This window comes from Aquarana catesbeiana, linkage group LG01 (genome assembly GCF_042186555.1).
Source record: "Aquarana catesbeiana isolate 2022-GZ linkage group LG01, ASM4218655v1, whole genome shotgun sequence".
Classification (NCBI taxonomy): domain Eukaryota; kingdom Metazoa; phylum Chordata; class Amphibia; order Anura; family Ranidae; genus Aquarana; species Aquarana catesbeiana.
Window position 1 is genome coordinate 857226763 of NC_133324.1, and position 56979 is coordinate 857283741.

At 42.5% G+C, this 56979-nt stretch overlaps 1 protein-coding gene across 1 annotated transcript; it reads left to right on the forward strand.

Annotated features, from left to right (window-relative positions):
- Positions 1-20741: 20741 nt before the first annotated feature.
- Positions 20742-56686, forward strand: SMIM24 (small integral membrane protein 24). The gene is made up of 4 exons (XM_073612291.1): positions 20742-20938; positions 41654-41783; positions 47923-47952; positions 56255-56686. The coding sequence occupies exons 1-4, from the start codon at positions 20875-20877 to the stop codon at positions 56388-56390; spliced, it is 360 nt and encodes a 119-aa protein (XP_073468392.1). The 5' UTR covers positions 20742-20874; the 3' UTR covers positions 56391-56686.
- Positions 56687-56979: the final 293 nt, after the last annotated feature.

Sequence of the window (56979 nt, forward strand, 5' to 3'; positions counted from 1 at the left end):
CCCAGTGAGGTGGCTGCTCCCAGTGAGGTGGCTGGGCCAAGTGAGGTGGCTGGGCCAAGTGAGGTGGCTGGGCCCAGTAGGAGCCTGACCGAATCCCAAGTGCCTCCCCTCCACCTTCCCAAAAAAAGGGCCAGGAAGGGGATGGTCACACAGGACGCATCCCTGCGCCTCATGCAAGAGGCCACCCGTTTTTTAAGGAGCCCCCCCGAAGCGGAAGAATCCTATGGCTGCTACTTAGCCAGCAGGCTTCTTCAGATGAATAGGGAGCAGCGCCTCATTTGTGAGCGCCTATTTGGGGAAACAATCCATAAGGGGCTGCAGGGCACGCTAACACAAAACACCCAACTACATGAGGCAGCCCCCCCTCCTCCTCCTCCTCCTCCTCCTCCTGCCACAACTGAAACACCAGAGCCACAGCCTCAAAAGAAGGCTACAGGGAAGGCTGCAGGGCAGCGTGGAGGAAAGGCTGCAGGGAAGAGAAGAAAATGATGACCTGGGTTCAGTCTGGTCTGACAGAAGACGCAGGCTGTTGTAGGACCACAGTCTGGGGACATCTAGATCATCTGCTGGTGCTGTTGATCTCTGGGATTCTTGGACCAGATTGTGCTCCCTCTTATATGGACTCCGCAAGATCCCAATTTTCTGGTACACCGACTTTTTCCAGCGTTGACTTCCTCTTTATTTTATTTTGACCATGAATAAATGGATCATTTTTTGAGTTTAGCAAAAGACTTTTTATGTTTTTTCTTTGAAATCATTGATTTTACACACAATGTTAAATTAACAAGGGACAACAATCTCATTGAGTTAGAAAAAAAACACACCAAAAATACATTACTAATGTTAATAATGTTCAAGTGGTAAGTCTTGAAAATCCAAAAATTTACGTAACCAAAAACGGTGCTTTGGGTTAACTTTATCTAAAAACTAAAAAATAATCACTATAAAAAAAAAAACACAGAATAATGGGTTCTTTGTGGTAACTTTACAAACCTAAAAAAAAAAAAGGGGAAAAAGTATTATTAGTATGGAAACATTGTTTTTAAAATGCATACTATATCATTCATGAGATCAAAGAGAAAAAGAATCCAGAAATCAGTTTGGGAGAACTCTGATTATGAACAGCAAAACACCTTCGTTCTTTATAGAGCCTTCGTAAAGAAGAAATAAAATGCGCTGCATTCAACGATCACAGATTTTGCAGCGTGATGAATGTGCTACCTACAATACGAACACTAGTTTTACTAGACCGAGTGCTTCCGTTTAGTTTTTGCTTATGAGCATGCGTCGTTTTTTTGTCCGTCGGACTAGCATACAGACGAGCGGACTTCGGGGTCCGTCGTACTTACGACGTAAAGATTTGAAGCATGCTTCAAATCTAAAGTCCGTCGGATTTGAGGCTAAAAAAGTCCGTTGAAAGTCCGGAGAAGCCCACACACGATCGGATTACCAGCCAGCTTTAGTCCGTCAGCGTCCGTTGGACTTTTGTAGACGAAAAGTCCGACCGTGTGTACGCGGCATTAGAAATCCTGAAGGCGGTGATTGGTTTTCGGGGCCCCGTACGCAGCTAGGCTCCCAAAAAGTCCCACACATGTGGTATCCCCATACTCAGGAGAAGCAGCTGAATGTATTTTGGGGTGCAATTCCACATAGGCCCATGGCCTGTGTGAGCAATATATCATTTAGTGACAACTTTTTGTAAATATTTTTTTTTTTTTTGTCATTATTCAATCACTTGGGACAAAAAAAATAAATATTCAATGGGTTCAACATGCCTCTCAGCAATTTCCTTGGGGTGTCTACTTTCCAAAATGGGGTCATTTGGGGGGGGGTTGTACTGCCCTGCCATTTTAGCACCTCAAGAAATGACATAGGCAGTCATAAACTAAAAGCTGTGTAAATTACAGAAAATGTACCCTAGTTTGTAGACGCTATAACTTTTGCGCAAACCAATAAATATACGCTTATTGACATATTTTATTTACCAAAGACATGTGGCCGAATACATTTTGGCCTAAATGTATGACTAAAATTTAGTTTATTGGATTTTTTTATAACAAAAAGTAGAAAATATCATTTTTTTTCAAAATTTTCGGTCTTTTTCCATTTATAGCGCAAAAAATAAAAACCGCAGAGGTGATCAAATACCATCAAAAGAAAGCTCTATTTGTGGGAAGAAAAGGACGCAAATTTCGTTTGGGTACAGCATTGCATGACCGCGCAATTAGCAGTTAAAGCGACGCAGTGCCAAATTGGAAAAAGACCTCTGGTCCTTAGGCAGCATAATGGTCCGGGGCTCAAGTGGTTAACTGACAATTGCGCGGTCGTGCGACATTGTACACAAACAAAATGTATGTCCTTTTTTTCCCTACAAAGAGAGCTTTCTTTTGGTGGTATTTCATCACCTCTGTGTTTTTTTTTTTTTTTTGTTTTTGTTTTTTTGCGCTATAAACAAAAAAAGAGCGACGATTTGGGAAAAAACAACAATATTTTTTTACTTTTTTGCTTTTTCGATGCATTTTCTGAGTGTCTGACTCCCAGCATACACCTGTGAAACATGTATATGTGACTCAAAAACACAAACAAATATGCAGCTGCCATGTTTTTTCATGTATTTGTGACGTGTTTTCCATTAATTTCTATGAGCAGCTGTGTTTTTGGTGCGGTTTTGAATAGTGCACCAAAGATGCAGATTGCAGGACTTTTTAAAACGCACCGCACCTGCACCAGTGGTGTGAAGAGTCCCATAAGATTTAAAGGGATTGTTGCAATTTTAGCAGCCTAAAGATGCCAATGCCTCCATCTTTATTAGGTTAGACTTATACTTGGCACACACTATAAGAAAATTGGGTGACCGATCGTTCCGTTTTCCTTATCGTTTCACAGCAAGTCGAAACCAAGAATGGAACTAATGTATGAAAATTCTCATACAACAAAGGGTATTTTTTGGTTCATTGTTTCTGATCATGCGCAGTCTTTCGTATCTGATTTTTCTCATCTGAAAAGAATAAGAAAACAGTACACGATAAATGAAAATTGTTCGTTCTGTTCAAGTATGAGAAAAATTTTGGAGTTTGTCCCTTCGGAAATTTTCCTTTGAAAAGTTTGAATCAGATGTCGAAACGTGTACACACTATGAAAATCCGATTGTAGTGAGCAGCATGATTTATGTTGTCTGCGATCCTTATTGGCTCAGTTTATACTTCATGGGTAGCAGACAGGGCATTGCAGCGTGGCCATGTAAGTGCTACCTACAGTGTTTAGACCAAAAGCTTCGGCAAGCAGAACGCTTTCTGGAAATCAGTGTTGAATGCTCTTCTGCATCCAAGACAGCATGATCACAATCTAAAGGGGGACAGCAGACATAGGGAGAATGACCAGAAAGATGCAGCGAATACTGACCAACAGCCAATTGTTCCATGCATGAATGGGTCTCCTATGGCTTCCTATGACATGGAGGACTGCCAAACGGCTGAAATAAATAAATGCACTGCTGAAAAGCCCTTGGCATTCCATTGCTGTGCACCTTCTGGAATAGAGGGCAGTATAGCACTGCCAAGTATCTTTATGCTGACGACAACATGCTAGCTAGGGGTGGCTATTTGTAAGTGTCAAGATAAAATATAAACTTTAACGTTATATTCAGTGATGCATACAGAACATAATGTCTGTGAAGGTTCTCATTTATCCATGGTATTTCTGGTAGTAGTTGGTCACATTCTACTGGATTTGTTCTGTAATGTTGAAGACATCTCATAGTTTATCCAATGCACTTGAGTTCTAATGAATGTCAGGAAAATATCCCAGTATTTATGCAGCGCAGACCCTTAACGGGCCTCACTGATTTTTTCCGAGGTTCTCAACCCACCTGGGTTCCCAGGCAGCCAGGCACACAAAACTTGAACAGACTCTCTCGAAATAACCAGGCAGTGGATGTCTTTTTAGGCTTTATAGCTGGTTAAACTTAGATAGGGAACGGGGAAGCTTTGGGAAAGTCCAGAATTGAATGCACAAAATATTTGGAGGGCTCTCTCTCTATTCTGTCTACTCTTTTCAGGGGCACCCCCCTCTTGGCAGAGACTAGAGATAGCCCTTCTGGGACACCTAGCAGGGCAAATCCCACTTTAGCAGCACTAACACAATCACACAAGGAGTTAAACAGCAGACAAATTACTAGGATCTGATTTCCAGGCCTCTACTCACTGTGTCTCCAGATACTTGGACACCTCCTGTAACAGGAGGGCACAATTATTGGAGCCCACCTGCATGGGATTTCCTCTGCTCCCCCCGGGTGTTAGCTGATTAGAATAGGTAGATTTCATATTAATCAAGGGAGGTTTGGCCCTTCCTGCTCACCTGGGGGAAGGTGGGAAGGGGCCAATGAAAATGGAAGGAACTCTCTGGAAGCAGTGGGGCTCATTATATAAAGAGCCCACCGGCAAAGGAGGAAAGGAGCAAATAGGCCCCCCCCCAGCTACTCCTGAGCTGGGACCTTCACGAGCTCTCTGCAGGCTTCAGCTAACCTGCCTGGAAGGGCAGCAGTCCTTTAGTCTGGGATCTTCTCCTTCAGGACAAGAACTCTACTGCTTCAGGCCTAAGACTATTTATCTCCTTCTCAGCCACTACTGGGCACTCTCTCCCCCCCCCAGGGATTGGCTGAGACTGCATAAATATTCAGGCCCAGGGTTTGCTTCTTCCAACCCACTACATTCTACTAGAAGGCAGGGAGAAGTAGTTGAGCCTGCAACCTGTGAAATCGAGAACCGCCAATAATAATCACACACTACTCCAAAGTAGAGCCAAATAAGAGTAAATGCCTGAAACTTTTACTATTTTAGGGGGGGTGTTACATTTAGGCCTGGTTTGCACTTGTGCAGATGGTAAACACTGTGGGTCTGCACCTGTTCCGCAGCTGCCATCACCTGCACAGAAAACACGGGAGGTGCATGCGGGTACCATTAACCCTAAGGGCACCCGCATGCACTGGAAATCGCAGCAGCAGCTTTCTGCACTTTAAGGGTTAAAGTAGAACTAAAGGCAAAACATTTTCTTTTTTCATTTTGAATAGAGCAAGTGATTTTTTGCCATCTGTGTCCCATTGGAAAGATTTCACTTCCTGTCCCATAGCCAAAACAGGAAGTGAAAGGAAATCCCTCCAAAGTGAACAAAAGGTAAGGTATCAATAGGGGCCTCAGAATTAGAGTCCCCGTTGAAAAATGGCCCCTTTATTCCTGTTCTGATGACATCTCAAGCTTTGGGATTTTCTTTCACTTTGACTTTTGGTCATAATTGTAAACAGGACAAAAAGACAAGGTGGATCTCCCTAATGCAGACACAGACAGCAAAAAAAAAAATCTGACAGGTCCCTCTCCACTCTAGTTTATACTAGAGAAACGTTTTGTCTATAGTTATACTTTAATTGCTCGTTTCTGTCTATGGGATGGTAAAAGCACTTTTATTTATCTGATTCTCCACTCCCCTGAAAGACTGCACTCCAGCGGCGGCCGGTCCATAAGGGGCGCAGAGGCGCCGCCCCCCTAATCTTCATGCACCGCCCCCTAATCTCCATGCGGGGTGCCAGGACTCAAAGGTTTCTATTAGTTTTTGGGGTTTTTTTTGAAGCACATGATTAGAGCCCAAGGCTCTAATTGGCTTCAAAAAGGTTGTCACCCACTTGTGACATTAGCTAATTAATATTTGCTATTGTCTTCTGGCTTCTCTTCCCAGGCCAATTAGGACAGGAGGCAGATCTTAAAACCGGAGTAGCTGGGAGGAGAGCCCGAACCTGGTGGGGGTCCCCCCCCCCGGAAAAAAAATGGAGCACCTGCCGACACTGCTGCACTCCCCTGTGCCCTGTCAGTGGACTGTCCATCTGCATCCCCATGTCCGAAGCAGGGCTATGGTCCTTGCATCAGTCTTGTTGATGTCAGAGCACTTAAGACCTGGAGCACATGGCAGAAGTGGCTGCAAGGACCAGTCTAGCAGCAGGACAGATTGTGCAGGGAGTGGAAGATTGGGTAAGTAAAAGTACATTATCAGACCCCCTAGACAAACTACGAGTTAACCCCTGAAGTATGGACTTAACCCCTCTCCAGAGAAGTCTTTTAGTTTTCCTGGAGTTCAGCTTTAAACACCTCAAATGAGTTAAAGCAACCTGCCAGCTACAATTCAGTTTGTGTCATGGTTTCAGTGTTGTTGGTTGTAGGTTGCCTTGGCCCACTCCATTATTTTGCAACAGAAAGCTAGCTGATTAAGGTTGAAAAATTGTGAAAAAAAAAATTCTTGAATTTATGGCTACCACAGTCTATAGAGCAGGGATGGGAGAAAGCCTGTATCAGGTTTTTACTGCCATCTGTCCTACAGGAAGTGATGGAAAATTTCTCCAATGGGTACACAGATTAAACATCTTTTTAATAGAGTGGGCAAGGGTTGGAACAATGTATTTATTACTGTCTGTGCCTTCCTGTCCCAGTGACAACCACTTCCTCTGTATCTTCTCCTGGTGCCCTTATCGTAATCGTAACTCTTCCACACTCTATTTAATGCACATGGTCATACAGCTTAAATTTTAGCATAATTCCCTGCCAAGTAGCCCACAGGTACTGCGTCCAGCTGCCTATAGTAGTCGAAAGTTGGATGCCTGTACATATGCATGTTTATGCATTTTACGGATAAAAAATATCTAGCTGCATGCAGCCATTGACTTGTATAGGCGGCTATAAGCACCACCTGCGGGCTCCCTGCCGGCAGGGAAATATACAGGAATTTACATTATACTGCCAGATACAGCAATGTACATGAGCCCTAATAAAGCTGAAAGGTTGCTTGTTGTCACCCAGAAGATCAGAAGTGTTCTCTCATTGCCACTTGGAATCTGATTAATATAGCAAGTTAGCAATTTTTTTTTTACAATTATTTTTCAGGCAATGGCGGATCCCCCCTGCCCCCAGGCTGTTGAATGAGGCTCCTAAGGCTGTAGTTACACCCTTGTTTATGAGAGCAGAAATTGTCGCTTGCCCAGATAATCATAGGATGGGATCTACAAAAGTACAAAGTTTAGCAAAAATTAAGGCCATATAGACTTTAAAAATGGAGAATTACATCACTGAACCCAATGGTAAATACAACCTGAACCCAATGGTAAATACATCCATATATGTAACACAAATCATGTAGTATATTTTCTTACGTAAGGCTAATTTCTTACTTCCGTAAGAAAAATGAGCACTTCAGTGGTCAGAATCACTCTTATTGTCGTCTCTTCAATCCAGAACCCCTCCACAATTGTTTAATCAAATACTGCATTAGGTAAGCAATTAAGGGTTGTGTATGACCAGAATAAGGCCCTATGAAGATATTTACATGCTCTTGAATGTTGTAACTGGCTGTATGCTTGTAAACGTTGATGGCTTCTGCATCGTCATTTACCTGCTTACTTCCCAAGATATGTCACTTTTGCATTCAGGAAAATACGCTTTACATGCATTCAGAAGCCTTCGGCATTCGCATAGAGCCATCCACGTATGGGCTTCCCCTGCATGATAAAGCACTGTACACTTTATACTACAAGGCACAAGAGCATGTAAACCTCCAGGAGCAGGAGGCCTAATGCCCTGTACACACGATAGGATTTTCCGACAACAAAATCCTGGATTTATTTCCAACGGATGTTGGGTCAAACTGGTCTTGCATACACACGGTCACATAAATGTTGAAGGAAATTCCGAACGTCAAGAACGCAGTGACGTACAACACGCCGAGAAAAATGAAGTTCAATAGCCAGTGCAGCTGTTCTGCTTGATTCCAAGCATGCGTGGAACTTTGTGTGTCGGAATTGTGTATACATGATCGGAATTTCCGACAACGGATTTTGTTGACGGAAAATTTGAGATCCAGATCTCAAATTTTGTTTGTGGGAAATTCTGACGGAAAATGTCCAATGGAGCCTACACGCGGTCGGAATTTCCAACAACAAGCTCCCATCGAACATTTGTTGTCGGAAAATTCTATCGTGTGTACAGGGCAGAACACTGTACAGCTCCTTGATTTGTTTTCTGTGGAAATCACACCTTTAGCAGCCAAAGTCCAGCAAATAGCTGTTAATTCATTTACATCCACAATAAAAGCTGGGTTGTTGTGTAATGAGCTCAGCAATGCACGCTGCAGTTTCAGTGTTCCATAAAGAACACGTTTCAGAAAAATCAATCTTAAAGCTAATATGATTGAATGCAGCTTATCTTCAGAAACACTGGCTCCCTTCTTCAAACATTGTCTGCCCAAGTTAGAGGATTAGCATTCCACTGTCATACCAACCCGGCCTTTTAAGATGTTTTATATATATATATATAAATATATATATATATATATATATATATATACACACACACACACACACATCGGCCACTTAGGTACACCTGTTCAATCGCTTGGTAAAACATATCGTTAAATCAGCCAATCACATGGCAGCAACTCAATGCATTTAGGCATCTAGATGTCTAGATGTGGTGAACACGACTTGCTGAAGTTAAAACCAAGCATCAGAATGGGGAACAAAGTGGATTTAAGTGACTTTGAATGTGGCATGGTTGTTGGTGCCAGACGGGCTGGTCTGAGTATTTCAAAAACTGCTGATCTACTGGGATTTTCATACACAACCATCTCTAGGGTTTACAGAGAATGGTCCAAAAAAGAGAAAACATCCAGTGAGCGACAGTTGTGTGGACGAAAATGCCTTGTTGATGTCAGAGGAGAATGGGCAGACTGGTTGGAGATGATAGAAAGGCAACCGTAACTCAAATAATGCACAACACATCAAACCTTAAAGCAGACCACACCAAAGTGCCACTCCTGTCAGCTAAGAACAGGAAACTGAGGCTACAATCCACACAGGCTCACCAAAATTGGACAATAATTAGCAAAATTGGGAGCCTGATCCCCATTCAGGCGACCAAAGGGAATGGGGGCATGTTGGACTATTACGGTACAGTAAACATTGGTAATAATATAGAGAATATACCAGTGATATAAAAATCTATAGTAGATTTTATTGATGCAAAAAACAAATCATTGGTAATACAATACAGCATGATAGAATTAAGAATATAGCACCAATAGGGTCATTATTATACAATAAGACAATTAATCTCAGAAATCATATTCCTCAACTAGTTTCGCGGACATAACCGCTTCATCAGGAGGGAGCCTGAGGATGGTTTATTCTGACTAAACAGTCTGAACCTAACAAAATAGGAAAAGGTACAATGAAGTTTGCCAAAAAGACATAAACAATAACACTAGTATTGCAGCATCATAATTAAAAAAATGTAATGGAGATTACATTTGTTAGGTTCAGACTGTTTAGTCAGAATAAACCATCCTCAGACTCCCTCCTGATGAAGCGGTTATGTCTGCGAAACTAGTTGAGGAATATGATTTCTGAGATTAATTGTCTTATTGTATAATAATTACCCTATTGGTGCTATATTCTTAATTCTATCATGCTGTATTGTATTACCAATGATTTGTTTTTTGCATCAATAAAATCTACTATACATTTTTATATCACTGGTATATTCTCTATATTATTACCAATGTTTACTGTACCGCAATAGTCCAACATGCCCCCATTCCCTTTGGTGGCCTGATTGGGGATCAGGCTCCCAATTTTGCTAATTACTGATTTCTGGATGATGGTGCATGTTCTTAGTTTTATTTATCTCAGTATTTTACCATAGAGGCCACTCGTCTACTTAAAATTGGACAATAGAAGATTGGAAAAATGTTGTCTGGTCTGATGAGTCCCAATTTCAGCTGCGACATTCAGATGGTAGGGTCAGAATTTGGTGTAAACAACATAAAAGCATGGATCCATCCTGTCTTGTATCAACGGTTCAATCTGGTGGTGGTGTAATGGTGTGGGGGATATTTTCTTGGCACACCTTGGGCTCCTTAGTACCAATTGAGCATCGTTTAAATGCCACGGCCTACCTGAGTATAGTTGCTGACCATGCCCATCCCTTTATGACTACAGTGTATCCATCTTCTGATGGCTACTTCTAGCAGGATAATGCACCATGTCACAAAGCATGTCAAACTGGTTTCCTGAACATGACAATGAGTTCACTGTTCTCTAATGGCCTCCGAGGTCACCAGATCTCAATCCAATAGAGCACCTTTGGGATGTGGTGGAACAGAGATTCACATCATGGATGTGCAGCCAACAAATCTGCAGCAACTGTGTGATGCTATCATGTCATCATGTCAATATGGACAAAAATCTCTGAGGAATGTTTCCAACACCTTGTTGAATCTATGCCACAGGGAATTAAGGCAGTTCTGAAGGCAAAAGGGAGTCCAACCCGGTATTAGTATATATTATATATATATATATATATATATATATATATATATATATATATATATATATATATATATATATATATATATATATATGTATATATATATATTTTTTTTTTTTTTTAATCTCACATTTTTGTAAATACTTTGTTATATCTTTTCATGTATCAACACTGAAGAAATGACACTTTGCTACAATGTAAAGTAGTGAGTGTACAGCTTGTATAACAGTGTAAATTTGCTGTCCCCTCAAAATAACTCAACACACAGCCATTAATGTCTAAATCGCTGGCTACAAAAGTGAGTACACCCCTAAGTGAAAATATCCAAATTGGGCCCAAAGTGTCAATATTTTGCATGGCCATCATTATTTTCCAGCACTGCCTTAACCCTCTTGGGAATGGAGTTCACCAGAGCTTCACAGGTTGCCACTGAAGTCCTCTTCCACTCCTCCATGACGACATCACGGAGCTGGTGGATGTTAGAGACCTTCCGCTCCTCCTTCTTCCGTTTGAGGATGCCCCACAGATGCTCAATGGTGTTTAGGTCTGGAGACATGCTTGGCCAGTCCATGACCTTTACCCTCAACTTCTTTAGCAAGGCAGTCGTCGTCTTGGAGGTGTGTTTGGTGTCGTTATCATGTTGGAATACTGCCCTGCGGCCCAGTCTCTGAAGGGAGGGGATCATGCTCTGCTTCAGTATGTCACAGTACATGTTGGCATTCATGGTTCCCTCAATGAACTGTAGCTCCCCAGTGCCGGCAGCACTCATGCAGCCCTAGACAATGACACTCCCACCACCATGCTTGACTGTAGGCAAGACACACTTGTCTTTGTACTCCTCATCTGGTTGCCACCACACACGCTTGACACGATCTGAACCAAATAAGTTTATCTTGGTCTCATCAGACCACAGGACATGGTTGCAGTAATCTATGTCCTTAGTCTGCTTGTCTTCAGCAAACTGTTTGCGGGCTTTCTTGTGCATCATCTTTAGAAGAGGCTTCCTTCTGGGACGACAGCCATGCAGACCAATTTGATGCAGTATGCGGCATATTGTCTGAGCACTGACAGGCTGACCCCCCACCCCTTCAACCTCTGCAGCAATGCTGTCAGCACTCATACGTCTATTTCCCAAAGACAACCTCTGGATATGACGCTGAGCACGTGAACTCAACTTCTTTGGTCGACCCTGGCGAGGCCTGTTCTGAGTGAAATCTGTCATGTTAAACCGCTGTATGGTCTTGGCCACCGTGCTGAAGCTCAGTTTCAGGGTCTTGGCAATCTTCTTATAGCCTAGGCCACCTTTATGTAGAGCAACAATTCTTTTTTTCTGATCCTCAGAGAGTTCTTTGCCATGAGGTGCCATGTTGAACTTTCACAGTATGAGAGAGTGAGAACACCAAATTTAACACACCTGCTCCCCAATCACACCTGAGACCTTGTAACACTAAAGAGTCACATGACACCGGGGAGGGAAAATGGCTAACTGGGCCCAATTTGGACATTTTCACTTAGGGGTGTACTCACTTTTGTTGCCAGCGGTTTAGACATTAATGGCTGTGTGTTGAGTTATTTTGAGGGGACAGCAAATGTACACTGTTATACAAGCTGTACTCTCACTACTTTACATTGTAGCAAAGTGTTGTCACATGAAAAGCTATAATAAAATATTTACAAAAATCTAAGGGGTGTACTCACTTTTGTGAGATACTGTATATATACACACCAGTGTTTCTCAACCTTTTTGTCAAGTTACCTTTTAAAATTCTGAACTCAAGGCACCCCATTCTAAAATGTAAAAAAATGAAATTAATAGTTTTACATAAAGCAGTGTGTGGCAACATCTACACAAGTAGGTCATCCAACTTTAGAGGTGATTTATTTCTAAAAAACAATGTATCTGCACACTAGTACTGACCAGTATTCCAGCTTTTCGCTTCTGCCCCAGTTTTTCTCCCTCATTTAGTCAACGTGACCCCAGTGCTGATGGAGAGGGGCAGGTGGGGGGAAAAACAAGGACAGACTGAGGTGCCCAAATCCTTCTTACCAACCTATGACATCATCGGTTGTTGGGACACCAGCAGCTGGCCAACACGATGCCCAAGCTTGTAATGCTGCACATTAAAACCCTGTGGCTTTGTGTAACAAAAAAAGGCAGGCTTGATCCACCTGCTGGCTTGTTGACAATTTTTGGGCAATTTTTGGGCTTTTTGCCAAGGCACACCTGAAGAACCCAGAAGGCACCCCAGGGTCCTGGTTGAAAAAGGCTGATATAAACAATACAAAAGAGTAACAGTAAATAGATCATCTGAGCTACTGTACATTTAGCTCATTGCAGTCCCCCATCCTCCATGGTAGCTGACCCATCTGTAGGCAAAAACATTTTTTTCTATAACCTGCTCCCCATCTCTCTTTTATTGCCTTAATATGCTTAACATTGCCCTAAAATATTTAATAATTTTAACAGCAATCTTGGGTCTATTCCAGTAATAACAGCCTCTCACCTCCTAATGAGACCAGATTGGTGTAAATACACTTTCCCACTCTGTGTAATGTGCACGGAATGAAGCTACATATAGCGTCACCAGCGGCCATCTTTTGGGTTGACGGTTTGTAACCTAAGTGCTCGATACATGCACTTGGTACAAGTGCTTTACTTGTAAGTTCTTTTAACCATTTTAAATAAAATTGTTTTCAAACAGAGAGCACTAGATTGTTTTGTTCTTATGCATATATGTATGCCCTATGGATTAATCTACATCTCTGCCATTGACTGAACATCAGAGGACTTATATCCCCACCGAGTGGGAAAGTGTATTTAGACCAATCTGGTCTCATTAAGGAGGTGAAAGGCTGCTGATCACTTTGGTGGATGGGTTGGACTTGCTCTAAAGCCTCGTACACACTGTACGATTGTTGGCAGAGGATGGTCTGTTGACGGACTGTTGTCCTAAAATCTTACTGTTAGTACGCTCCTTTTGACAATTGTTGCTCAGCTTTCTGCCAACAAATGTTGGATGATAGGCTAGTAAATTTTCGGCGGACAACGGTTTGACATCAGGTTTTCGTATGGTCAGTACACAAATTTGTCACACAAAAGTCAAAAGTACAAACACGCATGCTCGGGATCAATGCTCACCAAACACGAAATTAGCAGAAGGGACCCAGAGGGCGGCGCTCAAGAGCTGAAATTCTTCGTAGCACGTCACTACGTTTGTGTTTGTGGCACGACAATTGTGTACCGTTAGTATGCAAGACAAGATCCTGGCACACGCTCTTTTGACAAAAATCAGATGCTCGGTTGGCCAACTATCGTACCGCATGTACGAGGCTTTACACTTGCATGTCTTTTCTGGACGCATACTCTCACAGTGGCAGACATTCTGATGCATTATAAACTACTTTTTTAATGGACTTTCAAACTGTTTGTTATTTACCGTTTTTTGCTCTGCGCTAATTTGCATTATATATTTATCGAGGTGTTGTATATTGACCTTGTAGTGTTCAGCTTGCAACTATTTTGATAGTTTTTTTGGAGTATCTGTGCTGAATATTTTCTTTGTTACTATTCCAGTGATGCCACAGGTCCTCTTCACCCTCTTCTTCCTTGTCAGGGCTGGGCTCAGCCCTTCCTTCTCTGAGCTGGCCGCTCAGCTGTCAGCTAATTGCTAACAGCTCCTATCTCTCCACAGTTACTCAGCTGTTGATGATATCTGCTCGTCAGTCCTGCCTACTTAAGCCGTCCAGTACAGAGGATCTCTGCCTTCGCCTTGGTCCACATCACAGAGACGATCTCCTGCGTTTATGTTTAAAGACTTGCTTTGCTGACATCCCTTCTGGCTCCAGATGCTGTTGCTGTTTCACTACATTGATCCCTGACTTCTGGCTTGGCTGACTATCCGTTCTGGTTACTGAACTTTGGCTATGCTTTGACTAAGTTTGTTCTTTTTACTTTTATTATTAAACAAGTGTGATTTAACTGTACTTCTGTCTCAATCTGATTTCATGGTTTCTGATAGTAGGCGAAGGCCATGATTTCAGAAGATAGAGTCAATCCACTGGTTGGTAATATTTTTTCCATGTTGGATGTACTGGATCACCACATGGATCAGTTTGCCAGGTGTAGTCGCCTGGCTCACCTGGAATCTTTCACTCAGGCTGCCCCGGTACAACCTATGTTGCAGGCCTGCTGCTGCTCCAGTCTCCGCTTCTGCTGCCAAGTGCATTATGTCCATCCAACAGAGTACGAGAACTGTTGCCGATTACGCCATTGAATTCCGTACTCTGGCAGCAAAGGTTGCTTGGAACAATGAGGCACTCGTGGCTGCTTTTTCTCATGGTCTCTCGGATACCATCAAGGATGAGATAGCAGCCCAAGATATACCCACTGAGCCGGAGAAGTTGATCACGTTTGCCATCCTCACTGACTCCAGACTCAGAGAATGACTCTCTTTTAAGGAGCACTTGGGTTTCACGCGTCTCTCTGTGGATGTGAGAACCTTTAGGAGGAGGGAGAGATTGTGTCTTTACTGTGGCCAGGCAGGTCACTTTTTGAAGTCTTGTCCTACCCGTCCAGGGAACGCCCGAACCTTGAGGTCCTGTCACGGACAGACCTTAGGTGGCATTGTTTCATCCCCAGTTATCCAGAAGGATAAGCCCCTGGTTTCGGTCAACCTATCTTGGGCTGAGTCATCCGTCGAGATACAGTCTGTAACAGGCTCTAATCGACTCTGGGGCTGCAGGCCTGTTCATTGATGCTGCCTTTGTATCGAAGCACTCGATTCCGCTGCAGCTGCATGACACTCCACAGGCTCTTGACGGGAAACCTCTACAGGCTGCCCATGTGACTCATGAGACGGTTCCATTGTCCATGGCCGTAGGGGCTCTTCACCACGAGATAATCCAATTCCAAGTTTTTTCCTCACCTAAGTTTCCGCTGGTTATTGGTTATCCTTGGTTACAGAGGCACAACCCCTCTTTTGATTGGCTCCATGCTGAGGTTCTCCCCTGGTCACCATAATGCAGGGAGACATGCTTCCAGAAGGTAGCCAGTTTGCATCCACACCGGCCGTATGATTGCGCAATTGACCTGCAACCTGGTGCCATACCCCCTTGTGGCCGGGTTTAGCCTTTGTCGGTCTTGGAGGATAAGGCCATGGAGGAGTATGTTGCAGATGCACTTTCTCGAGGTTCCATCCGCAAATCCTGCTGGCGTCTTCTTTGTGAAGAAGAGGAGTGGTGAACTGAGATCTTGTATTGATTATAGGGGTCTCAATCGTTTCACAATTAAGAATGCCTATCAGATTCTGTTAATTACGGAGTTATTTGACCGCCTCAAGGGAGCAATGGTTTTCACAAAGCTTGATTTGAGAGGGGCATACAATCTTGTGAGGATTAAGGAGGGCGACGAGTGGAAAACTGCGTTTAATACCAGAACAGGCCATTATGAGTAGCTCAAAATGCCTTTTGGCCTTTGTAATGCCCCGGCAGTTTTCCAGGAATTTATTATCGACGTCCTCCGAGATTTGTTGCAGTTATGTGTGGTGGTTTATCTCGATGATATCCTCATATTTTCCAAGTCCCTGGAGAGTCACCACACAGATGTCTGTCATGTGCTTCAGAAACTAAGAGAGAACAAACTCTATTGTAAACTGGAGAAGTGTGAGTTCCATCGGGAACAGGTTAAATTCCTGGGTTATGCCATTGCCACTGCTGGGTTTTCGATGGACCCAGAGACACTTTCGACAGTCCTACAGTGGCCCCGACCCATGGGTTTACGCCCTCTGCAGCATTTCCTGGGCTTTGCCAACTATTATCGGAAGTTTATTCGTAACTTCTCGTCTCAGGTCAAGCCCCTGACTGATATGACCAGAAAAGATGGTAACCCACAGAGTTGGTCTCCGGAGTCCATTAAGGCCATTGAGAGTCTCAAGGCTGCCTTTGTTTCTGCTCCTGTGTTGGCACATCCTGATCCTACGTTACCTTTTATCCTTGAGGTTGATGCTTCTGAGACTGGTGTTGGCGCCCTTCTGTCTCAACGTCCTACCTCTGAGAGCGCTATGCATCCTTGTGGCTACTTTTCCAAGAAATTGTCACCTGCGGAGTGCAATTACGCGATTGGTGACAGAGAGCTGTTGGCGATCATTTTAGCCTTGAAAAGAATGGAGACATCTCCTCGAAGGTACCATTGTACCAGTTCTCATTCTTACTGACCATAACAATCTCACATTCTTGGCTGTGGCTAAACGCCTCTATCCCAGAACGGCGCGATGGGCTCTTTTCTTACCCGGTGCTAAGAATGTAAGGGCTGACACCTTGTCACAACAATTTTCCTTCACTACCAAGTTGGAGTCGGATCCCGTTCTTGTGATTTGTCCTGATCGTATTCTGGCTACGGTTCACACCAGTCTCACTTCTCCTTTGGGTGACAAAATATTTGCTGCTCAGGTCCATGCTCCTCCTGAGAAACCTTTTGACCGCTGCTTTGTCCCAGAGAGTCTCCGTACTGCCATGCTCCAGACTTACCATTCTCCCAAGGCAGCTGGGCACCCTGGGAAGAATCAACTCATTTGGGCCATTTCCCAACAATTCTGGCGGCCTAGTCTACGTGCTGATGTAACTGCCTTCGTAGCTGCCTTTTTCATATGTGCTCAGAGCAAGACTCCACGACACTTTGCAGTGGGCCTCCTACAACCCATACCCAAGGGAGAGAGGCCCTGGACCCACCTGTCTATAGATTTCATTGTGGAGTTACCCAACTCCCAGGGCAACACAGTTATCCTTATGGTGGTTGACCGGTTCTCAAAGATGTGTCATTGTATTCCACTTAAGAAGTTGCCCACGTCTAAGGAACTGGCTTCTATTTTTGCTCGGGAGATCTTTCGCTTACATGGGCTACCCAAGGTGATTATCTCGGACAGGGTTAGTCAGTTTGTGTCCCAGTTCTGGCGAGCCTTTTGTGCACAGTTGGGAATTCAGCGTGCTTTCTCCTCTGCGTATCACCCGCAGTCTATTGGGGCCGCAAAACGAGCCAATCAGTCCTTGGAGCAATTCCTACGTTGCTATATTTCTGACCATAACTGGTCAGACCTACTAGTTTTCTCAGAACAGTGCCTTGAATTCTGCTTCCCGATTTTCCCTGTTTATGGCGAATTATGGTTTCCAACCTTCTATGTTGCCTGACTCGTTTGTGCTGCAGAGTATTCCTGCATTAGAGGAGCATCTCCGTGGTCTTCGTTCCACTTGAGCACAAGTCCAGGAGGCTTTGCAACATGCTAATGATAGGTACAGACTCCATGCTGACTGCAGATGCCTACCTGCGCCTTCCTACCAGGTTGGGGACAGGGTCTGGCTGTCATCTTGCAACCTCTGACTTCGTGTTTCCTCACTGAAGTTCGCACCTCGGTTTATCGGGCCTTTCTGTATTCTTCACAGGATTAACCCAGTGGCTTAAGCATTAGACCTTCCTTCTAATATGCGTATTTCAAATGTATTTCATGTCCCCTTATTAACGCCTTTGGTCTGCAACCGCTTTACCACCTCGGTGCCACGTCCTCACCCTGTACAGTCCTGCCTACTTAAGCCGTCCCGTTCAGAGGATCTCTGCCTTCGCCTTGGTCAACATCACAGAGACGATCTCCTGCGTTTATGTTTAAAGACTTGCTTTGCTGACATCCCTTCTGGCTCTAGATCCTGCTTGCTGTTTCACTACGTTGATCCCTGACTTCTGGCTTGGCTGACTATCCGTTCTGGTTACTGAACTTTGGCTGTTGTGACTACGTTTGTTCTTTTTACTTTTATTATTAAACAAGTGTGAGCGGTTCGCCCTGGGACTTTGAGTGAGGTGAATATGGTTAGTCAAGAAACATGTCATGGAAGTAAAATAATGTAGATTTAGTACAATTGTTGCGCATTTGAAACACAACAGCAATAAATACAGGCTGGTGAAATATGCATATGATGTGAACATTTGACAATCCACATACATGGTAAAACAATATATACCAATATACAAACATCAGAGAAATTTGCAAGCATGAGTAGTACACGACGACGTTTCGCGAGACCACACTCGCTCTTCAGGGTAAATGCTTTGCTTAATCTGTAATACAAGTAGTAAATCAAATGAATGAGTGTATGTTGCATAAAATAGGCAGGAAGGTGAGTAATCATCGGGGTAAGGCTAGGGACCCCATACTCACCAATGGGCTGGACCAGGCCATCAGTCGCTGATTCCATCGGCGGCGGCAGCAACAAACATCCAGCACGGGAGCTGAGGGAGCGGAGCAAAAGGTAACCCCAACGGGGGGACAACCGGAGCACTGACATGGCCTTGGTAGATACAAATATAAGTGTCCCTAGAAGTCTCCCCTTGTCCATGATCATGAACTGTAAAGATGGTAAAAAAAAAAAAAATGTATGTTAATATCAGAAAGACCCTGCGAATAAGGTAAACTTCCTGCTGTGTTGGGTATGCATATTGCAAAAATAATAAGAGTATGTAGATGCAGGTGATTTTCCTGCGTTGTTTCATATACATATAAATGTATAGGGACCAGCATAAAGTAAATGCTGGTATATGTTGGGAGACTAAAAGGGCATAAATAAAGGACATTACAGAAAGAAATGTTGGGCCAATATGTGTGCAAGTGCACATTGAGTGGAATACAGTGGGAGTTGAAGGAAAAGGCAAACAAATGTGCTAAAATGTCAACTAAGCTAAACAGCAAAACAATTTACCTGGGTGTGATGTGAGACCATCCCATCGTGGAAGTGCAGCTGGTGTGTGTGAACTCATGATGTGAGTGAGAAAAGCTGCCATGTCAGGCTCCAATTATACCCCCGGGGGGGGGGACCAAATGCTCCACCCCCAACATCATGTGCTAACAGAGCAACGTACGAGCGCTAAAGACACTCGTCGCTGCTGGGGCCACAAGACGCGGTGTCCCCCATTCTTCGAGATGGTAAAAACACAGCCCAAAGGTAATGACGCCAGGATTGGCGCCCCGCCAATGGGCCTGGAAAACATGACGTTGATTTGTGGGTGCCGCCCCCCAAAACCACAAGGGCGGGAGGGGACAGTAGGGGGTCTAGGAAGACACCCTTTGACACATATCGCAGCTCCCGGACTGGATGGAGAAAACTGTCATAGACAGGGAACAGCAAGAGGGCACTGGGCCAGCCCAGAGATCAACTGCCCATCTGTATATGGCCAGTAGTAGATGTATACTGACATAATGGCTAGTGGTGACAACAGACCAGGTTGTGGGCTAAATGGGTGTCTTCCACCCGAATTCTATAGAAACATAAATGATCCAAGGTCTGGTGTTACCCCAATATCACTTGCATCCCTAAATCAATACATATATACAAGCGGTTCGCCCTGGGACTTTGAGTGAGGTGAATATGGTTAGTCAAGAAACATGTCAAGGACGTAAAATAATGTAGATTTATTACAATTGTTGCGCATCTGAAACACAACAGCAATAATTACAGGCCAATAAAATATGCATATAATGTAAACATTTGGCAATCCACATACATGGTAAAACAATATATACCAATATACAAACATCAGATTTAACTGTACTTCTGTCTCGGTCTGATATCATGGTTTCTGACATTCCTCACAGAGAGCTGCCTTGTAGTGATGTGGCACAACAATCTGCAGCATTCTCCTGTGTGTCCAGGACAGAGAGTGGATTCTCATAGGAAGTAGGTTGAATGACGTTGGGAATCATTCAACCTGAAAGAGGAGTGGTGCTGCATCTCTGAATTGGTGAGCCAGCTGGGGAAAACACTTTTTATTTTATAAAGTTTCTGGTGTATCCACTTTTGGGTTTATTACCTACAATATTAGTTGGCTTTTACTTTTTCTAGAGAGGGAGCAACGGTTTTTCATAGCCCCTGTGCTACAGTACTCTTCAGGCTGCCAAAGTTGAGAAGAGGGATCGAAAAGGGCATCCCACTCACCCTTCTCCCCTGTGAGATGCCGAGGACATAGAGGTGACAACTCTGGGGGGACAATTGAATTACCAGGTATTTATTTAAAAAAAAAAAGAAGATTAAAAAGAAAATGTATTTAAAAAAAAAAAAAAAAAAAAAGAAGTTAAAATATGTAGCTGACTTTACTTGGTTGTGATGCTTCATTGGTTGTTTTTTTTCTTTTTCATAGACTATTGTTCTACTTTGCTGTTGATCATTGTTATGTTATTGTGAGTGCTTTCTAATGAAATAATATTTTTTACTAATCTAAAAAGTTGGTAAACTTTGTGATACAAATCATTTATTTTTTATTCTACTTGAGCCTGAAAAGAGTGGAGTTAATTTGTTACTAAGGGAAAGAGTGGATTTTACCCTCTGTGCTGCCATAAAATTACGGATTGCAGAGTGATTAATGGAGCATTATAGAAGAAGCAAGATAAGGAGCGTGTTCTATGACCAGTTCTAGAACACATTAAACGCATTCAGACTGGACTGAGACGGTTCCTCCTAAACTTTCATCCAGACCTCCACTATGAACATCCTTAATACCCTCTTCTTTGGGTTATTGCTTGCAGTTTGTACTACTGCCCAAAAAGGTAGGACCGCCATATTGGCTTTTTTCAAGTAAAATGTTTGTTTTGCGGTTACATATTATACTTATGACTGGATTTAATAATGAGTTAAACATTTGCTCAGTAAATATAAAGGGTTAGCCTATGCAAAACTGTCAGATAAGATTGGATTCACCCATAGACTGGGTGTCTGTTGTATCCACCTGGCATGGCCTTCACAAAGGGGGTCTCACTCTCCCTGATATGTAGTACAATTATTTTACTTTATAGAGACTGCATAGGGAGCACTAAGGATAGACTTTGAGGTGTGAGAGTTAACGCAAACACATTGAGCAGAGAGGTTATCTACAGGAAGATCATGTTTTCAGTATTGACCCTTTGAGGCTAAATTCACACTGACTTGCAATAAAATGCAGGGAAAATGGATGTACATTTCCATCCATTTTATGCGAATTTTGGCACACGCTGACTTGCATTGATGTGTATTTTGACATGTGTTGACACTAATTTTAGAGCGCATTAAGATGCACTGCATTTTCCTGTGACATCACATTCTGTGGGTTAGAGATGGGGAGCTGAGTGAAGATGGTTATCCTTGTAATCCTTTTGCTTTGTGTCGTAAAGAATTTTATGTGCCCAAACATGGGCTACAAAGTCGTCAATGTCAATAAATCCTGACATGCCGACAGAAGGCACTTGATCTGCACACACTTCTCTTTTCCTCCCTCTCCCATCCCCCAAAGATGGCCACTGGTATGGGTGATTGTATGGTCACTGCGTTGACCCGCATTGCGTTAAAATGCATACATGTTTAATTTAACGTAATGCAACGCAGATCAACGCAGCATTGTAGTGTGAACAGGATCCATAAAAAATATTGTTTTTTTGGTGTCCTTGCATTGTCCGGCTTTTTTACAGCTGGGCTAAAATGCAGATGAGTGCACTATTGTGAATTAGCCCGAATTCTTACTAAATCTTCACTGTTAACGCTACACGAGAATGTTTTTATCATAATAACAATTAGCATCAAAACCAAATTTGATAGGAATCCTGTACATAGCTTTACTAAACCTCACAGCAGTTGCCTGGATCCTGGGAGGAGTTATGCAAATATCAAAATGCCTTGATGGGTAGATGTCAGTCTGGCTGCATCAACATTCTTGGGCAGACTGTATTGGCATGTAGACTGCCCTAGGTAATGCCCACATTTGATGCTGAACTCCAAGATTGAAAGTACTGAAATACAATGAATAAAAAGGGTGGGCCAGGCACAGTAATGCTAGGGGAGGAAAGGACTAGATGATACTTGATATCTTCCAGCCAGGAAATGAGACAGGGTATGTTTGAATTGCTGCAACTTACACAACCCCAGTTCCAGAAATGTTGGGAAGCGGTGTAGAGTCTACAAAAAAAAAAAAAAAAAAATAATGCAATGATTCACTTACATATAGGTTAAATAGAACAGGACCCAGTATAGAGCCTTATGGTACCCCACTAGTGACTGGTCTCTGTTCTGAGTGAACCCCATTTACAGTCACACTCTGGTATCTATCCTTTAGCCAACTGCATATCCACTGAACCACCCAAGGGTTACATCCTAGCATGTACAACTTTTGTTTTAGATCATTGTGTGGAACTGTATCAAATAGCATATCTTTATTTCAGCAAGGTATTTGATACAGTGCCATACAATAATAAATGCAGCCTCATTGAGTCCCATCAAATGCAGCCTCATTGAGTCCCATCAAATGCAGCCTCACTGTCCCATCAAATGCAGCCTCACTGTCCCATCAAATGCAGCCTCACTGTGTCCCATCAAATGCAGCCTCACTGTGTCCCTTCAAATGCAGCCTCACTGTGTCCCATCAAATGCAGCCTCACTGTGTCCCATCAAATGCAGCCTCACTGTGTCCCATCAAATGCAGCCTCACTGTGTCCCATCAAATGCAGCCTCACTGTCCCATCAAATGCAGCCTCACTGTGTCCCATCAAATGCAGCCTCACTGTCCCATCAAATGCAGCCTCACTGTGTCACATCAAATGCAGCCTCACTGTGTCCCATCAAATGCAGCCTCACTGTGTCCCATCAAATGCAGCCTCACTATGTCCCATCAAATGCAGCCTCTGTGCCATCAAACGCAGCCACTGTGCCCATCAAATGCAGCCACTGTGCGCAACAAACGCAGTCACTGTGCCATATCAAACACTCCCACTGTGCCTCACTGTGCCCCATCAAATACAGCCTCACTGTCCCATCAAATACAGCCTCACTGTGTCCCATCAAATACAGCCTCACTGTGTCCCATCAAATGCAGCCTCACTGTGTCCCATCAACCCCCCCTTCCCCCCCGTTCTCCGCGGGAGGTCTGGCACTTACATTGCTGTGGTGTCCTCTCCTCCTGCTGTGTCTCCTTCAGGGGGCAGCAGCAGCGGTGGAGGAGTCCGCTCCTCATGCTTCCTCTGCTTGGGCGCACTGGGAGAGAGAAAACTGGAAGTGCATCATAACTCGACTGTTACTCAAAGCACCCGGCCGTAGTAATACATACTACGAGCGCCAGGCAGAAGTTGTTTGGCGCGATAGATCAAAAGCCCGCAAATGAAGCGCCTCATCTGCAATCTTGTGATTGCATAGACATGGTGCTTCCCATAGTACACAGTGCACTTAAGGAACTTTTTTTCGATTTTTTTTTTTTTAAGGGCCGTTTAAAAAAAAAAAATATTTATTTTATTTATTTTTGACTGCCTAGAGGGGGGGGGGCGCCGCCCGTGCACCCCCTATGGATGGGCCGCCACTGGTCTGTAACATGGAACATGATCTGGCATTGCTGGAAGATTGATCAAAGCAGTGGAGACCGCAGTTTAATATTTCTAAATCTAAAATAATGCACCTAGGGAAAAAGAATCCCCTGAGAGAGTATAACATTGGGGGTACAGTGTTAGCCAGCACTACAAAAGAAAAATATTTGGGGCTTATTTCAGATGATTGCAAAATGAGCAAACAAAGTGACCAGTCATGGGGAAAAAGCAAACAGAATTCTAGGATGCATCACTGGAGGGATCACCAGCAGGAGGAAGGAGGTTCTGATTCCCCTACATAGATCTTTGGTGTGACCGCATTTAGAATACTGTGTCCAATTCTGGGGACCTCACTTACAAAAAGATAATGATAAGATAGAATGAGTCCAGAGACGGGTAACAAAAATGGTGAAAGGTGTGGGGGGATAAAACATATCGAGCGCGACTTCAGAAACGTGATATTGTAAGATTCTGGGGTGATTAAACTCAAGTGGTACATGCGGTTTCAGGAACATGTGTCATTCCAGACTAATTTAAAGGCTTGGCAACCCGCTTTTATTTAAAGGAAACAAAGTTCAAAGAAAATAACAGCAATTTCCCTTGCAGGGGGGTCCACCATTACTGTATAGTTCAAATCTTCAGCCTCTTGGCTTACACACTTTCAGCACCGCTGCTAGAGAGACAGTCAACAGTAAATGGCTTCAAACATGCTTGGAATAAACATAGATCTATAGTCAGACAACAAGGTTAATGAAGAATCATAGAATAAAACATATCAAGAGAGACTTCAGGAACTTAATATGTAGTCTGGAGGAAATAAGGGAAAGGGGAGACATGATTGAAACCTTTAATCATCAAGGGGGTGAATAAGGTTCAGGAAAACAGTCTTTTCAATATATAACCAAAATCAAGAACACGGGGACATGACCTCAAACTTACTGGACGAAAGTTCAAAACAAATCTTAGAAAGTATTATTTTACTGAAAGGGTAGTTGATGATTGGAATAAACTACCAGCAGAGGTAGTGAGACAGTCAACAGTAAATGGCTTCAAACATGTTTGGGATAAATATACTGTAGATCTATAGTCAGACAACAAGGTTAATGAAAAATAAGTAAACCCCCCCCCCCCCAAAAAAGAAAAAAAAATGGGCAGACTCGATAGACTACTCAGTCTTTTTCTGCTGTCACTTTTCTATGTTTGTTTCTATGAATCATGCCTGTTTTTATTGCAGTGACGTCTGAGGGCCTAAAGATCACGTTCTTCCAATACTGCGTTTCGGCCTTGTCTCTTGTGCTAAGAGTTTTCTCCAGATTCTCTGAATCTGTTGATGATATTATGTACTGTGGATGATGATTATTTATATAAAGTCTTTGCAATTTTATATTTAGGAACATTATTCTGAAACTGTTCAACAATTTTTAGATGCAGCTTCTCTCAGATTGGTGAATCTCTGCCCATCTTGACACTCTGACTCTTTAAGATGCTCCTTTTATACCCAATCATGTAGATGACCTGTTGCCAATTAACCTAAACACTTGCAAAATGTTCTTCCAGCTCTTCCTTGTTAGTACCACTTACTTTGCCAGCTTTTTGTTGCCCTGTCCCAAGTTATTTGAGAAGTGCCGTTGCCAGTTTCAAAATTACTTTCTTTTTTTCTTAAAATGGTACATTTTCTCAATTGAAACATTTGATAGGTTTTCTATTTTCTATTGTGAATAAAATACGCGTTTATGAGATTTACAAATCATTGCATTCGGTCTTTATGTAGATTTTACACAGCGTCCCAACTTTTTTGGAATTGGGGTTGTAAGAAGCTCACAGTGTGCAGTGAAATCAGAGTGAGCCATTTCAGCACATACTGTAGGTGCACGACCGAAGCTAAGGCTGCAGACTTTTCATTTATATAAGGGTAGTGCAAATAACCATATCTATGTTAATATTATCCTCCTGTGATTCCTAACACAGAAGGGCTCTCAAGAGAGTGAGATCATCAATATAAGGCAATCATGCATTGCACAGTAATGTCAAATTACCACTGTATGAACAAGATAAAAAAACAGAAAGTGACCGAAGTCAGTCCAAACACAACAGACATGCCTCCATCCCTAGGAGATAAATAAAAAACGAAAGTAATGGATGCGGGACTTTGAGTGAGGTGTGTCTGTTAGTAAGGGATGTGATGGATTTGTTATGTTAGTGAAGAATATTAATTGTAACCAGTCCCCAATGGGTAGTCCCTATAATGAATAAATAATTCTTGTGTACAATACATAGTGCACGATATAAACATATTCGATGCAAAATAGTCACATATTTAATATTTATACATAAAAGGACATGATTGGTACAAAAGGCAATAATAAAAAAAATATTATACATAATTGTCATGATAAACAATACATAATATAGGACATAAAACACACAGAAGATAGTAAGATGAATTCATAATGATACAAGCTATAACCTGGCACCCTTGAGTGTGGACTCAACGCGTTTCATGGCGTTTAAAGCCAATCATCAGGAGTAGCATGCTATGAGATAAATGAAATAATGAATAGATAAGTAGGTAGACCAACATCTCGTATGTTTGATACATTAGGCTCTCCAGCTAAGAAACAGAGGGTATAGTATGATGGTGGTATGATGGTGGTACTTTACTCCTGTGGAGAAGCCCAGCCTAAAAAGCTCAAGCTGGACTTCTCCTTTAACTAAAACAGTACATGATTCGGCACAAAACTAGGGAACCAATGCTAAATGTTCACTAAACAATACTAATAGAGAAGCAGCTTATAAGGTCATGATGCAGTGGTATATGGTTCCTGCAGGAATATAGCACAGAAATAGTGGCTACTTGGATAAATGCTTTGGAGGATACCCAGCTAGAAGGTACAAGTTATATATATGGAGAACGTGTTCTATGGTGACAAATGTTTGGACAAATTAAAGTCACTATTCATGTAGACCTATAAAAGAATGGTTTGGTAGCCTTATTACATATAGGCATTTTGTACAATATATCATAATGTGTGTCATTTTGAATTTTTCTCTCCTTCCCCCTCCCTACCCCAAGATAGGGGTAAGAAGGGTTAAACATATACAGAAAAATAAAGAGTGGGGATGCCCAAGATCAAACAAAATAAGCGGCCTAAGGAAAAAAAAGGGGGGGGGCAAATAAAATTAAAGTAGGGGGAATGAGATGGACGAGGAGAGAAGTAGAGAAGGAGAAAAGAACCCCCCCCTGCTCCACCATCTCCCAGTCACTTCTCCATGCATGAGGTCCATTGAGGTTAATATTTAAATCATGGGTCAGGTCCCCACCGTTAGTATATCAGGTCCCCTACACTACTGAGGTCTGGGACACCACCCAAGTATACAGAGAAGAGCAAGAATAGTCTGACTGTGAGAGCCAGGTGTCTCTAAATTTGTCCTCTCTATTATAGTGCATAGCTGTCAAGCACTCAATGGATCTAATTTAATTTGTGAAACCAGTGACCAAGAGTTGGTGGGGAAGTTTGCTTCCTTGAACCTGGGATGTAAGCATGAGCTACATTCAACATGTGGGCAGTCAGTGCATTTTTTTAGCATTGCAGTGGTACCTTATTAAGTTGTAACAGGTTACCTAAAGGATCTGTGCCGAGGTCTACTGATGTCAATTGAAAGACAACATTCTTAACTCCCATCCAGAACTTTTGGAAGGACATTGGCAAAAAAAGAAAAAAAATGTAATAGTGTACCAGGCTCTCTCTCTCACACTTCCAGCACAATTTGGTGACTTAAGGGTAATTTTTTTTTAGTAAGGCCCCTTTCAAACGGGCTTTCCGATCAGGTCCACCTGTCAGTTTTTCAGGCGGATCTGATCGGAGCCTCCGTTCACTCCTATGGAGCGGAGGATGTCAGCGGTGACATGTCCACTGACACCCGCTGCTATCCGATCCGATCCTGTCTGTGAAATCTAGACAGATGGAAAATAGGGTAACTATCCGTCTGGATTTCACGGACAGAATCTTATGAAAACGGACAGGCCGTCCGTTTTCATCAGATCTCCCCATAGAGGAAAGCGGGGCTCTGACAGGTCCATCTCAGCACAGGGAGCGGAGACGGACTCCCCTGCTGAGCAAAGCAGGGTCCGCCGGACGGACCGCCCGTGTGAAAGGACCCTAACACTGGAATCCTATAACACCTAGACATCAATTTGTTGCCCTGTTCCTAAAAGTGGTTAGCAATAGTAGAACTATGGGCTAATTAGATGACCCCCTTGATTTGTGATTTCAAAAGCCTGCAAAGCAGCATCCCACTTGCAGATATAAGGAGGATTGTAGTCTTTCGTAGGGGCATTCAACAGCTTATACATGAGGGAGAGCAGATGGGGTTCAAAAAGTGGATTTTTTTTAACATCTCTTCAGTTGGGCTTTAATTCTGAAGCCCTTTTCCTTTTGTCCCTTGTTATATATATTTTGTAGGGGCTGGATTTAAGATGCGAAAATAGGTCAATAACGTTACTTATCTCTCAAAGAGCTTTAGACATACTGTGGGGAGTTAGCTCAAATGGGGATGACCTTTCCTGAGAAAAAGGTAGTACAGACTACCTTCTTAAAATCTGACTTGTAGCCAGTTTTATTTTAACAGGTTGCATGGAAATCAAACAAAACAGAAAATAAATCCTTGCCATCCAGGCACTAACTAAACATTTCAGGTTTCCTAACTCACAGGTGAAGGGCTTCTCCCAGTCACCAACAAAACAAAGATAAGGCCCCTTTCACACTGGAGCGGTTTTCAGGCGGTATTGCGCTAAAAATACCGCCTGAAAACCGCCCCTAAACAGCCTCCGCTGTTTGTTCAGTGTGAAAGCCCGAGGGCTTTCACACTGAAGCGGTGCACTCGCAGGACGGTAAAAAGTATTCACCGCTCCTAAACCGCTCCTGCCTATTGAAATCAATGGGACAGCGCGGCCATACCGCGGTAATACCGCGGCTACAGCCGCGCTGTACGAGCGGATTTAACCCTTTTTCGGCCGCCAGCGGGTGTTAAAACCGAACCGCTAGCGGCCGAATACCGCTGCAAGAACGACGGTACAGCAGCGCTAAAAATAGCGCTGTTGTACCGCCGACGCCCCCACCACGCCAGTGTGAAAGGGGCCTAATGCAAACCTTTTTCTTTCTGTCACATGCAAACTTCCTGAGTCCCAGGCCAAGAGTAATCCCCTGCTCCAATCCTGCTCTATTTATACCACCTGCTGGTGGTTACTAATGGATTGCAAAATGTGGTCTGGAACCAATCCTGCCAAGGTGGCTGGTACAACCTGGACCGGATTACACCTTTGTTTCCTGCAAATGAACGCATGCAAGGTGAAACATAACGTCCATCAAACACCTCGCCTTACATAAGCCTACATAAGCACTAAAAATTGGACAGAGGGTCTTCCATGCTTTATTCAAAACAAGCAAAAAAAAGGTTTTGCATAGAGATACAATTTTTTTTTCCAGTTAAAATACTTTTTATTAAACTTATATTTTTCCTTTTTACACAACACATACATACAGTTCATTAAACAAAAATCTTTTCTCCAGTTATCTTAATAATTAGACATTCCATTAATATAGAGTGAATACTTAAATATTTATATACAGTAATATAAATAAATATATTACATATATTTATATATATATACACACACACACACACACACACACACACACATACATACATATATACACAGTATATACCCTCTACAACCCTTATAACTTACTCATTTTATAAATATAACAGATATTTATGACTCTCTAAATATCTGAGAGATTCTCCACAATTTCCAATATTCCATTTAGTGTTAAATAATTATTGAAACCTCCATGTGTGGTATATCCTACCACCCCTTTTATATGTGTGATAATCTTACAAACTTCCATCTACAGTATTAGTTTCCATGTACTTTATTATTTTCCTCCAATTCCAAAAGAAAACAAAATGGGGGAGGGAAGAGTCCACCCTAACAACCTTTCTCTAACTACCGGTAATTGTGACAAAATCAACCCTAGAGTGTCTAACTGTTTTCCCCAGAGTTTTATAAATGTATCTGGGCATCCCTTATGTTGATAAACCATATTTTCTCTTAGCAAAACTTAATTTACAGATTTTACCCGCAAAGAGTAAGTTGGTAAGTTTCTGCGCTATCAACTTTTGTGCTATATACAACAATCAAAGAATTGCCACATACCTCTGAGGGGTATAAAACTCTCCATCCAGCCACCCCAATACACATATCTTGGATTCCAACAGGACATTATTTCTGAACACCTTATTAATAGTATCCAGGGCTAAGGTCCAATACCTAACCAACTTAGGATATCTCCACATCATATGTACCAATGTACCAACCTCCCTTTCACATCGTGGACATTAAGGAGTATCCCTCTTATGCCACTTATAAAGTTTCTTAGGGGTATAATAAGCATGATGTATAATAAAAAGTTAGGTAAGTCTCTGAGATGCAGAAAGGGATACTTGTCCTACATTATTAGGAACATCGGACCACTTCTCATTGGTAAGGGGGCCAATGTCCGTTTGCCAATATGTCCTGCACCTCAGAGAATTTGACTTTGACATTTCCTGTAGCAATGCACTATAAAGCTTTGTTATTTGTCTTTACTTAGAAATTGCTACTAGGTTTTGGTTAATTATTGTGGGTGTAATATAAACCCAAGAGGTCAATCTCGACTGCGTTTGAATAGCATGGCAGAGCTGTAAATATTGAAAAAAAAACCTTTAGTGGGCAAACCAAATTCATCCTGTAAAGTATGAAAATCTTTTAAAAGTTGACCACCATATAACTGCAGAATGTACACTAAACCTCGCTCTATTGAGATATAATTTATCAGATATATTTCCAAAGCAAAGAGACAATGCTGCCATACAGTAGCCATGCAAATGTGAGATTATTGTAAATTGAAAGCATGATTTGTAATACATAACCTTTCATACCTAAAAAATATTTAAACTGAAAATTTAAAAAAAGATGACATTAGATACATGATTCAACTTCTTTTTATCTCATTGACATTTATTTGTAACATGACTAAACTCCATTTTTATATAACAGCTATATGTTAATTACTGAGATTAGGCCAATAAATTATTAGCAGAGGCCCTAATGATTCAGTAAACCAATGGACGATTGATAAACAGTAACCCATGATAGCTGCAATTGACTTAGTGCATAACTCATAACACCTACAACCTTTGGAATTAGCAAACATGACTAAACCTGACAAAAATCATGTACAAAAGTGTTCTTTTTTTTTTTTTTACCTGGACCCAGCAAAAAGTTTTAATTTACAGTTGTGCTCAAAAGTTTGCATCCCCTTGGAGAATTGGTAATATACATTATGTACAATCTTTAAAGAAAATGAGAAAAGAGTAAGCAGGTAAAACACATTTCTTTATTTCTTTTATTTCTTATGGGATTCATATTCAACTGTAGGTCATAACAGAATGGCACAATCATAAAACAAAACATGGCAAAAAGTAAAAAAAAAGAAACGACCCCTGTTCAAAAATCTGCATACCCTTAGTTCTTAATATTGTGTATTGCCCCCTTTAGCATCAATGACAGCATGCAGTCTTTTGTAACAGTTGTCTATAAGGCTCTGAATGCTTGCAGGTGTCATAGCTGCCCATTCGTCTTGGCAAAATGCCTCCAGCTCATGCAAAGTCTTTAGTCGTCTTGCATGAACTGCATGTTTGAGATCTCCCCAGAGTCGTCATGGAGGAGTGGAAGAGGACTCCAGTGGCAACCTGTGAAGCTCTGGTGAACTCCATGCCCAAGAGGGTTAAGGCAGTGCTGGAAAATAATGACACTTTGGGCCCAATTTGGACATTTTCACTTGTACTCACTTTTGTTGCCAGCGGTTTAGACATTAATGGCTGTGCGTTGAGTTATTTTGAGGGGACAGCAAATTTACACCATTATACAAGCTGTACACTCACTACTTTACATTGTAGCAAAGTGTAATTTCTTCAGTGTTGTCACATGAAAAGATAGAATAAAATATTCACAAAAATGTGAGGGGTGTACTCGCTTTTGTGAGATAGTGTATATATATATATATATATATATATATATATATATATATATATATATAATATATACACATGTGTGTTTAATCTTTGGGGTGCACACCCTAATGCAATAGGCTGCGCACACCTATGGTGCTTATAGTTGTGACCATAAAGCTGTATTTTGGTCTTGTCACTCCACATTACAGTGTGCCAGAAGCGGTGAGGCATGTCAAGGTGTTGTCGGGCATATTGTAACCAGGCTTTTTTGTAGCATTGGCGCAGTAAAGGCTTCTTTCTGGCAACTTGACCACGCAACTCATTTTTGTTCAAGCATTGTTATATTGTGCTCCTTGAAACAACCACACCATCTTTTTCCAGAGCAGCCTGTATTTCTATTGAGGTTACCTGTGAGTTTTTTTTTGTATCCCGAACAATTCTTTTGGCAGTTGTGGCTGCAATCTTTTTTGGTCTACCAGACCTTGCTTTGGTATCAAGAGATGCCGGAATTTTTCACTTCTTAATAAATGATCAAACAGTACTGAATGGCATATTCAAGGCTTTGGATATCTCTGTATATCCTTTTACATGTTTATAAAGTTCAATTACCTTGTTATGCAGGTCTTTTGACAGTTCTTATCTGCTCCCCATTGCTCAGTATCTAGTCTGCTCATTGTATCCATGTGAGAGCTAACAAACTCATTGACTATTTATACACAGACAGTAATTGCAATTTTAAAAGCCACAATTTCCGATTTTAAACTGTGTGTGCCACCTTGTGTGTCTGTACAAAGGCCAAACATACCAGGGTATGTAAACTTTTGATCAGGGCAATTTGGGTGATTTCTGTTATCATTATGATTTAAAAATGAGCCAAACAACTATGATAATAAATGGCTTCATATGACCACTATCCTTAAATAAAAGACAGTTTTTGGCTTGATCAGTCATATTTTCAGTATCAATTCCAAAATTTCACGTTTTCTGCCAAATAAAAAAAAACAAAAAAAACAAAACACAATTCTGCATTACGCTGCTAGAAAATTTATTTTATACATAATCCTGGCTCTGCTAGTCAGGATCCTTTTTTAGGGAAATCAAAACAACCTTCCTGCGTTTTGTTTGGGCACATAAACCAGTTAGATTGCCAGTCAGTACCTCACATGCCCAAAGCTAAGGTAAGCATGGGACTTCAGGATGTCTCCTTATATTATGCTGTATCTCACCAAACCAGAATAGTGTATTGGTTTAGGTATCAATTTTAGAAACTATGGGTAGAGACGGAACAGTTTGCAACATCATTCTCCCTTCATCACCTTCTGTGGTGAACACCTGACTCTTGGGCCCCTATACAGGCTCACCTTACAATAGGTACCACCTTAATGATATTATTTCTTTTAGGGATTATATCTCCAGCACCCTCCTCTATGTTTCCAGTCTTGGGCAACCCTCAATTGTCACTGGGTATATCCAAAGAGCGTTTGTAGTCTCTTTGTATGGCTAGATGATCCTGCATTCTGTTGTCTACGTCGTGTTCCACTTTACACAACTAGCTCCATTTGTGGCTTCTGGAGAACCCTTCAACTGTACCACTTTTATAGCCTCTTTACTGATCCACGCTTCAAATGCTGCATATGCCCAATAATGTTTGGGGTCCTCTGCATGGAGTAGGGCCTGATGAAACATATACTTTCTATGCTCTACCCCATACTTGCTAATGATATGGGGGATGTTTAGCTCAGTGGTAGTAGCATTTTGTAAGTGAGATCATGTCAGTCCAAACTTTGTTTTTAGAGCTTGCCCTCACAGGGTTTGCAGTTTCACATGCCCAAATCAGGCAACGGAAAATGCTGAGCCTCCTGGCTCTCTCGTCAGCAGCACCACTGCTCTTTACACTGGTCCTGCGGACCAAGCTCCCCAGCTCACTTGGTTCTCCTGGCTCACTCAGCCTTTAGTCGAAATGCTCCCTGCTGTATGGGCATATTCCTGGCCTTTCAAGAGCAATTCTCCTGACACTCTGGGCTCTCTCACTCCTCTAATGCCCTGAACACAAGGTCGGACATTGATCGGACATTCCGACAACAAAATCCATGGATTTTTTCCGATGGATGTTGGCTCAAACTTGTTTTGCATACACACAGTTACACAAAGTTGTCGGAAAATCCAATCATTCTGAACGCGGTGACGTAAAACACGTACGTCGGGACTATAAACGGGGCAGTAGCCAATAGCTTTCGTCTCTTAATTTATTCTAAGCATGCGTAGCACTTTGTCCGCCGGATTTGTGTACACGCGATCGGAATTTCCGACAACGGATTTTGTTGTCGGAAAATTTTATAGAAAACTTTGTGTGTCAAACTTTGTGTGTTGGAAATTCCTATGGAAAATGTGTGATGGAGCCTACACACGGTCGGAATTTCCGACAACAAGTTCCTATCACACATTTTCCATCGGAAAATCCTATTGTGTGTACAGGGCATAAGAGTTATGGATTTCCTTAGTCCCCTAGACTTGCCTAGTTGTCCCTGCTTTCTCAGTCTCCCAGACCCAGTCTGCCTAACAAGACTGCTTTCACACTGAGGCGCTTTACAGGCGCTATAGCGCTAAAAATAGCACCTGCATAGCGCCTGTAAAGAGCCTCTTCTCTCACTCCAGTGTGAAAGCCCAAGTGCTTTCACACCGGAGGACGGTATAAAAAAAGTCCTGCAAGCAGCATCTTTGCAGCGCCGCCAAACCCCTTTTAACCCTTTTTCGGCCGCTAGAGGGGGTTAAAAGCACCCCGCTAGCGGCCAAATAGCGCAGCTAAAATGACGGTAATGCGCCGCTATTACTACCGACGCCCCCAACGCCTCAGTATGAAAGCAGCCGAACACAGTGGGGTTGATTTACTAAAGCTGTAGAGTGCAAAATCTGGTGCAGCTGTGCATGGTAGCCAATCAGCTTCTAACTTCAGCTTGTTCAATTAAACTTTGACAAAAAAATTGAAGTTGATTGGTTTCTATGCAGAGCTGCACCAGAATTTGCACTTTCCAGTTTTAGTAAATCAACCCCACTGTCTCCAAATGAGAGCACACATCCCTCCTGGCTGAAGCCCTGAGCTTTAGTCCCGCTTCACACTGAATGCGGCCTTGAAATCGCGCTACTTCAGTACAATTTTCAAGACGCTGGTCAGTGCAATGTCCTGTGCGACGTCATGCAACCTTTAATAACCCCAAAGGGAAATTATTGAAATTCCAAAAGGCAATTATTGAAGTATTTTAAAATCACCAAAAATAGTGCAGGGATCTTTTTAAAATTGATGCAAGACGGAATTGCACTGACTTAAATGGTTCCATAGGCACAAATAGGGTGCAACTTGTCATGCAATGTAAAACTGTCAAATCGCATGACAAGTCGCACTGGTGTGAACAGGGGCTTGTGCAGTGTACACACCTGCAAACTCAGACAACCTGCAGTTCTCTAATAAGACCTGGACGTTAAATTTAGATATATATTTTACAAAGGGGTTACACTTATACACATATACACTTATAACCAATAAATTAGCAACTTCAGGCATCCCTGCCCTTTATAGTTACCAACCTGCGCCATGCAGTAAATAGGAAAATGAATGCTTGGGTCCAAATAGCTTCATATATACAACACATGAGAAACTGAGTAGGTGTTACCACTTGTTAACTCTTTCCTATTGCAAACTCTAGACATCTACAAGCTGGCCAGCTGTGTCAAAGTGATCCTTCTCTGGCCAGTTCTACTCTATCTTGCAGATTTGCCAACACTTATTTGCTAAAATAGCTACTCGTGAGAGTGTGTGCATATAGTGCCAATATGGGGCAGACACAGCTGGAGATAAAAACAGCTCAGGACCAGAGTAAAGCTGTGCACATTCACAATGGGAAAAATGTACAAAGTTTAAAAGGGTGGAGGGCATCAGCAGGTAAAGTTAGTTATCTATGAAAAATAACCAGTTGGCTCCCAAAATAACCATCCAAATCTATATATAATAAATACAAAGGGGTTACAGCCAGTGTTAATTTCGTCAATGAAAACATTTTTGTCAAAGTTTTCGTCAGGCGCATTTTTACAGTGACAAAAACGAAACGAAAAGTACAGCACATTTTCGTCCACTGTTGAAAACTATGACGAAAATCAAATCCGTTTTTGTTAACAAACAAAAATGGGCCGAAAATGTGAGGCAGGGACGTTTACCCTGGTGAACTAACATTTTTTCACAGAGCTCCACCTGCTTCCGCAATCCGCTCCCAGCAAGCAAGTGCACCGTGACGAGACGACTGCCAGAGAACTGAGGGTGAGAGAGCAGCACTGTGCATTACAGGCAAGCCAGGCTGGGGCCTCCCAACTCCCCGATGAGACAGGGTCTGTCCCACTCCTGAGTCACGAGACGACAGCTCCCTCAGGCGCCCAGAGCCAAGCAGACCGAGTGTGTACAGTAACAGTTGTGTAGTACATTACAATTACAGCAGGCCTGAGGCTTCCCCTCAGACCACCGTCCGTCCAGACTGAGCACTATGTGTGCAACTGTGCATTACAGGCCTCCTCTGACCATTGGCAGTGGCTGCCAGGGCACTGTGCATTACAGGCCATCCCTCAGACCACCATCCAGCACTGTGCAGCATTACAGGCCTCCTTGTCCTCTGACCACTGGCAGTGGCATCCAGGGCACTGTGCATTACAGGCCCAGGCTTGTCGCGACAGGACAGGCAAAACAAGCAATTGCTTGGGGCCCCGAGCTGGCCTGGGGCCCCAGCCGCACCACTGGCCGCTGCTTTCTTTAAGCTGCAGCCTGTAGCGTGGCCGAGCTCCTCTTCCTTCCTCCTGCAGTCCACGCGGTACAGGAGATTCAGTTTCCTGTTCCCGACAGGACTGACAGGAAGTGCACACACTGAGTGCTCACTTCCTGTCCGGGAACAGAAAACTGAATCTCCTGCCGTGCGGTACGTGGTAGGGAGGGGGGGTTAAAAAGAACAACACCCGGGGGGGAGTAGTAAGTGGGGGAGGCAGTCATCAAGACCCATTTAGTAATAAAAATATGGTAGCTTGCTGACCATAATAAAAACAATTACCATAGCTTTCTTTCCATTTTCTTTCTTTACCATCCCATTTCCATCTTATTGCTTCTTTTTTGAATTAGGTAATATTTATTAAAGCTTTTTGCAAAAATTTATAAAGCATAGAAAAGACTCTACAGTACGCTCTACATACTTAAACTGTATCGCTATGCTGTGATTCCTGTAGGCTTTGCGTGCAACAGGCCTCCTCTGACCACTGGCAGTGACATCCAGGGCACTGTGCATTACAGGCCATCTTTCAGACCTGAAACCACCATCCATCACTGTGCAGCATTACAACAGTCCTCTTCTGACCACCGACATCCAGGGCACTGTGCATTACAGGCCATCCCTCAGACCTGCCTGAGTCCACCGTCCAGAGCACTCTGCAGCATTACAGGCCTCCTCAGATCACCATCAAGAGTACTCTGCACTGTCTGCAGCATTACAGTCCTCCTCAGATCACCATAAAGAGCACTCTGCACTGTCTGCATCATTACAGGCCTCCTCAGTCCACCATTTAGAGCACTCTGCAGCTTTACAGGCCTCCTCAGACCACCGTCTAGAGCACTCTGCAGCATTACAGGCCTCAGACCAATGTCTCCAGATCACTATACACCATTACAGAAATATTCATTCACTGTTGCAACATCCCCCTGTGGGCTCCAGTCATTTGCGTTCCGAGCCTACCCTATTTTGAAGCCTATTAGAGCTTCCGGCTCTAAGCAGGTGCTTCAAAAAAACTGTCTGCTGTAATTCATGCGCCGGTGCCCTGAATAGGGTGTGGCCCTGAGAGAGGGAGTGGCGCCCGGGCGCCCCTAATGGATGGACCGCCCCTGCCCTCTGGCCAGTCCTACTCTATCTTGCAGATATGCTAACTCTAAGCCCTGGTTCACACTGGAGCATTTTGACATGCGATTTGACATGTCAAAATCGCATGTCAAATCGGCAGCAATTGCTGTCAATGGCACCAACCTAATCGGTGCTCTGCGGCGCTACACCGATTTCAAAAAGTAGTTTCTGTACTACTTTTTGCGATTTTGGGCTGCGATTGACATTTGTGCAGAAACCCACACAGATGTCTCTGAAATCGCGGGCGAAATCGGGACTGACATATGGGAGTGAAATCGTGCGAGTTCAGCTGAACTTGCACGGCTTCATTCACGCAGCTCAGTGTGATCCTGGGCTTAGAGTGCCAATATGGGGAAGACACAGCTGGAGATAAAAAACAGCTCAGGACCAGAGTAAAGATGTGCACATCCACAATGGGCAATGGGAGATATAGATTTTATATATATATATATATATATATATATATATATATATATATATATATACACACATATATACAGTGGGGACGGAAAGTATTCAGACCCCCTTAAATTTTTCCCTCTTTGTTATATTGCAGCCATTTGCTAAAATCATTTAAAGTTCATTTTTTTTCCTCATTAATGTACACACAGCACCCCACATTGATAGAAAAACACAGAATTGTTGACATTTTTGCAGATTTATTAAAAAAGAAAAACTGAAATATCACATGGTCCTAAGTATTCAGACCCTTTGCTGTGACACTCATATATTTAACTCAGGTGCTGTCCATTTCTTCTGATCATCCTTGATATGGTTGTACACCTTCATTTGAGTCCAGCTGTGTTTGATTATACTGATTGGACTTGATTAGGAAAGCCACACACCTGTCTATATAAGACCTTACAGCTGACAGTGCATGTCAGAGCAAATGAGAACCATGAGGTCAAAGGAACTGCCTGAAGAGCTTAGAGACAGAATTGTGATAAGGCACTGATCTGGCCAAGGTTACAAAAAAAATTCCGGTACACTTAAGGTTCGTAAGAGCACAGTGGCCTCCATAATCCTTAAATGGAGGAAGTTTGGGACAACCAGAACCCTTCCTAGAGCTGGCCATCCAGCCAAACTGAGCTATCGGGGGAGAAGAGCCTTGGTGAGAGAGGTAAAGAAGAACCCAAAGATCACTGTGGCTGAGCTCCAGAGATGCAGTCGGGGGATGGGATATCCTGGATGAAAACCTTCTCCAGAGTGCGCAGGACTTCAGACTGGGCCGAAGGTTTACCTTCCAACAAGACAATGACCCTAAGCACACAGCTAAAATAACAAACGAGTGGCTTCACAACAACTCCGTGACTGTTCTTGAATGGCCCAGCCAGAGCCCTGACTTAAACCCAATTGAGCATCTCTGGAGAGACCTAAAAATGGCTGTCCACCAACGTTTACCATCCAACCTGACAGAACTGGAGAGGATCTGCAAGGAGGAATGGCAGAGGATCCCCAAATCCAGGTGTGAAAAACCTGTTGCATCTTTCCCATAAAGACTCATGGCTGTATTAGATCAAAAGGGTGCTTCTACTAAATACCGAGCAAAGGGTCTGAATACTTAGGACCATGTGATATTTCAGTTTTTCTTTTTTAATAAATCTGCAAAAATGTCAACAATTCTGTGTTTTTCTGTCAATATGGGGTGCTGTGTGTACATTAATGAGGAAAAAAATTAACTTAAATGATTTTAACAAATGGCTGCAATATAACAAAGAGTGAAAAATTTAAGGGGGTCTGAATACTTTCCGTCCCCACTGTATATATACACATATATACATACACACACATACAAATATACACATATATACACAGCTGTGCTCATAAGTTTACATACCCTGGCAGAATTTATGATTTATTGGCCATTTCAGAGAATATGAATGACAACACAAAAACATTTCTTTCACTTATGGTTAGTGTTTGGCTGAAGCCATTTATTATCAATCAACTGTGTTTACTCTTTTTAAATCATAATGACAACAGAAACTACCCAAATGACTCTGATCAAAAGTTTATATACCCTGGTGATTTTGGCCTGATAACATGCACACAAGTTGACACAAAAGGGTTTGAATGGCTATTAAAAAGGTAACGACCCTCACCTGTGATCTGTTTGCTTGTAATTAGTGTGTGTGTATAAAGGTCAATGAGTTTCTGGGCTCCTGACAGACCCTTGCATCTTTTATGCAGTGCTGCACTGACGTTTCTGGATTCTGAGTCATGGGGAAAGCAAAAGAATTGTCAAAGGTTCTGCGGGAAAAGGTAGTTGAACTGTATAAAACAGGAAAGGGATATAAAAAGATATCCAAGGAATTGAGAATGCCAATCAGCAGTGTTCAAATTCTAATCAAGAAGTGGAAAATGAGGGGGTTTTGTTGAAACTAAACCACGCTCAGGTAGACCAACTAAAATTTCAGCTACAACTGCCAGGAAGATTGTTTGGGATGCAAAGAAAATCCCACATATAACTTCAGGTGAAATACAGGACTCTCTGAAATCAAGTGGTGTGGCTGTTTCAAGAAGCACAATAAGGAGGCACTTGAAGAAAGATGGGCTGCATGGTCGAGTCGCCAGAAGAAAGCTTTTACTACACAAATGCCACAAAGTATCCTGCTTACAGTACGCCAAACAGCACAGAGACAAGCCTCAAACCTTCTGGCACAAAGTCATTTGGAGTGATGAGACCAAAATTGAGCTTTTTGGCCACAACCATAAACGCTTCATTTGGAGAGGAGTCAACAAGGCCTATGATGAAAAGGTACGTCATTCCTACTGTCAAACACGGAGGTGGATTGCTGATGTTTTGGGGATGTGTGAGCTACAAAGGCACAGGAAATTGGGTCAAAATTATTGGCAAGATGAATGCAGTAGGTTACCAAAAAATACTGGAGGAACATTTGCATTCATCAGCCAGGAAGCTGGGCATGGGATGTACTTGGACATTCCAACATGACAATGATCCAAAACACAAGGCCAATTCGACCTGTCATTGGCTACAACAGAATAAAGTGAAGGTTCTGGAGTGGCCATTTCAGTCTCCTGACCTCAATATCATTGAGCCACTCTGGAGAGATCTGAAACGGGCAGTTCATGCAAGACAGCCCAAGAATTTACAGGAACTGGAGGCTTTTTGCCAGGAGGAATGGGCAGATTTACCATCAGAGAAGATAAAGAGCTTCATCCACAAATACCACAAAAGACTTCAAGCTGTCATTGATGTTAAAGGGGGAAATACATGGTATTAAGATCTGGGGTATGTAAACTTTTGATCAGGGTCAGTTGGGTAGTTTCTTTTGTCATTATGATTTAAAAAGAGTAAACACAGTTGATCGATAATAAATGGCTTTAGCCAAACACCAACCATGAGTAAAATAAAAGTTTTTGTATTATCATTCATATTCTCTAAAAAATGTCCAAGAAATCATAAATTCTGCCAGGGTATATAAAATTATGAGCACAACTATATATACATACACTGTATATCCTGAAAACCGTCCTTTTCAGAGAAGCCTGTCCTGCCCACACCTAACAACTGTACTTGTATTTTCTCCATCAGCTGAAACCCCCACAGTTATTACCTTTTGTGTTACTTGACTCTCCCTTCTAGATTGTAAGCTCCAACGAGCAGGACCCTCTGATTCAACGAGAAAGAGAGAGAGAGAGAGAGAGAGAGTGAGAGGGAGAGTGAGAGAGTATAACAGCACATTTTCTGTTCTGTAAGTCCACATGAAATGTTAGTTTTTAAAATGTTTTTAAAATCATGAATGAGGATCTTCCCACATGGAGTACTTCTAACAACACAAATCTGAGGATGTAGGTGTCCTATTACTATGTGGATTCAGCAGTCTATTCAAATATATATTTATATTTGATATGTACAGTAATTATAAAATATGTGATGTCCAGAAATATAAGAATAGAAATAATAATTTACTTATTTTAATATACCTATGTCTATTATTTCTAGATGGATCACGAGCATCATCAAGTTCCAAAGTATTTCAGCCATGGCTGTTGGGTCTGACAGCAACAGTGGTGTTCCTTTTCATTGTGTTTTCCTTGATGATAATAAATAGACTATTCTGCAAGAAGAAGAAGTATGTATAAAACTCTGTGAATTATGTTACCATTTGCATTACACATTTCCCTTTACAAAGTGTATATTTATGTAGCATGACCCCCTTGAGAACTGCTGAGAATTACCTGCTCATTACCTGCTCAACCTTCCAACCCACCTGATACCCTGGGTTCAGACATCCTAGTAACACTGTGTATCAAGAACCAAACAACTCAGTAATATTAGGTTCTGAAATGTTTTACTTGAACCAAATGAAAGGGAAGGTTATTTTACAAAAGAGGTAATAAATCTGCTGAGCTGAGATAACAGCGCCAGCTCAGCAAACAAATTCCTCCGTTCAGCAACAACAATATTATTTACATATATGTACACTATATTTAGATCAAACTTCACCCCCTAGCAGATGTCTTAGTTAACTGCGTATATCACCACTCGGAGATGGATATAATCTAGTCAGCCTATGCTATCCCAATAAAAGAGCATGTCTGCAGAAGGCTATAGGCTTTCCTAAGAGTACTGACAGAGAGTTCCACGTTGCAGATCTGATGTCCTTCACTAGCTAGATGGAGTTCGTTAACTGTAATCTGTTTGGTTGTAGGTAAAGCAATAGGTTCTTTAGGGAGAGGATCGAAGATGTCTTAGCACAGTGTTCATGCAATGCAGTAAAATGTTCTTGGGGTAAAGATATCTGTGCGCAGTGTTCATGTAATAGTGGCAGTGGATAGCTAAAGGGTCAAGCAACTTGCCCTCTCACCAATGACCAAATCGATACGATGTCTTCTGGAAAGGAACATGTGTAGCGCCCTCAGGCAGCTGATCCTCTGTCTCTATCTTCCGAAGTAGAGCTGGCCTCACGCACCCACGCCGACAGGCAGGTGATCAAATAATGTTAGCGACAGGATGTCCAACTGCGAGTGATGGAGCTAGGCCCCTTAGGCTTTGTTGGAAGTCAGGCTCCGCGTGGTAGGCCGTAACCTCTCTCCCTGCTGCATAGAGAGGTCCGTCCCACATCAGGCCCAAGAAGAAAAGAGCTCTGCACTGGCTTCTCGCTCCTTTTTATAGTCGCTCCCAACAATCCTCATGTCACAGCAAAGATGCCTGGGATGTGCAGTCTAATGCCCCGTACACACGGTCAGATTTTCCGATGGAAAATGTCCGATCGGAGCGTGTTGTCGGAAATTCCGAACGTGTGTGGGCTCCATCGGACATTTTCCATCGCATTTTCCGACACACAAAGTTGGAGAGCAGGAGATAAAATTTTCCGACAACAAAATCCGTTGTCGGAAATTCCGATCGTGTGTACACAAATCTGACGGACAAAGTGCCAGGCATGCTCAGAATAAATAAAGAGATGAAAGCTATTGGCCACTGCCCCGTTTATAGTCCCGACGTACGTGTTTTACGTCACCGAGTTCAGAACGATCGGATTTTCCGACAACTTTGTGTGACCGTGTGTATGCAAGACAAGTTTGAGCCAACATCCATCGGAAAAAATCCTAGGATTTTGTTGTCGGAATGTCTGAACAAAGTCCGACCGTGTGTACGCCCTATTAGGGTACATAGTCCGGAGGAGAACTATATGCCCCATAATTCACTTGGTTGGACACACAAATATGAGTTCACGGATGACAAAAAGGGACAAGAGATGTCTGGAAACACTGAAAGGTACGTTGCTCTCTGCTGACAGTCCATATCGCTACATTTAGCTTGTATTCCAGTGAACTGCTGAGAGCCTGAGCTGGCCGCTCCCGCCCCCTCCACAGCCCAGCATTTCAGTGAGCATGGGGGAGGGGGCAGAGCAGAGCTGTGAGAATCTGAGCGATCAGCGGTGTTTGATCGCTAGGCTCTCAGTGTTAGAGCCAGCGGGGGACAGGTGCAGCATTGGAAGCGATGCTGCATCCAGCTTTGTAAGTATGATTCTGTCTGTCTGGGTCCAAAAAAAGATGTAAACGGATAGAGATCCTGCTCGTAGGCCTTAACATGAGTTTGGTTTCAGACTGTTTCAAACATGAGATCCATTCCATTCTAATCTGATTCAGCAGGGGATTTGTTCATGTATCCTCTTCTGATTTGAACAGATACCACCTGTGTGAAAGGGTCCTTATTCCATAGAGTCATATTCTTAATAACTGAAACAGTTGCATGTGAGTTGAAATAAATTAATCTAATTGTAACCTGCGTTGATCAGTGTTTGCGCTTGATGAGCAAAAGTCATGTCTACTGTACGAACACAACTGGTTATCGTTAGGTTGATCTACTCTTCATTTGTCTGATTATCTAAATCCTCCAACCATAAATTAGAATTAAGAAAGTGGTCCTGGACTGAAAGTGGAACACCCTTTTAATCAGTCACAGGCTGTGCAATTTTGTGGCAAAAGTTCTCACCCCATGTGACATTATTAGGTAGGTCTTAGAACAAAAATTCCACAGGAGGTATGGAATCTCACCCTATTTGGTAATCCCCTGTACCAAAGTAAAACAGGGACTAACACACCAATAAACATTTGGTGACAATTTGTAGTTGTCCAAAAACATTGAAGAAAGGCTATTCCTCTTTTATCTAAACTTTTCATGATTTCACTAGAACCCGTGTCAAACCTAGAAGGCTCAAAGGAATTTTGCTATCTATTTATTTTCAGCCACTATGTGGCCAGGACCAATTACTGGTGCTCACCTATTTTATGATTTGAACAAGCAAACTTAGAACCAAATGTGAAATAAGATAAAAAAAAAAAACTAAATAGGTTTGGGATTCTTCAACATACAGTACTTTATTAAAGTACCTCTGCCTCCAAACTGGAAGTCCCAATAAAAGGTCTTTTGTAAAGATAAAGGAAATACTCACCTTTCCTGCTAGCTGCATTAAAGCTGACCCTGCTCTACATCAATAGTTCTCATTACATCAAGCCTCATTTCACACTACAATCACTATATATAGTAATAGAAAAAGAACATGTGGGGAAAAGAAGTTAGGAAGTATACCTACCCCCAGCTTCTGCACAACAGAGAGTGACATCACTATCCTCCCAGCAAGATTTCACAGAATGTTGAGTATCTCATATTCATTGAAATTATGCTCCTGCACAGTCCAGGAACACCTTCATGCAAGATTTAAGATACCCTACCAACTGGGACTGTACCTCTCTGTGTGTTGGCTCACAGGATCAACCAGTGAAACACTCCAACACCCACTCACTGACAAAGCTGCACTGCTCAAAAAATAAGTATTCTTGTGTTATATTTACTAAAACTAGAGAGTGCAAAATCTGGTGCAGCTCTGCATAGAAACCAATCAGCTTCCAGATGTTTTTGTCAAAGCTTAATTGAACAAGCTGAAGATAGAAGCTGATTGGTTACCATGTACAGTTGCATCAGATTTTGCACTCTTCAGTTTTAGTAAATCAACCCCTTTATTGGATACAAAAACAGAAGTACCATAAATCAAAATTGCAAAAATGCCGGAGGATATAAAACATATATAAACACAACCCTAAACTCTGTAAACAAAATACCACAAAATGCGAGTTCCTTCACTCCCCCGGCAGACAGTGATCTTCCATGAACTGTTCCTCGTGTCATCATGCCCTATGCAGGGCTAAGGACCTTGCATAGGTCTTGAGGATGTCAGGACCATAGACCACTGGAGCACAGGGGAGAAGACACTACGGGGACCAGTTTACCAGTGCGGAGGCTGGGGTAAGTAAATATTTTCTTCTATGTCCCCTAGACCTAAGCCCCACTGCAATGGAAAATTTTTAATTTTGAATTGGGCTTCAAGTTTGAGGTGTGTAGATATTAGAACCTCTGTTAAGTATTTATTGCTATCTGTGCCCCCATTTTGGAAATCTACTATATTACCAAAAGCATTGGGATGCCTGCCTTTACACGCACATGAACTTTAATAGCACCCCAGTCTTAGTTCGTAGCTTGCTTTGTGCACTGATCCAAATCATTTGGTGGAGGGGGGATTATGATGTGGGATTGCTTTTCAGGGGTTGGGCTTGGCCCCTTAGTTCCAGTGAAGGGAACTCCTAGAGTGATACTAATGTCTTGATTTTTATTTAAAAATAACAAACTGTTAAAATACAGTTTTTGTGCTATCAATACCGATATTTTGTAAATTATATTGATGAGGAAAGTTCCAAGAAAATACGTTCAGTTCTCATGTAAAAACTCAAAAATTGATTTGATAATGAAATAGCAAAATATTACAAGAACAATATCAAAATGTAAAATGTAAAAATAACATCAATAATGTAATTATTTCTTAAGATGAAGATTGAATCAGATGTGTGTCTTTGTGTGTGTGTGTGAAGCTGTGGCAGCTTCCTTCAATGTCTGCCTGAATCAGTCTGCCCAACTGTGTTTCTGTTTCTAGCTTTTACTCCTAAAATCACACCCCCACTTTATCTTTAAAAGGGCTGGTTTAAAGTTCATCTGAGCCTTATTGTCCTACAGACTCTTCTAAGTCATAGCTTCCCTCCCACCTCTCACGCAAGGATGGGGGTTGTTCAGTCTCTATGCATTGACATTCCTGAGGAGTGGGCAAGAACAATCAATGTGTGAAACTATCTTAAGTATAGTACATATACTAATTATATATATATATACATACATACATACATACATGCACACACATTATATTCATTGAAAACCCAATGTTCTTATTAATATCCTAGTCAAGAAATATTGTAGTATAGAGAACTTATAACTAACATACTGAAACTTTTACATCTTAAGAAATGTGAAACCTTTCTTCTCATGTGATGGGGGAAGATTCCTAATTACTAACACATGTTTGGTTCTCCATAGGAATGCTTATAACAAAATGTATACCTTTACATGTATAAGAGTCTATATAATTATATAATTTCACTTTTCCATATCTAAAAATAAATATATTAAATTCAATCATGCTATAAAGACCCAAATCATTTATTCATTTGTTAATTGATAAATATTAGATATTAAATTAAAGAAACTTTCTAACACAAACACATCATACTCATCTGCTCTGTGCAGTGGTTTTGCACAGAACCCTGGCTTGGCCACGCCCCACCCCCTCTCTCCTCTGGCTCACTGACTTTGATTGACAAGCAGCAGGAGCCAATGGTGCCCGCTGTGTGTCTCAGCCAATCAGGAAGGAGAGTCCTGGACAGCCAAGTCTCTCCTGCAAAATTGCTGCATCGAGATGGGGCTCAGGTAAGTATTAGGGCACACAGAAGGCTTTTTATCTTAATGCATAGAATGCCTTTACAACTACTTTAAGGTGTCAGCATACCAAGACATTTTGGACAATTTCATGCTCCCAACTTTGTGGGAACAGTTTGGGGATGGCCCCTTCCTGTTCCAACATAACTGCACACCAGTGCACAAAGCAAGGTCCATAAAGGCATGAATGAGAGAGTTCGGGGTGCAGGAACTTGACTGACTTGCACAGAGTCCTGAGCTCAACCCGATAGAACACCTTTGGGATGAATTAGAGCGGAGACTGTGAGCCAGACCTTCTCGTCCAACATCTGTGCCTGACCTCACAAATGCGCTTCTGGAAGAATGGTCAAACTTTCCCATAGACACACTCCTAAAGCTTGTGGACAGCCTTCGCAGAAGAGTTAAGACTGTTATACCTGCAAAGGGTGGGCCAACTCAATATTGAACCCTATGGACTAAGACTGGGATGCCATTAAAGTTTGTGTGTGTAAAGGAAGGCGTCCCAATACTTTTGGTAATATAATGTATATTATCGCCACACAGAAAAAGACTTGAGGAATATATGTCAACTTCCTCTTCATTTGATGGGTGTCAGACATGGCAAAAAGGGAGGAGAAGTCCAACTAAGCCTAAAAAAAAGCCTAAAAAAAAGAAAAAAAATGCAGCCATCATATCTAAGTACTGGTAAACTGCAGTTCTTTTAGCAATACTTTAATTTTATTGTAAAGTAACACTAACAATATTCTGGTAACACTCCCTTTAAGAAATTAAAAGGACTTTACTTTATAGTTTTCCTATTGTACTAATGAGCATTTGACTTAAAGTAAACCAGTCATTATTGGGCTTATAGAAGAAACGCTATTAAAGTAGGATGATTCTGCGGTCTTATCTGTGAAATGTTCATATTCAGCTCCTTATTTAGTTTTAATTAATTTTATATTTTCTAGGGATGAGTTTGAGGAGGAAATAAAAGAAAGGTGAGCTATCAGTACTTATATTTGTTATATTTTAATGTAATGTGCATATTGTAATACAGACGCTTCATCATTAGATGCAGTCACTGTTTGGGTATTAGGCATCCATGGGTGTTGCGGCTGTTGGACTGCAATAGCTGACAGAGGAGATTCCTCCATCTTTGTAGTCCTTGTGGCTGAATGAGAGATATCAATTAATTCCCTATCCACATATAGCTAGTCTTGGAGCTGCTGCCATGTTTTGGTTGATGCCGTGTCCCTGCAGGAGATATTTCCCCTAATTTTCTGGCCTGGAGATAATGTTTATATGGACAGTTAAAGTGTTACTAAATCCATGACCCTGTATTCACTATATCTGGTCTCCCACAGTACACAGAACAGGGAAATGCAATTATTTTAGTAAATATAAACTGCTAAATAGCTTTTCTCATTAGCAGTATATAGCAGTCTTGTGACTTCTATCAGTGTCCAGTGGCGCACTTGTTAAAGCTTATAGGAGGATATTTCATTCTACTCTGACTGTAAACTGTTGGCGCTATATAAATCGTGAATAATAATAATAATATGAGGCTGCAGGACCCCCCACATTCTGTCTGGACAGTGCTGATTGGCCCTGTGTCGATCACATGCACCCTCCCACAAAAAAGAAAAAACTCTCTGTCAATTGACACCAAACTGAGCATGTGCAGTGTGCCCCCAAGGTTCTGTTCTATCAGCAGATAGATTGGGGCTGTAGAGGAAGGGAAGGATCAGAGAAGACAGGATCAAACAGCCTTGGATTAACCCCCTTGGGTTCCACGGTGAGTATAACAAGCATGCTTTGCTGCATATACAGATTGATTTTATTGTTGTGGGTTTAGTAACACTTTAATGACTGCAAAACTTAACAGGGAAGTTTTAAAAACTGACATAGCCTCCAAAGCTGGGTATACACATATCGAAATTCGGATGGTTCAGCAGGAACCGGCCGAATTTCAATTTGTATGTACCCCTTTCCAATCAACAAAAGCCAATCTAAAGCCCCATACACATGATCGGATTTTTCGACAGGAAATGTGTGATGACAGGCTGTTGGCAGAAAATCCGACCGTGTGTATGCTCCATCGGACAATTGTTGTTGGACTTTCTGCTGACAAATGTTGGCTAGCATGTCTTCAAATTTTCCGCCAACAAATGTGTGCTGTCGGATTTTCTGAGCGTGTGTACACAAGTCCGTCGGACAAAAAGTCCAAAGTACAAACAGGCATGCTCGGAAGCAAGGACAAGCTAGAGGTGGTCGGCCTTGTAAACTAGCGTTTATAATGGAGAATTAACATTCGTGACGCGGCAAATTATGAAATCTCCAAATGCAGCGCACAGTTCTCTTCTTCTTTAATGATATAATAATGAATCTGCTTTGCTGGTGATAGTGATGGAGTTATTGCAAAGGAATTTTCAAAGGCTTTTTTTTTTCTAGTGATATCAAGAATAATATTATTATGCTTGTTTTTTTTTTATTTGGGAAAGTTACCACAACACCATTATCCCGTAGTTTTTAAGATCAAAGATACAACTATGTTGCTGGTGTCCCTTGTTAATTTTACATTGTATTTTTTAAAATGTAACTGCCTACTCCCAAACTGTCATTTGAAGTAAAACACATAGCCAAGTATTATTCTCCACAATTTTTTTTATTGTGCATTAAAAAAAGAAAACAAATAAAATTAGGCATGCTATCTGCCAATAGAACTTAACCAAAAAGTGCATTCTATGCATTAAAAATATACAAAATCAAATCATTATTCAACCAAAAAAATAATGTCAAAGCAATAACTCCAAGGCCAATAATAAATAACACATTATCTCCTCCGATTCCGCAACATGTCTGGTTAATGAACGGCCGCTGAGAATCGAACTGAAAAGTGCGAATGAAAAGTGCGAATCAACACTCACCTAACTTCTACTAACACGAAATTAGCAGAATGAGCCCAAAGGGTGGCGCTAAAGAGCTGAAAAACAACGTAGTACGTCACTACGTTTGTAATTGTTGGCTGACATTTGTGTGGGCGTGTGTATGCAAGACAAGTTTGAACACCCTTCGGACAAAATTCCACGGTTTTGTTGTCGGAAAGTCCGATTGTGTGTGCGAGGCAATAGACCGGCTTCTGTCCAACAGTCCTGCTGTAAAACCAGCATTCAATCAGCCACTGCAACTAATGTATTCTGATGTGGTGGGGGGGGTCCCTGCTGTCAGAATACAATAGTGAAGCATGAGAAATAACTGCATCCACATCACTTGTATTGATGCAAGGATCTGTGCTTTTTTTTTTGTTTTCGTTCTACCCACTTTTTGAACGAAAAAAACTGTGTACACCCAGCTTAACTCTTCCTCATGCTATCCAAAAGCAACAAAAGAGTTTTTTTTTGGCTGGAGTTCCACTTTAAGTCAAGCCTCTAGCCTAAATTAAAGCAATATATATATGTAAAGTGCTGCATAAATTAACGGTGCTATATAAGTATCTGTAATAAATAGATACAATAAAATAAATACATTTCCAGGCAAAAAGCCCTTCACTTAAAAACAGTACTGTAATTACGGAAAGTTGGTGATTTTTTTTTTTTGGTTTACAGTGCATTCTTTTCTGTTATGCCACTAGGCCACATTCACATCCAGGCGTTTTGGAAATACGAACAGAAATGTGCATTTCTGACCGCATTTTTAGAAACGCGCTAAAAACATGGCAAAAGACGCAACACGCTTGTGGTGCCACTATTTCTTAATGGCACCCCAAACGCAGGTAGCAGGCCCCAGTGGCGTACCAACTGGGGGGCGGTCTGCCCAGGGTGCCATACACCGCGGGGGGTGTCAGGTTGGGATCCCCCCGCGAGTGAAGTGACAGCGGGGAGGGCTCTGGCAGTGTAGCGGCATGGTGACAGGGCAGCCAGGGAGAGCCAAGAGAGTCGAGCTGTGACAGGGTGTGGAAGTGCCCGGGTGTGGAACCTACCACTACCCGGGTGAAAACCAGAGCCAGCTGAGCGGTGGAGGATAAAGAAGACACTCTCTCTTCTCCTATACCGCAGGAGGAGAGAGAGACAGTGCGCAGTGCTAAAAGGAACTGCTGGAGTTAACTTTTTAAGTTAATCAGCAGGTGATTGGTTGCTAGGTGGTACTAGCAACCAATCAGCTTGTTAATATTAAAAATTAACTCCAGCAGTTCCCACCCTCTGTTTAGCTTTGCTGTATCTCTCCCTCTGGCTGCATGATTAAGGTAGTGTCAGAAACCATGAATCAGACTGAGACAGAAGTACAGTTAAATCAGACTTGTAAAATAATAAAAAAAGGTAAACAGAGTAAACGTAGTCAAAACATAGCCAGAGTTCAGGAAGCGGAAAGTATAGTCAGACAAGCCTAAACGTTAGGGAGCCAGAGATGAGCGTAGTAGAACAGCAAGCAGGATCTGTAGCCAGAAGGACTGTCAGCCAAACAAGTCTTTAACAGGAACACAGACGAGCATCTCTAGAGATGTGACCAAGGTGAAGGCAGGGATCAACTGGACGGCTTAAGTAGGCAGGACTGACGAGCAGGATATCATCAACAGGTGAGTCACTGTGGAGAGATAGGAGCTGGCAATTAGCCGACAGCTGAGCGGCCAGCTTTGAGAAGGAAGGGCTGAGCCCAGCCCTGACAGGTAGGAAGGGGCTGGGGGGTGTTTATGTAACATGCAGGGGGTCCGTCCAGAGCTGTGGGGGGTTGTCTATGTAACATGCAGGGGGTCCAGAGCTGTGTGTGTGTGGGGGGGGTCTGTGTAACATGCACAGGTCCAGGGCTGTGGGGGGGGGCGTTGTGTGATGTAAAGGGTCCAGAGGTGCAGGGTGCTGTGTAATGTAAAGAGGTCCAGAGGTGCAGGATGCTGTGTAATTTAAACGGGTCCAGAGGTGCAGGGGATGTGTAATGTAAAAAGGTCCGGAGGTGCAGGGGGCTGTGTAATGTAAAAGGGTCCAGAGGTGCAGGGTGCTGTGTAATGGAAAAGGGTCCAGAGGTTCGGGGGGCTGTGTAATGGAAAGGGGTCCAGAGCTACGGGGGGACTGTGTAATAGAGAGGGGTCCAGAGGTGCAGGGTGGTGGAGATATTGGGGGATGCAGAGGTACGCCCCTGGCAAGCCCACAATTTATATTGCAACAAAATGCCAAAAAAATGCTTCAAAACGTGGTACACAGAACACAGAACACAATGCACACTTGGCTCAGTGCCAAAAAAGGTACTTAAAGAGGAGTTCCAGCCTGGGAAAAAAATTATAAAGTCAGCAGCTACAAATACTGTAGCTGCTGACTTTTAATATATGGACACTTACCTGTCCAGGGAGCCTGCAATGTCAGTACCCCAGCCAATCGTCGGATCGGCTGTCAGGTTCTGCCGCCACCATTTCCACTAAGGGAAACCGGCAGTGAAGCCTTTGAGCTCCAGACAGTTTCCTACTGCTCATGCGTGAAGCGCGCTCCGCTTTCTAATTGGTCTGGCGGCAGAGGAAGGAGGAGGGGGGACGAACTTCCGAGGGACTGCGCCGTGGCGCTGTTTCCCGGTAGTGGGACAGGGACCTGTCAAAAACAGATACCCATTCCCCCCTCCCCCCTGAAAGGTGCCAAATGTGGCACCGGAGGGGGGAGGAGGCAAATAAGCGGAAGTTCCACTTTTGGGCGGATCTCCGCTTTAATCTACTTTGGAGTGTTTGTTACTTGTAGGGAAGCCCATTTAAGTGAATGCGCGTCCTCAGTGCTATCGCTCAACAAAAACCCAAATGCATCACACAGGTGATGTAGCCTTAGACTTCTTAAAACATTCAACTGGAATGGCAAAAAGTTTAATTTCCTTTTAAAGTGATTGTAACGCTTCGATTATTTAAAAAAAAACAAAAAAAAACCAAACATATCATACTTACCTCCACTGTGCAGCTCGTTTTGCACAGAGTGGCCCCAAACACAGTCTTCTGAGGTCCCTCGGCGGCTCTCGCAGCTCCTCCCCACATCAGATAACCCCCTAGGAGAAGCGCTCTCCCGGTGGGTTACCTTGCAGGCGCGCTCCCGAGTCCATCATTCGGCCTCCATAGCCGGCAAATGTATAACTCGGCCCCGCCCCCCCCCCGGCGCTCGCATCATTGGATTTGATTGACAGCAGCGGGAGCCAATGGCTGCGTTGCTATCAATCTATCCAATTAAGAGCCGAGAACCCCGGGCAGAGGGGCAGTGCGTCCCCACCGGGTGAAGTTCCAGGGCTCAGGTAAGTAAAATGGGGGGGCTGGGGGGACGGTCACTGCCAGGTGTTTTTTCACCTTATTGCATAGGATGCATTAGGGTGAAAGAACACAAGGGTTTACAACCCCTTTCCGTTCAAGTCTCATTTTTTTTATAGTTACAGTATGTACCACAGTATTTTCTGAAATGGAATTTTGCTAAAAAATGCCTTCAGTTACCCTTTTCTCTCAAACTCTAGCTTACTGTTTCCCACTACAGTGCTCTACCCTATCTTACACCGATCAGCCATAGCATTATGACCACCCACCATATCATAACCACTCACCTTAGATTGAGTAGGTCCCACCTTTGCCTTCAAAACAGCCCTGACCTGTCCAGGAATGGACTCCAATAAACCTTTGAAGGTGTATGCTGTGGTTTCTGGCACCAAGCCTTTAGTAGCAAATCCTTTTAAGTCCTGCAAGTTGCGAGGTGGGGCCGCCATGGTTTAGACTTCTTTTTCCAGCACATCCCATAAATGCTCTATTGGATTGAGATCTGGAGTGTTTGGAGGTCAAGTCAACACCTTAAAGACACCTTCTTTCATTCCTGTGTGGTCCTGTTCTGATGCTCACGTGCCCATTGTAGGTGCTTTAGGCTGTGGATACAGGTCAGCATGGGCACCCTGACCAGTCTGCGGCTAGGCTGTGTGTTCTGACACCTTCCTATTAGAATCAGCATTGCCTTTTTTAGCAATTTGAGCTTCAGTAGCTCTTCTAATGGATCGGACTATACAAGCCAGCTTTTGCCCCCCACTTGCATTACGGACCCTTGGCTGCCCATGGCCCTATCCTTCGATTCACCGGTTTTCCTTTCTTTGGTAGGTCCTGACCACTGCAGACTGGGAACATCCCACAAGAGTTGCAGTTTTGGAGTTGCTCTGACCCAGTAGTCTAGCTATTATAATATGACCCTTGTTAAATCTGTCAGAGGTCAGCTGATTAGTGTTTGCGTGTAATGGCCACACTCCTTATCAGATTTGTCTTCAATTCCTTTCAGTAAGTTTATTTGACACTTTATTCATACTGCTACACAGAAGCACAGTGAGGGAGATTTACTAAAACTGGAACACACATAAGATAGCGCAACTGTGCATAGTAACCAATCAGCTTCTAGGTTTTTTGTCAAAGCTTAATTGAACAAGGTGAAATTGGGCTGGGTTCACACTAGAGCACGGAGCTGCTCACAGCAGGGGATCCGGTGCGTCTGCATTCCCCGGTTCAGATCCAATTTCATTCCAAATTTTTGGCTGAATTCGGACCTGAAACAGACCAAAAGACGAATAGGACTCCTGTGCAATTTGCATCAGAGCCGCTCTGGAGATGTGTGCGTCCATAGAGAGTCGGTCACAGTCTCCTGTCATGCAATTTGGATGCGGAGAAATCCGCATCCAATTCACAATAACGTGAACCCAGCCTTAGAAGCTGATTTGTTACTAGGCACAGCTGCCCCAGATTCTTTGTGTTCCAGCCTTAGTAAATCTCCCTCCAGGGCTGGTTCACACCACAAAAATGCACTCCAGATCCGTTCCGGATGAGTCCTGCATTTGCATTTTAACGCTTTTTTTGGCGCATTCTGGTGCATTTTTGATGTATTTCCAGGTGCTTTTTTTATGTTTTTTTTCACTGTACTTGGGTCAAGTGCATTTTTTATGCATTTTTGATGTGTTCCAGTGCATTTTTAATGCATTTTTCTGTGTTTCAGTACAGTCCAGTTCAGGAAAAATGCAGCATGTTCTACTTTTAATTCTGGAACTGGAAAGCCCTGGAACTGATGTAAACTATACCATTGGAAACCACACAATCTACTTTCTATGCGTTTTTTGATGCAGAAAAAAAACGCACTGGGTTGCATGTGGCGTGAACTGGCCCTCAGTGTGTTGTGCTGTGACATGCGGTGCCACCCAGTGTGCTGCAGAGAAATTCAGACATGCTACATTTTACCGCAACTCAATGCACATCACACCAGCATTGCAGTATGAATGGGTCACATAGCAAACAATGGCTTTCTACATGCCCTAACAGTGACCTCTGTTATATAATGTGGAAAAACACAGTTTATGCGAAAATATCCGAAGGGACTAGCATAAAAATATTTCTCGTACGATAACAGAATGAATGATTTTCCTGTAATTATTATAGTATTTTGTATGAAAAAAAAAACGGATGACCAAGACCACGCATGCTCGGAAACGAAAGAATACATTACAATACATTACATCACTTCTGAAGTTGTATTCTGTCTAATGAGAATTTTTGGAACTTTAGTACCCTAATGCCGCGTGCACAGGAGCGGACTTTCCGGCGGACTAGGTCCGATGGGATTAGCCCGGCGGACAATCCGATAGTGTGTGGACTAGTCCGATAGCTTTTCGGGATAAAAATCCGATGGATCTAGAAATAGAACTTCAAATCTGTCCGACGGACTAAAATTGGGAAAACTGTTCGTCTGTATGCTAGTCCGATGGACCAAATACGAAGGGAAGCTATTGGCTACTGGCTATTGAACTTCCTTTTTAAGTCCTGTTTACGTTATCACGTTCAAACCGAACGGACTTAGTCCTATCGTGTGTGGCCAAGTCCGTTGGTTCGGAAAGTCCGTCGGACCTAGTCAGAAAGTCCGTTGGAAAGACCGTCGAACCTAGTCCGCCGGAAAGTCCGCTCGTGTGTATGCGGCATTATAGTTTTCAATATGAGACTAGCGTGCAGAAAAAATTTACAATCATTCGTCCAATATTCTCATCTTGTGTACGAGGCTTATTGCAAGACAATAGCATAAGCACGAGCCGCGGGACCTTCAGCACGCATGGGCTGCATGAAGGGTGAATATCTCCTAAACCGTGCAGGTTTAGGAGATATTCATTCTACCTATAGGTGAGCCTTATTATAGGCTTACCTGTAGGTAAAAATGACCAAGTGGGCAATACAACTGCTTTAAGTCACCATGATATCTTCTGTGAAATGTCAGGTTATCTGCATGTGAGTTTAGGTTTGTTTTATGACCCATATTCCTTTCTCTTTTCATATACCGGTAATAGAGCTACCAAGAACGTCTATGATAATATTATACTTGACGAAGAAGAAGCAGGCATTGACAATAAAATAGTGATGGAAGAAACAAAGAAGGCTAAGTGGGACAATGAAAAAGAGGAACAGAAAATCACCGCTATGTGATGCCGCTGCCAAGTCCAATAAATGAAAGCATCTTATTTGCTAGTGTGTCATATAAAATGTTCTTGTAGGGGCAGAACTAGTAAACGTTCTCCCTCTTGTCTGTTTGGGCTGTGTTTAGCATTAGAACTGCAATCAGATCCATTTTCTGCACTTAGCTTCTCAATTTCACCATATTGCTTTCACCCATAACACAGTCCATAATGAATTTATGCAAAAAGTCCTTTACTTCTAAATTGTTAAAAACAAGTTCAATTTAATAAATATTAAAACTGACAAAGCAAATAACCTTTAACAAAGATTATATACATGTATTTTATCTTAAAGTGTAAGTGAAATCTAAATATCTTTTTTTAGTCGTTATAGAGTACAGAAGGGTAAGAACCTCTTTTAAATTTTTATTGCTGTCTTTGTCCCCATTGGTGAGATTTCTTCTCATTTCTTTTATGTCTCTAGGGCAGGAGGTGAAGGTATCTCTCCCTAGTAAAATATAACCAAATGGGTTTTAAAGAAGTAGAAAACACTTTGGGGTCGATTTACTAAAACCGGAGAGTTCAAAATCTGGTGTAGCTCTGTGCAAAAAAGTTTTAAG

Bases quoted from the DNA above. Each gene is read 5' to 3' on its own strand.
- SMIM24 (XM_073612291.1), top strand. From the start codon at position 20,875: ATGAACATCCTTAATACCCTCTTCTTTGGGTTATTGCTTGCAGTTTGT. The intron at 20,939-41,653 runs GTAGGACCGCCA...TATTATTTCTAG, and splicing joins TTGTACTACTGCCCAAAAAG to ATGGATCACGAGCATCATCA. The intron at 41,784-47,922 runs GTATGTATAAAA...TATATTTTCTAG, and splicing joins CTATTCTGCAAGAAGAAGAA to GGATGAGTTTGAGGAGGAAA.